We start from the raw sequence: 72,089 nt of genomic DNA, 5'->3' as shown, positions 1-72,089 counted from the left end.
TATATAAACCATGATGATTATGCTGTGTGCATTTCAGGGAATAAATGGACTGTTTATTATGTCGCATTTATATTATATGGATGTGTTGCCATATAGAACCATGTGAGCTGACTAATAAGTTTAGACTCATTTATACCTTATGCATTCGTTGCGATAGACAGATGTGTGGCTGTCGGGGTATGTGGTTTAATATTATTGGCATGTGTTGCCTAATTGACATACTCGGTATATTTATTAATATTATTGGCATGTGTTGCCTAATTGACATACTCGGTATATTTATTAATATTATTGGCATGTGTTGCCTAATTGACATACTCGGTATATTTCTTAATATTGTTGGCATGTGTTGCCTAATTTATATGCTCAGTATATTCATTAGTACTTTGCGAGGTGTTATCACTGTGTAGTTCGTTATAGTCTGTGTTGTCAGTACCGTGCACCATGTATAATAGCTGATTTCCCGGGTAGGGAAAGGCGACACTTAACCACCTAGTGTGAGTCTAAGTGATCACCGTCTATTCTGGTTGAGGTCATGTTATACATCGGATAGTTCCCGTAGGATGTATACAGATATAGTACTCATCCGATTCATAATGATTAATTTATTTGATTCTCTGATTTGGGTCATAGTAGAGAGGACTTGCTCGTGGGGTTGACCCACCATTGTTGTTATTTCAGGATACGGTCAGTATCCGTTTCAAGGCTGAGGTTAGCAGTGTGGGACCATCATCCGAACTCATCTACTCTTACGATCCAGTGCAGGGTAGAAGTTTTATGTAATACTTCAGTTTCAGTTTTTATTTACTTTTGACGTTGAACTCTCAGGGTTATATTTAGGGATCCCTGACGTAGGATTTCCAAGTTGTAATGAAGTACTGTATTAAATAAAGGATGGATGGATGTTGTATTATTTAATGTTTCTTTCCTGTCTAAATTCTTTTATTTCCATCATTTTGTATTCCATGCTTGTATATTGTCAATTGTTTTTGATATCCCTCGTTTTTCGTGTATAAGCCTGATCAACTTATGCGTGGAAAATGTGGGGGTGTTACAAAACTTATACAAAATCAAGTAATGCATAAAAACCTTCTTTCATGCACAAGTAAGGTTGAATCCATACAAATCATGTCCCAGAATTTAAGTCTAAATAGTATATGATATGTCAAGTCCTCAATATGTAATTTATACGCAAACATAAATATTTTACAACAATTGACCAAATTACCATCCTAAGCCACAAGTACTAAATAAATTATAATTTAGTAACTAACTTTCAAGATAATCAATTGTAATATTCTAAACAAGGTGTATACCTACGCAAGATATATTGAAACAAGCTTTGTAAGACAATGATATCATATATCATGCTAAGTCTAATTATCATGATTTAAACATATAAACAACTTCTAAGACATAGTTAAACCCATAGAACAAATAGATAGGATTTAATTAAATAAAATAATTAAATTCTCTATATTTAAAATCGATTCCAAATAACCTCAATTTAATACTCTTCACATATATCACATCAAATATCAATGTAGGTGATTAAAACACTTAAAATAAAATTAACTAAACTAATTAATTAATTTTCTCTAGATTTTTAAACAATTCCAAATGTCCTCAAATTAACATAAGTTAAAGAACATACCAAGGCCTATTTTAATATCACATTACAAGTTGATTTCATGCTAGTTACAACCATGTGAATTAAATTTTCATAAAAGAAAATTATTGAATAAAAGTTGCAATACTTATTTAAATATTCCCAATTTAATATATGTTAATGAATATATCAAGGTCTAATTTAATAGTATGCTACAATTTAATTCCAAACTATATACAACCATGAGAATTAAATCTTATATAAAGAAAATAATTAAATTAAATTCTAGATAAAATGCATAGGCATGCATACAAGTTGTATAAGCTTATAAAACAATCAATACAACATTTATATAAACCTAAGACATCTCGTACCTCACTTTGAGATGAAATCTCAAATCCCACCGAAACGGAACCGCTCTGAATCCTACGATACTTTGGGGTTTTGTCGGGGATAACAAGGTGAACATTAAACCCCAAGGAGGTCACACCAAAATCTAAACTTGGCTTCAAACCTGAACTCAAAAATTAGCCGAAATCGGATTCTAATAAGGGAGAAATGATCGCCTCGCCAAGGCCTACGATAAGTACTAAGGCATTGCGGCATTTTTTAAGAGGGAAGTGGCCGAAAAAGAAGGGAAAAGGGTGGCAGACCCTTGGGCTCCCATGGCTGTTGGCCAAGAGGGGAAAGAGATGAGAAAGTTTGACTTTTCATTTTAGAACCCCCTATTTATAGAAAAATCCTAAAAGTGTCCCAAATGGGTTTCGCCAGGTCTGAAAAAGTGAAATTTGAGTAGATGTGCTCAAACGGTAAAACATCATGAACAAAAAAGAACAAAAATAAGAAAAAATGAATAACAGTAGAAACGACGTTAAAAATTGAGTCCCGAGTAGAGAGATATGCCCCAAACAAGTTCGGTGGCAACCGAGGTCAAAAACCCGAAAGATGGGGAGATCGACCACAAGACAATTCTAAGAGTACATGATCGATGGATCGATTACAATTATAAATCAACCCGTTTTGTAATAGCACAAATCACTGTAAAATAGGGCTATTGGTCGGGTAAGTCGAACCACTAGGACTACTAGTTTATGACAACTTAGGTATCTAGGATCATTTTTAGAGTGATGGAGGGGTAATGAGGATTTGTTGGTTTGTCACTTAAAGCTAGGAATTGAAATGCAGAAAACAATAGGTTGCAAAAAATTGAAAAGATAAAATACAAGTAGAGAGGATTAGGGAAGTGAATCCACCTCCATCCCTATACACATGCTAGATTAGAACTAATTTGGGAGAAAAACAACATAAATGATGGTCATGATACGTAGCAACTCTTGGTTGCTATAATATCCTCAAGAAGTTCATTAAATTAAAAGGTAAGAATAAACCATCAAAGATTCACATGATCAACTACCTAAACTAAAATGTAGTCTAGAACATGCTTACTAAGTCAAGGATTATCAAGCCCTAAATTAAATGATGAAAGCACATAAAGCTAAGAATCAAGTATAGACCATCAAAGGGGAACCCTAAGCAATGGACCATCTAGGTTCTCCAACTCCATGCCATTAAACCATTCCATGATCTAACTTCCATTGTCACTATGAAAGTGCACGCAATATGATTAAGAAAGGTAATCATCTAAGACAAGATGAATAACTCAAAATAATCATTTATAAACATTTAAAATCCATTACAACAAACATGGGGCTCTAGATCATGATAAGACCAAAAATATACATTGATGTCCCCAAAATAGAACCAAGCTAGAACATGCTTACAATGGAGGGCTTCATCACCTCCCTAGAGGAAGAGTTAGTTACCCATGGATGCCTTAGAAGAAGGAAGAAGCTTTTCTCCAACCTCCATTTTCGAGCTTCCTCTTTGTAGCCACAAAACTCTATCTTCTCCCTCTTTTCTCTCTCCACAAATCTTACAAAAATGATATATGATATCTAATCTCTTGGTTCCCCTCTCTTTTTGGTAGACAAAAAGCCTACCAAACCTTCTCCAAACAAGGCTCCATTCCCCTCAAAAGACATCTCAAACCAACTCATAAAAGAGGGAAATCTAAAGTTGAGGGAATCAAGGCACAAGTGGGACTGCATGTTCCTTCGAGTGCTCGAAGAAGAGGTTTTGAGCGCTCGAAGATGCTCAAAATGATTTTGCCCGAATTTTGAGCGCTCGAAGGTCCTTTTTCGAGCGCTCGAAGATGCAACAGATTGCATTCTTTTACTTGTTCTACTCTAAGCTACTTTGGTAAAAAGGCCATAACTTTTTGCTCCAAACTCTAAATGACGAACCGTTTGATGATTTGGAAGGCTAATTCAAAGCTCTAAGTACACCATGTTTTAATGGAAGTCTAATTCTCAAGTTTTTTGGGTAAAAAATGACGAGAAAAGTCGGACTCCACTGCTACTAGGCTGTAAACTTCAGCATCACACACTTTGATATTCAAGAACTCATCAAAACATCATTTTTATTTCTTTTTGGCAAACAAACCTGAAAATAAATAAAACATGCAAATGAAGATAATCTACATAAAATAATCAAATAATGGACTTAACTAATGCAACTAAGGGCGCTTGAATATGCAATATTCGGCACTTATCACACCCCCAAACTTACATTTTGCTAGTCCTTTAGCAAAACCAAAATGAAAAGCTCAATGAAATGACAACTATGGGAATGCTACCACAAAAAATATCAACCATGGTAAAATGAAATATATACATAGTTCAAATACAACTTGAAACAAACAAAGGACTGGAGACGGGGTTATTAAGCAGACTACCATGCATATATGAAGTATTGATACAAAAGTTTGCTAAACTTGTTTCAACATACATGCATCAGCATCCTAGTCTGTATAAATAACTCAATTGTCATCTCTTGAATGGAAATCAACTCTAATTTCAGTGAAAGTGGATTGGATTCTCAACATGCAGCTTTTACTTTCTTTTTCCAAATTCAAGACACAAGTCTTCAAATCATTGAATTCCCCTTTAAATGAAGTCACTAAGGCATGAATTTATTTACAAAACAACTTTTGTTGCTTGCTGACAATTTATTATAACTCAAAAATGATACATAAAATGGTTGTGCAATGCTGAAGTCCTTTAAGCTTTCTAACCAATCCATTTAGCAAGCGTTAGGCCAACAACTCCCAAACTAGATGGCTTTAGGGTGTTGAGTGTAGAGACACTCCTAGGGCTTAATGGCTTGAATTGGCAAGGCTACGAACTCCAACGGACCATGTTTATTTATTTATTTTTTATAGTATTATTTATTTATTTATTTATTTTTTTGAATGATCGTGTAATGCCTAAGTCCCTTAAGCTTTCTAACTAACCCATGTGGCAAGCGTTAGGCCAGCAACTCCCAAACCGGACGGCTTTAAGGTGCTAAGTGTAAAGACACTCTTAGAACTTAATAACTCGAGTCAGCCAGGCTACGAACTTAAGCTAGTCATTATCTTTTTTTTTTTTTTTTTTTTTTAGATTCATGCCAAAGGTATCCATCCATTAGATTCATCAATTCAGATTAACTAGGTCAAAATCAAGGTCAATCAAGTTGCATGCCTCACAGTTAAGTTTTCGGTGTGCATCTGTGCATTATGAAGCATAAAAGAGTATAAAATCCAACGAGAATCTAATTGAAACATTTATACAGATTAAATTGCATCCACATGATCATTTCAAATTTTCTTTATTTTCAAAACTCAACAATTGCTTCTATACACAAGGTATTAAACATGAGCTTCATCTCCGACAAGTTTCAAATTACACTATCATTGCTTTACAAAAATGTACTACCAAAAATGCAATATTGCAACCCCAAACTTGAATAACACATTGTCCTCAATGTGGGACAACAACTAACATCTACTGAAAATTAAAGAGAAAAACAAGAACAAAAATATCAAGAAAAGGAGGACAGTGCATGGCGAGGTGACAAAAAGCTCTTATGGGAAATCCAACAAAAACAGGCCACCAAACTTGAATTGTGCAACCTGCAAGGGAACACTGAGAAAAACATATGGGAATACACAAGACAAAAATAATAATGAAACAGTAAAAGAAAATAATGAATGGACAATAAAAGCAAAAAGGGAATTTTTATTCAAAAGCAGGCGGACATGAGTACAAAAGGAACTGAAAAGCTATCATGTCTAGCCAGATAAACTATCACAAAAACATATTCCCGAGTTCAAAAACTAGAATAGCAACAGAAAATAAAAACATAAACATGGGGACAAAAGGCAGATCACGAACAACGAATAAACTACTGGCCAGGGGGAAAACGGGCAAGGATAGCATTGAGGAGAGAGTTGGTTTCACACCTTTCTTCCTGTGCTATGCGACGGTCCTCAGTTGCAACACGACAGTCTTCCTCTGCACGCAAGTACTCCTCTCGGACTGTCCTAGTGTGGTCCGCCAAGGTATGCTCAAAACGATCCATTCTAGCATGGATACCGGCGATGCCAGCGCGCAGAAAAGCATGGTCCTGTTGAGAGTCAACAGGGGCGCGTCCCAGTCAGCATCATCAGCCATGGGATCATCCTCGGAAAAAAGGAGGAGATGGAGAGCGGGGAGATGGAGGAGCAGCGGGCTGATGGGGCCGAGAATGGCCAAGAATATTGTTCTAATGTCAGATGGTAAAAGTTTGAATCTTTTTGCCCTTTTCTTCATGGGGAGGAACAATGAAGCCTTTGTGCTTCAGAAGCTTGGTGATGAAGAAAGGCAATGGCAAAGCCCAAGCTTGAGCCCGTTGATGCTGGGTGTTAAGGCAATCGTCCCAGTACCGCATAAATTGGCTCCAAATGAGCTCCGGAATAGAGATCCATTGGCCTTGGTCTAGGGTATACAAAACCTGTAACATCAGACCTTGGTGCTCGGTGCTGTGAACCAAAGGGCAGATATTGTGCTTAAGCACGGCGTCAAAGAACCACACGCGCTCAGGGAGGGTGGATTTTAGTGTATAGCTCCGGGGTCGATGAGGATCATCTACGTTGCAAATGGTGGTAACAACCTGCTCCACAGTTAAATTATCAGGCTCCTCATATAAAGGGAGATTCTCACAATTTACAATATCATCAGGGCACTCCAGAGGACAGTCGGAGACCTCCACAATGTCAGCCAAGGTAAAGGAATAAGGGACACCATCAATGGATGTGGTGAGAGAGATGGGCGGCCCTTCAGGACAAGTAAGATTTTGGTAGAAGAGGCGCACCACACGGGGATAGGCAATCTTTGCAACGGGCTTGCAAATGTGTTGAATGCGCCGGTTAGTTAATTCCGTGACAGCCCAAGAAGTGGTGGGAAGAGTGGCAAAGACATCCGTGAGTGGAAAGAGAAGCTCATAGTTGAGCTTTTTCGTGAGCCAAGGTTCTCGGGGTTGCTCACGATTAACAGAAGGGGCATCTGCAGAGGGCCTAGGACAACAAGAAGTTCCGGCATGAGACATTTGGAGAGGCGGACGTGGATGGGGAATTTCAGCGAGCACTTAGAGGGCACCAAGAAAGAGGAAAGGTGAGAGTGAGAGCCATGGATGAGAAAACTCAAAAATTTTTAGACAAACAATGCTCTCTAGCCTAGAGCAACATCAACAATCACACCCAAACCTCCAAAATTTCCATGCCCAAACTCCTCAAGATAATAACAACAATAAAAAAAAAAAAAAAATGAAAGGAAAAGAATGAAGAAACATACCTTAAGAGGATGATGGGGAGAAGGATGGATGGAATGAGGAATGAGGATGGATGTGGTGGGTATTTATAGGAATGTAGTGCATGAATGGGAGGAGAGGGAAAGTTAGGGAAGTTATGGAGGAGAAGTGATGGAGGGAGGTTGTGGGGGTGATGGAGGGAGTGGGTGAGGTAACTGAAACAAATGGGAGAGGGAAAGTCGGATTTTTAAAAGGGGAGGGGGCAGTTCGAGCGCTCGAAGATTGGGCAGTGGGCTTTTGGGCCGTGGGATGCAAACTTCGAGCGCTCGAAGAAGAGGCTTCGAGCGCTCGAAGACGGGGCAGAATGTTGGGGTTGGTTGGTTTCAAGGCTCGAACGCTCAAAGAATGCTTTTTGAGCGCTCGAGTGGCTTTTGGAATGTCGTAGAGCTTGGATGCAACACACGAGCGCTCGAAGATGGGTTTCGAGCGCTCGAAAAATGGACAGTGAGCATTTTGCAACCTTCGAGCTCTCGAAAGAAGGTTTCGAGCGCTCAAAAACCTGGCAGTATGTTTTCTAGTGCTTTAACTGTAGTACAACAATCTTTCTAAGTCCTATGAATGCTTGGATTGGAGTCTTTGCTGCATGACATTGGCTACAAGTTCAAAGAGAGTGCCAATGAAGAGCTTAAATGGTTGGATAGTTTTAAGAAACCTTGAACAACCAATGCATTGAGAATAGGAGTGCATGCATAAGAGTGCCATGTCGAAAATCCGAGAAAATTTCCGGCTAGAGTTGAAAACTTTCGTGAATGAAAACAAGGGTTGCAGAAGGTCGAAGAAAACCCGTCTGAGTTTCTGGAACATAAATTAAGATAGTTCCAGAGAAAGTTAATTTTTTTGCTTTCCTTAGCAATTTCCCAGAAAATTTCAAGGCACGAGCAATTGAACAATAGGGAAGTATGGGAATAGAAAGAATTTCTTCCCTTGAGTGCTAAATTTAATGTCGATAGCTAGACGAACCAGGCATTGCATGGCGCATTAATCTACGTAGATTAGGTCCGTCAATAGGACTTTCTCAACTTTTCGAATAGGGACTATGCCATCTACGTAAGGCTTAAGCCGTTGGCCGTTAACCTTGAAGAGAGATCCATTGGTAGGATCTTGGAGTTCAACTGCACTATGAGGAAAGACAACGGTGATGACATATGGACCATCCCACCGTGAACGGAGTTTACCGGGAAAGAGTTTCAAGTGGGGAATTGAAAAGCCAAACTTTTTGGCCTAGGGCGAAAGACTTGTTGACAATGTGTTTGTCATGAAATGCCTTGGTCTTGGCCTTATAAATTTTTACACTTTCGTATGCATCATTGCAGATTTCCTCAAGTTCATTTAGTTGCAAAGCACGAGTAGAGCCGGCTTGTTTGAGATCAAAGTTGAGCCTTTTATGGCCCAATAAGCGCGGTGCTCTTATTCGACTGGGAGATGACAAGCTTTTCCAAAGACTAGCCGATATGGCGACATGCTAATGGGTGTCTTGTAAGCCGTCCGGTAAGCCCAAAGCGCATCGTTTAGTCTTAATGACCAATCTTTGCGGTCTGGTCGAACTGTTTTTTTCAAGATGTGCTTAATCTCCCCATTAGATACTTCCACTTGACCACTCATTTGAGGATGGTAAGGTGTGGCAACCTTGTGAAGGACGGAGTACTTGGAGAGGACGGATTTAAGGTAACGGTTTCGGAAATGAGATCCACCGTCACTGATGATTGCTCGGGGCGTACCAAAACGACTAAAGATGTTTAATTGAATGAATTGGATCACCACTTTATGATCATCGGTTCTGGTAGCCTCGGCTTCAACCCATTTGGAAACATAATCCACCGCTACAAGGATGTACTCATAGCCATAAGAAGATGGGAATAGTCCCATGAAGTCAATCCCCCACACATAAACAATTTCTATGATTAGGATGGGAGTGAGGGGCATCATGTCTCTTCTAGACATGGATCCGAGCTTTTGGCAACGCTCACAAAATTTGCAGAAGTTGTAAGCATCCCGAAACAAGGATGGCCAATAAAATCCGCTTTGAAGGACTTTGTCGGCTGTCTTTTTGGCACTGAAATGGCCGCCACAAGCAAGAGTATGACAGAAATTTAGAATGCTTGTGGTCTCAGTTTCGGGAATGCATCGCTGGATGATTTGATCCGAGCAATACTTGAATAGTTCCGGATCTTCCCAAAAGAAATGTTTAACTTGGGAGAAGAAACGGTCTCTTTCTTGTTTGGACCAATTGGATGGAATTTTGCCTATCGCTAGATAGTTGACAATATCCGCATACTAAGGGAGATTGGAATGGGAAATTTGAAAAAGTTGCTCATCCGGAAAGGAATCACGGACAACAGCAAATTCAGAAGATTTCTCAATGAGTAAGCGAGAGAGATGGTCTGCGACAACATTGTCGGTCCCTTTTTTGTCCCAGATTTCAATGTCAAACTCTTGAAGTAAGAGTGTCCATCGAATCAGGCGGGGTTTGGTCTCTTTTTTAGCGAGCAAATGCCTAAGAGCGGCATGATCCGAAAAGACTATGACCTTGGAGCCAAGAAGATAGGAACGGAATTTATCCAAGGCATACACCACAGCTGGCAATTCTTTTTCCGTGGTAGTGTAATTTAACTGAGCATCGGAGAGAGTCTTGCTAGCATAATAGATGACGTATGGAAGTCTTTCCACACGTTGGCCCACAACCGCGCCTAATGCATAATCGAATGCATCACACATGATATCAAAAGGAAGAGACCAATTTGGCGGTTTCATGATTGGGGCGGATGAGAGGAGAGTGCGGAGTTTAATGAAAGCTTCCATGCAAGCTTCATCAAAATTGAATAGAACATCCTTGGTAAGAAGATTACACAAGGGCCGAGAGATTTTCCTAAAATCTTTGATGAAGCGACGATAGAATCCAGCATGGTAAGGAAGGAACGGATTTGACGGACGGAATTTGGAGGAGGAAAATTAGAGATTAACTCAACTCTTGCCTTGTCTACCTCAATTCCCCGTTTAGAAATGACATATCCTAGAACAATGCCTTCTTGGACCATGAAGTGGCTTTTCTCCCAACTTAGAATTAGATTTGTCTCCTTACATCTTTGGAGAACAAGAGAAAGATTGTGGAGACATGAATCAAAGGAGGAGCCAAAGACAGAAAAATCGTCCATGAAAACTTCCAAGCACTTTTCAACCATTTCAGAAAATATGGACATCATGCAACTTTGAAACGTAGCTGGAGCATTATATAGCCCAAAAGGCATACGTCGATAAGCAAAAGTTCCAAAGGGACATGTGAAAGTTGTTTTTTCTTTATCTTGGGGGGCGATTGCCACTTGGTTATAGCCAGAATAACCATCGAGAAAACAATAATAGCTCTGACCGGCTAGCTTTTCTAGGATTTGATCAATGAATGGGAGTGCAAAATGATCCTTCCTAGTTGAAGAGTTGAGTTTTCGATAGTCAATGCATATACGCCACCCGGTGGGGGTTCGTTGCGGCATGAGCTCACCCGCTGAATTTTCAACAACGGTGAGGCCGGATTTCTTGGGGACAACTTACGTGGGGCTTACCCACTTGCTATCGGAGATGGGGTAGATGATTCCTGCATCTAGCAATTTGATCACTTCTTTCATGACCACTTCCTTCATATTAGGATTCAACCGGCGCTGAACCTCTCTAGTAGGCTTTGCGTCGTCCTTCATATGAATGCGATGCATACAAATAGAGGGGTCGATTCCTTTCAAATCAGCCACTGCCCAGCCAATAGCTTCTTTATGCTCTTGAAGCACCGCTAAAAGGCTGGTTTCTTGGTCCTTAAGAAGGTTCGATGCAATGATGATTGGAAGAGTTTGATTCACACCAAGAAACACATACTTGAGATGGGCCGGGAGCGGCTTTAGCTCAAGTTGTGGAGGAGACTTCAAGGAAGGGACCGGAGGAGTAGAAGAAAGTTGAGGAAGCGGTTCTTTTGGAATTTTCCAAGGAGGAGTTTCCATGATAGCATTGATATCAAGCAATGAGTTTACTTCTTGGATGGATTGATTTATGTCAAAGCTTAAGAAGTCAAAGTGAGACATGCAAGTTTCAAGAGGATCCTTACTTAGAATAAAGGGAAGAGATTCTTCAACCACTTCATCGATGACATCAACAAGAAAACAATTATCCTCATCAGAAGGATGTTGAGTTGCATGGAAGATATGAAGTTTGACTTGCATGTTTCCAAAAACAATGTCCATCACCCCGGTTCGGCAATTAATGGAAGCGTTAGCCGTGGCTAAGAAGGGCCGACCAAGGATCACGAGAATATACTTTTTTGGATCATGGATCGGTTCCGTGTCAAGAACCACAAAGTCTACCGGGAAGTAGAATTTGTCCACTTTGATAATGACATCCTCAAGAATGCCTTGTGAGTGTTTGACCGATCTATCGGCAAGCTGCAAAACCACAGAAGTTGGCTTTAGGTCTCCCAATTCTAGCTGTAAGTAAACTGAATATGGAATCAAATTTACATTAGCTCCTAACTCAAGGAGGGCCCTTTCTATCTTATTGTCGCCAATGACACACGAAATAGTTGGGGCGCCCGGATCCTTATACTTTGGAGGAGCACTGTGTTAAATAATGACACTCACATTTTCAGTTAACCTTATTTTCTTTGGCAAATGATTCTAGACGTGTGTTTTTGAGTGCACAAATCCTTGAGAAATTTTGTATAGGGAAGGATTTGCTAGATAGCATCCAAGAGAGGCAAGTTGATTTTTACTTACTTGAAAACTTCCCACATGTTTGAATTTTGCAATTCTTGTTCCCAATATGCGTCGACTCTTGGAGTCGTTGAGGAAACGGAGCCTTAGGCTCGTAAGAAGTTTCCACATTTGGGTTGACAAGCTTGGGATTTTCGCGAGTAGGATTTGGATTAAATGAGCTTGCTTTTGGACTTTCGGAGGGAGAATTTTTGTCATCCTTGTCTCCGTCAACATGAAAGTGCAAGCAATATGATTAAGAAAGGTAACCATCTAAGATAAGATGAATAACTCAAAATAATCATTTATAAATATTTAAAATCCATTACAACAAACATGGGGCTCTAGATCATGAAAAGACCAAAAATATACATTGATGTCCCCAAAATAGAACCAAGCTAGAACATGCTTACAAGGGAGGGCTTCATCATCTCCCTAGAGGAAGAGTTAGTTACCCATGGATGCCTTAGAAGAAGGAAGAAGGTTTCCTCCAACCTCCATTTTCGAGCTCCCTCTTTGTAGCCACAAAAACTCTATCTTTTCCCTCATTTCTTTCTCCACAAATCTTGCATAAATGATATATGATATCTAATCTCTTGGTTCCTCTCTCTTTTTGTAGACAAAAAGCCTAGCAAACCTCCTCCAAACAAGGCTCCATTCCCCTCAAAAGACATCTCCAACCAACTCATAAAAGAGGGAAATCTGAAGTTGAGGGAATCAAGGCACAAGTGGGACTGCATGTTCCTTCGAGCGCTCGAAGAAGAGGCTTCGAGCGCTCGAAGATGCTCGAAGTGATTATGCCCGAATTTCGAGCACTCAAAGGTCTTTCTTCGAGCGCTCGAAGATGCAACAGATTGCATTTTTCTACTTTTTCTGCTCTGAGCTACTTTGGTAAAAAGGCCATAACTTTTTGCTCCGAACTCCAAATGACGAACCGTTTGATGATTTGGAAGGCTAATTCAAAGCTCTAAGTACGCCATGTTTTAATGGAAGTCTAGTTCTCAAGTTTGTTGGGTCAAAAATGACGAGCAAAGTTGGACTCCACTGCTGCTAGGCTGTAAACTTCAGCATTGCACACTTTGATATTCAAGAACTCATCAAAACATCATTTTTATTCCTTTTTGGCAAACAAACCTGAAAATAAATAAAACATGTAAATGAAGATAATTTATATAAAATTTTCAAATAATGGACTTAACTAATGCAACTAAGGGCGCTTGAATATGCAATATTCGACGCTTATCAGTACACAACTCAACGAAATGAGAAAACAAATCCCGTACAAGGATTCAAGCTCAAAATGAGGCATTTTGCAATAACTTTCGTTAATTGCACAAAGGTCTCTACATAAAAGGATAACTGCGCAACTGGCCCAGAAAATATATTTTCTTAAAAACCCCTGAAAAGGAAGCAACTGATGAATAATCCTTTCATCTATGCCCCTGCATGAAAAGGAAGCAACTGATGAATTTTTCTTTAAAAGTAAAGTTACGCCTTTCGAGAAAATCAACTGGAATGAAAACTCATGAAGTCAAAACTCAACTCCGAACATGAAAAGTGAGGTTGTGCCAACAAAGTGACAAATGGAGAAAAGGACGAAAAGTGAATAGTGTCGAAAAAACGAAAATGTGGAAATGACTCGGTCATTTAAGGAAGTTGTCAATCCAAAGGAAAGATTCTCGGAAACCATTTCCGAGCACTCGAGACGAGAAACCAAACTAAGAAAGAAAAAGTCAACGAAAAAAATTTATTCGTAAAATTTGATAAAAAGGAAATGAAGGAAAATGACAGGGTCATTACATACACTCTCGTTCATACACTACAATCAACTTTCACATCTCCTCTCCCATCAATTAGGGCCTGCTTGGTTTGTAACTCTAAAAACAGTTCTTAGAAACTCAGAAAATAGAGAACAGTTTTCAGAGAATAATAAAAGACTATTATCTGAAAACAAACCTTTTTATAATTGAGTTTTCAGAAAATAGAGTTTTTTTATACAGTTTACAGTTTTCTGATAACTAGAAAACTATTTCCATAGTTATGAACGAAACATGCCCTTAATCTCTCTCGTCCCCGCTTTCAGATTATAGAATTGTAGATCTACTACTCCCCTATGAACTCTAACCTAAATTGTTTAAATTAACCAAAACCCTCTCCAAGAACTATAGTATTAATACGAAGGTCATTAAACTCAAAATTTTCACTCGAACATTGTTCAGACCAAAACACTAGAGCCTCACTCAAAACCAGAGTCCACAGTGGTGTCAACCCTGAAGCTGGATCAATGTTTTGAAAAATCTAACAAATGCTCCATTTCAGTAACATTTTTTGTATGCAAAGGAAGTTTGGTCCAATAAAATGAGTTGTAAAAATTAAAAAAAGGTAATTCCATCGTCCAAATAGATTAACTATCAAGTGAAAGAGTAATAATATCAATTTACCATGTGTCAGATGTTGCTGGTGATTAGAAAGAGAAGAAGGACAAAAGGGTTCATTCGACTGTCAATAGGGTTCGTAATTAATCATAATTTTAAAAATTCAATGCCCATTTTATTTAAAAAGTAAATTTTCATTTATTTTTCGAAATAACAAATATTGTATTTTAAAAGAAAAATAGAAGAAAAATTCTGATCTAGCCTGCTACATACGAGTATTGCTCAGAGAATCTATCTGTCACATGTTACTTCAGTTTAGAGGGGGGGGGGCTGTGAGTCAGAGGATGGAGGCGGTGTCATTTAGCGGCGCATGCAATCGTGTGGGCTTGGGAGGAGAGAGAAGGGGGGACAGTGCGCCCCACCACCCACGCCCAAACGACCCATTTGTCTGTGGTCAACCAGGCAAGATTGCGGGTACACCCTAAACCTTGGTTCCCCATGCACGTGCTGGGGAAAAATCCATCGCACGTGTCACCCAGCTAAGCAAATTCGTTTGTCCATTGTTTCCCCTCTTTTGACTGGTTGGTACAACAACATGACGGAAACTCCACACCATCCCCTATACGTTATCCACTTCAAACCAAAGTGTGTGTATTACTTATTATTTTTTTTTCCCTAAATAATGTGGGGTTATTATAGTATTATTATTATTATTAATAATAATAAAATGATACTCAATTACTTGAAAATAAAATAGTTTGACTGGTTTATATGGTCCAGAGCAACCAAAAGAAAATTCTTAATTATGATAAGAGAAAATATTATATGGTTCAGTTCAACAAAAAAAATTTCAATTAAAAAAACATAGATTCAAAAATATTTAATAAAATATTCCCAATTAAATTTCGCAACGGTAGAAGGACTCAGATTTAATTGGACCCAAACACCATTCAAGTGGCCATCCCCTTTAAGAGTTCGTTTGCACCTCCAATTGCATTGAGGTGTTAATTCTATTTGTGTGGATTCTTTATTACAATGATTATTACAAATAACAGGGAGTGATATTTAAATACAAGATATGATGGAAGATGAACAATAGCTTTGGCCGAAGAGGGAGAGGTCCTTCCATTTCTTTTTTTTTTTCTTTCCTCTGCATGAAGGCTCCCTTTACAACCCCAGACCTTCCCTTTACTCTTGAGGGCTAGTCTTAACTCTTGGGTCTCTCTTGCTAGGGTAGCCATCATGACCTTATAAGGTCTAATAGGCTCATTTTGGTCCTTTGTCTCGAGGGTGAGTGTTGTTGCATTAAATGCACATTATTCGAAAGTGGTGGTAGCTGAGAACTATTAATGTGATTATCAATGTTACAGTTGAGAAATGTGGATTCATCATACTCTTGACTAAGCCTATGGATTAGGCGAACATAGGTCGCAGGGCCCTCTGGTCGGTCTATGACACTCTTAGGGGCCTCGAGTTCCTTCTTATAAGCTTTGTTTTTGAGACACAGAGTATCCACATGAGTTGGGTTCGACTTGCGTGAGGTACACAATGTGGACATTGGGCTCGAGCCTAGTGGAAAATATGAGGGTCTGCCACGTGGATTTGTGGGTTACATCCCCTACACTATTTTTTTTGGTAGATTAATTATTTTATTGCATAAAAAAAAAAAAAAAAAAATTGTGTATAAAATGGTTTAGTGGAACAACTAATTTTTAACTGGATTGCTTAATGAGACAAGTGACAGTTCATTCTCAAATAGAGAGATCTTGGAGTAGTAGATACCACCTTAGATACCACCTGAAGTGAAAAAAGTTGTTACTATCATTAATTTTCATTCAACTTTTATTTATAAAATGACTCATTACAAGTAACAATCTAGTGTGTCACGTGCGTGCCATGGGAAGAACACTGTTAATCTATTGAGTTGTTCACCGGATTCGAAGCCATGGTTGAATTTTTTTTCCTTATATCCAAAGAAATCCATTCTTTTCAAAATTAATATTGTTTATTCATAGTGGTTTCAGCATATCCTAAATATAGATTCTAATTTTTAATATTTTTGGCCCGTTTGACATGCATTTTGTTTTTGATATTTTTATTTTTAGATTACTATATTATCGATTTTGGCAACAAAAATATATCTAGTACAGTTTTTTTTTTTTTTTTTTTTTTTTTTTTTTAAAAAAAAACACTTCGTCAATAATGACCCAAAACCAAAATACAAAAAAATTATTTTTTCTTATTTTGACAACTGTTCATGACCCAAAACCATAATAGTAGCGTAACATAAGCTCGGCATTTTCAAAGCAAAACATCGTTCCTAAATGTGCTTTCGATTTTTTTCCAAAACACTCTTACAGTAAAAACAGTATTTCTGCTTTATCTAAAAATAAAACGCCTAAAACAAGGCGCAACTGTTAGCTACAACATTAAACTAAGGCTCTGATTGGATAGATGAAAATCAATAATAAAAAATAAAAATAAAAAAGTGAAAAGGTATTATTGTAATTTCGTAAAACTCTCTCAATTTCTTTTACTTTCATCTAAGTCTTTAATTTTTTTTTTTTTATAAAGAAAAAGTTAGTTGATTATGAAAAGTAATTTTTCTTAAAAAAATTCTCTTGGTGCTAACAAAACTTTTAAAGTGTTCGCAAATTTTTTATTTTATTTTATTTTTTAACACGGTGTTGTTACAACGCTGGATGCCACTGCTAAAAGACTTGTTTGGCTAGCCAATTAAAAGAGAAAAGGGTGGTTTGGTTAAAGGATTGTTTGGGGCAAGCTTTTGGAGCCAATAAAGCTAGTTACGGCCTTTTAGGGCAAATTTTTCATTCCTTTGTTGACGTGGAACCCTACATGCCCAGCTGATGTCATGAAAGTAGAATCTTTATGGCTAATCCCACTTTTGTAAATATTTTACACTCTACGTGGTGAATTGACCTAACCAATCTACCTCATTCATTGTGTCCACAAATTTTGTGCTTTAGACAACAGGTTTTGTTAGTGTGTGTGTGTATATCAGAGTATATATATATATATATATATATATATATACATGATATAATTAGGTGGCATCACATCCTTCCCTTTATTCTTGTCCTCCTTATTCGATCATATGGAATAAATTAGGGCATAAATTTTCTCTATTGTTATCTGTTTTGTTTAATTATTGGATGAATAATTTTATATTATAATTGTGAGTATTAAATTGGTGCTTTGAAATTGATATTAAATTTTTTTTTGTTCCAATCTTAAATTAATTTTTTTTACCAAGATTTGTGCACGACTCGACGAATTATTCATCCTAAATTCACAAACTTAAAATTTTGAGTTTGTAAATTCAATTTTTCACTGGCTAATGTTTTTCTTTTTTGTCCAATGTGAGAGAAAAGTGGCAAAATTTATATAATTTGAAAAGTACTTGTAACTATTTGGTCGTGTTTTTTAATAAATGTTAATTAATAACAAAATAAAAGTTGCTACAAATTCTAAAAAAGTTATTCTATTCCAGTTTTAGTCAAATAATATATCACCACTATTAGAGTGTAAAGTAGCCAAACCTAGCTGGACTTGTGATTCGGCCTAGAATACAATCTTGTGGTCCTATAATCAATTAATTGAATCCACTTTACACGTGGGTTGTCCTGATTTGCACCACGTGTGTGCCATAGTCGTGAATCTGATGTGGTTCACATAACTAATGTCCACTTCTCAATTCAAGGATCTCTATTGGGTGATATAGATCTCATGGTGGCTCTCAAAACCTAAAAAACACAATTAAAAGTTTGTGCAGACAATGTCACAATACATTATTGAATTTCAATGGTGGAGAAAAGGTGATTTGATTCTCTGATTGAGGTTGTTTGCCATGGAGATGAAAATCATTATGCTTGATGCACCTTGAGGTAGGATTCTCTGCAATAACATTTAACCGTATTCTAGAGTGTTCGATACTTACACGTGTGTGTGTCACCATACGCGTGTGTGTGATGAGAGGATCATAGACTGTGTACTGCACCTGATTTCAACTCTAAGCATGTATTCCGTGACAAGTTGAGAATTCGAGTCCCAAGAGACAATGTTGTAGTTGTGTTGGCTTAAAATTTCGCAGAAAAAGTGTAATGAGTCATTATTTAATGGTTTGAGACATAATTCGACGTGTCAGCACTCTCGTAATAGACTTGCTCTATTGATTTTATGAGTATATTTACTATTGAGTTTTTCTGCAATACAATTCAACTAAATATGAGAGTGCTCTTTACTTATACGTGAACACAATCATACGTGTGTGATGAGGACCATTGAATGCAGTCCATCACTTATGTTGAATTGCATTTGATTCCAACTATAAACACTTGTCTCGTGACAGGTTGAGAATTTGATCTCCAAGAGACAATGTTGTAGATGTGTTTGCTTAAAATTTCACAAAAAAAGTGTCTATAAGTTAGTATTCAATGGGTCAAAATATAATTTCACGGGTATGCACTCTCGTAATAAATTTTTATGTGGAAATGATTTTTAACGTACCAATTAGCAATAAATTTCTTACTCATGCTCACCGATGACAAAATCATTTACGTAAAACTATGACTGTAAAATATTCATAAAGTGAAAGATAAATCTTACACTTGATAAAAAGAAAACATATTTGGTAATGTATGTCAGTAAGTTACACAAAAGAACACACTTATAGAGACTAGTTTCATGAAACATTAATTGACCAAACTGAGGAAGGTCACTTGTTAGGAAAAGATATCCAATATCAAAAGTATTACCTATATATACACAACTAATGTAACATCATCTTTAACGAAAAAAAAAAAAAAAAAAACTAATGTAACATCACACAGAAAAGTACTTTTTCATGTGGAAGGAGAATCTTTTTGGCAATTGACATTAAGATAAAGAGCCTATCCACGAAAAAGTTTCAACTTTCAACCAATATAATAAACTCCCCATGTTTAGCCATTAGTGTGTGTGTGTATATATATATATATATGTAAGTGTAGATATATGTAATTTATAAAGTATGATTGGAATATACCATCTTTATGTTTTAGTATTTGTTTATGAGTAACAAGAAGACATATGCTTTTGCCGGATTCCACCCCAACCAAACTATAAACTGCAGTATTCCATTTATTGATGAATTTACTCAATTAAGGGGAGCAAATTTGTCTTGATTAGAGTGCTTTAATTACAAATATTTGAATCAACGTCACTCTACTGCAGGTTCATGTATCATTAACCTTGAACCACTAAATTTAATAAAAATTACAGCTTCTTGAGCCGTGCACAGTAATATTATAGATGTATAAATATGCTTGTTTTTAACTTAATTACAGTTAGTTAATCCAAGCTCTTTAAACTCTTCTGATGGTGGTTGATCATAATTAAATTAAGAAAGGCTTACACATGGCCTTGATAGTATAATCTCAATTCAGGCCCATCTAGGAATATATATATATATATATATATCTTATGCCTACACCAAAACTTGAATAATCAACCTCCTCAAATGAAGAGGAGAGCTCATACCATCTCCGTTACTATCCATTGGTAATCTACCTGGGATTGGTAAAATGGATATCAGTATTCAGGACCCATCATCTGAAAATTTGAAAAAGGCCCTAGATTCAGCCAATCAGATCAGTTTTTTTTTTTTTTTTTTAAAAAAAAAAAAAAAAAAAAAACACTAACAAACTATGTACCTTGTCAGCAAACATACACACTCACTTTGCGTATGAAGACTTTAGTTTTTGACCTTTTACCATGTAGGGCGACAAAGTACCTCTAAACTGTAATATTCGGTGTAACATTAAAGTGATACAATAACAAAAATAACAATTAAGTTTTTTCACAATTTATGAGTTCTGCTACATGAATTTTATACTTATATATTATTATATTTAGATCATAACCTTAGTCAATTTACATACTATCATATCTTCCTTCAAGTCCACCCAACGTTAATTTTGACGAAGTTAAATGATGTTCTATTCAATCTAAAATAATTTGGATGTAATAGAATGATAGATAAGAGTTTTAATGCTAAGTAACAAATGTTGGAAGTTGTATGTTGTATTCTTGGTAGTGTGTTTCATGACGTCACCGATGGAGATAGTTAGGATATTCATATTTTTCATGATCTTCTAGATGAGAGGCCCAATCACATGCCAAAAGGTGATTGCATTGCCAAGCAATATATACCGTCTATTGTTTACTCTATCATCCTACTATGAGTTTTTTTTTATATTTCTTGGACCACTTATTGGTGCTATACATAAGTAATACATTGGAGTTTCCAAATAATTGACAATATTTTGACTGTTGAATTAATTTCTGCTACCTGCATACAACTTTGACTTAAAATTATTAATCAATTTGAATTTGATAATTTGAATTTTTTTTTTTTTTTTTCAAGCAATGATACGTCTTTCGAATTGGAAGATGTTGAATAAAAGTAATGTGATATGTGAGCAATGATACATCTTTCCAAAGAAGATGTTGAATGAGAGCAATAATGTGAGAGGAATGTGAGCCCCATTGCATGATATTCCGTATTACTATGATATTAGTGGTGGGACCTATACCCCTGAGGAATTATTACATAATCCGAAGCTATAGGATTCCGACAGATCATGTGCAGTCATATAAGCAAAAACCTACAAAAAAGTAACACAATTGCATACATGGCGGCATCTAATTGGCCGAAACCATATAATCCCAGACTAGAAATTCCCATAATTCCAAGGATGCATCTTTTTCTTTTTGTACAAGTCCATGTACTTGTGCAATGCCTGTTACTGATTTGGGCTGTGAATCTGGCTAGCTTGCCCTATATCTTCCTCTTTGGCCCAAAATTTATGGGCTGAGCTTAATTTGAGAATGGGCTCTGCTGAGTTTAGTTGAGCCAAGGTTTAGGTTGGAGTTTTGAGGTGTCAGACCAAAGCTTAATGAGGCCCAAAACTACAGTAACACTACTACTACTAGGGTGTTAGGTAGTCGGTTTACTGCTACCTCCAAGCATCCGGTCTAGAATTATTTTCTCTATTTTCTTGCCTTCGAAAGTTTAAGGTCGAAAGTCCAAGCCCACATGAGTGAGTTATTTGGTAAGATAAATATTTATTATTGTGATCACATGACATCCATTACAAATAATTCCAAATGGCCTAACTAATAATTTATCAGCTGTCATTTTGTTCTGAGCTTATAGCAAACCAATCAAGGTTGCGAAATCCATAATTACAATGAGGAACTTATGGCAAACAATGCAATCCAGAACAACCAAAGATACTGAATCGGTCTGCCATCCGAATTGGATGAACTGAAGTACTTCCCAGGTCCTGTTGCTGCTCCGGCCGCAGGGGCAACAGCAGCCGCCTCAGGTTTGTCACACTTTCCGTAAGTTGTATTTTCCTGCACATAATAATTAAATCGACAAAGATTAGTTTTCACATTATTCATTGCCTCCAACTATAGTAACCTCCTCTTGATTCTTTTTCAATAATTTTTTTTTTTTACATTTTCAGTGCTCGTCTCATGATTAGGTTTACAAGGCATCTTTTCTAGTTCCCTCTTCAGTTCTTTTGTTGGATTATCATTGTTTAATGTTTAATGCCTCGAATCTAAATTGGAGGGAAAAGGAAAAACATTGAATATGTTGGTGATTATTGCAAACCTTGCAGTAGGCAATGTTGTCGCAACCACAAATTAGATGACCATTTGCCACATCTACAGCTTCAGGAGCTCCACCTCCATCACTTCTCTGCAATTTCATTTGCAAATATAAATCATTTCTACTCAATGTTCAGCACTTCGGAATCTAGAATACTCTAGCTTGTAAATGATGTTTATAAATGGTCGATACCTTGTAAAAATCGACAGTAATGAAGTTAGGCCATCGTTTACCAGCCGCTTGATAACAAGTGTTGAGCATGCTAATTAGTGGAGCTGAATTATACTTGCAAGCTTGGGCTAAATCAGGGTTATCTGGAAAATAGTTCATTAGGATTAGTGATCGTGTTTTCGTGTTCATGGGTGATGATTCTCCACGGCTTGGACATGAACCGGCCACCATCCCTCCATTACCATCTGCAGTTAAGAATCCCCATCAAAATTGGGCAATTTACTTATGATACTTAGTTGACATTCATAAAAAGTATCTAATGAATCATGAGTTCAATACATCATGATATTTCTTGCTAATTATTAGACAATCACTTATTCACAAACCTCGTGTGGGGCTAGTAGTTTTCATTTCCCATCTCATGGAAAACCCTTTTCGCTCTGTTTAGCCTTATCCCCTCTAGGGGTATTTTAGTGATAGGTTCTATAGGAACTGGACGATCCTATTTGGTCAAATCCCTAGCAACAAACTCCTATGTTCCTTTCATTATGGTATTTCTGAACACTTTTTCTCACTATGTTACTCAATTTTAGAAGAAACAAACAGAAAAACTCACATTGGTTTTCTACCAAGTATTTCCACTCATGTGCAATCCCTTCTGCAGCCTCCTTAGAAGATTTTGAAGTGAAAACTACTAAACGCTGATTCTGCCGGACCATATCATCAACTGTTGGCCAATCTTGACCATTGTTTGGCATTCGAGAAACTGGAAACCAGAATTTCCTCAGTCCAGCAGCGTCAAACACTTTTGTTAGGCCCTTTGGAGATGTAACATAGTCTTCAATGAAAATGGTGATGATTTCTGAAGGGTTTGCTTCGAGAAACACTTGAATCTCTTTTAGAACATTAATGGCAGGTTGCTGGTGAATTAGTTATCAGACAGGTCAGTTATTAACAGAATACAAGCAGTGAACTACTAATACAGTTACCGAGAATCTGGGAAACAGAGCATAAGAAGTTCAATTTCAATTTCCAAAACACACTTGTTTCTGTACAATGGACTCAGTATTGGAAGTTTAGTTTGAAACTCAAAAATACAATAAAAAAATATAACAATGATACTGCTGGACTTATCAATAGGATAATTAAAAGAGAGAAATCTAAGTATCTAAAAACGTGAAATGACCTTAATAAACTCACATCTGGTTTAGAACAATGAAACACGAGAAAAGACTATGTAAATTTCACGTGAGTTCTAAAAACTCGTAGCATACTTACAAAAGATGTGTAATTGTAGCAGTTGCCACCAAAGGAGTGACATAACCAGATGTCGTTGTTGAAGTCATACATATCAAGCATCAGCCCTCTAACGCCATTCTGCACCAGAACCATTTCAAATAGATGGTCATTGAAACGTTGCAATCTTAAATTAACGCTTGAGATTAACCAATTTAAAAATGCATTACATAGCAGCCCATCTGTTCAATAGATTAACTGCAAATACAAAACGAGAAAATGGAAAACAGTCAAGCTTGTTCAATATTTTTATATGCTCAAACCAACACTGCAATAGAATGTACATTGTCCCGTAATGTCCATCCACATTAGTTATTAAAAATTCCTAGTCATGTGGTCACTGACATTAGCCACATCCAATATTTATAATAAATTCAAATAAAAAAAGAAAAAGAAAATGAAGATGGAAACTTTGTATAGGATTATAGTATCCCAAGTTAGGTCTTCCCCCACTTACTTTCCTTAGACAGACAAAGTGTATCTTACATTATGAATTAAGCATGTTGGACATACATTAGAAGCCAAGAGAACTTCCCCATAAATTAATAATCACATGTCAACAAAAGAAACGAAACCTAATATTTAAATGTATCATTCCTGAGGCCAAATTCTTCTCTCTCACAAAGGGACGTGAGGTTGATATCAGCATTCCACCACCAATTCAACTGCAATTTGTAGGGACTTCCCATTTTACTATATCAGAAGTTCATTATCCTTGTTTTTCCGATTAGAATTTGAGCTAGAAAGATAATCTAAAGTAGTCAAAAATATTAAAACAAATTTACTGCACTTTGTTCTAAAGAAGAAAATCAGATAATTTCATTCACATTCAGCTAATCATGGAAAAAAATGCTTTTGGGTTCCATCTTCGGGGTATAATTACCAGGGAAAAAGAATGCTTTTAGGTTTTACATTTTTCAATCAAATTTGCCATCTGCCAAGTGGCGTTTCTATTTTTTCCTACCATTAAATTGGTAGCTCTAGTAATTTAGACTAATTTAAGAAAGCAAAGAAGGGAAAAAGAAAATCAATGAGTAGGGCAACATAGTAGATGTCAAATTGATTGTATGAATTCACTCTCATTCAAGTAGCGAAAAAAGATTCAACACCAAAAACGCAGAGAGAATTAATCAAGAAACACTTTGATACCACTTCTTATGGTCATTCCCATTCATCAAATGGCATTTTAGTCTTTTTCGGCATTTTTTCAAAGATAATGTGTTGAAAATAGAATAAAACGCAAAGCGTTAAAAAAATAGATGCAAGTCAAAATCAACATTTAATATAAACAACAAAATGGAGAAAGGGGCAATTATTCCTCATCAATGTGAAAACAAACAATAGGACGAGTGACAAACACTCCTCACTGAACCACCTCGAAACCCTAACTTTGATGAGTAGTGAGACTTACATTGAGCTGATCGGTAACAGAGTCCTGCTGGTTCGACGGAGCTAAAATCACAGAGCCGGTGGCCGATCTATCCCCAAATCGAGCGAACGCATTGTGCGTCGTCAGCCATGAATACCTATTGAAAGGCAGTCCCTTCACCTAATCACACACAATACCAACCAAAATCACACACACACAGAGCAGAGCAAACACTTCCAATGTTCAAAACGGATAAAACAATAGATATAAATACATATGTGTGTGTTTGTGTGTGAAAATTGGGATTAATTTTGGGACCTTTGAAGTTGGAGTGACAGGTTGATTCCGAGTACATCGCGGCCGTACGTTCCCATTTGCGAGGCATGTTTCGCAGTGTAACCCTGTGTTGCAGTTTGCATCTGCGACGCATGTTTGTCCCTCCTGTTACACCACAAATAGGACTAATGTGATATACTGATATGGATCTGAAAACATTTTGATATGTGTATGTATATGTGTGTATATATGTGTGTATGATGAAATATATACCTTGAGAGCTGAAGAGAGACCTAAGAGGAACAGAGTTGCGATAAAGAAGAGGTTCTTCATCAGAGTGATTCCTTGCAAAGTAGAAATAAAATTACATGCAGGAGGAGTTTGATTTCTCTCTCTAGAACGCAATTTGCGAGTTTTTCTTCTCTCTCTAAAACTTATTAATTTGGTGGATCTCTGTCTCCGTCTGTGTTGGATTTGTTACTTGTTAGAGGAGGGAATGGATACGGGAAAGCTAAGGGACTCGGGTCTATATCAATTATGTAGGATTTATAGACATATAGAGAGAGATATAATCAATCATAGATATAGTGTATACGATATACTATATATATAGGATTATATACTACTACTTTTATCCCGCGCTAAACCTGCTTTAATCACTAATCATTTTTGTTTTGAAAAGTAAAGTCAATTTTATCCTTCTAATGCCTAAAATGTACCTCTATCCCAGAGTAGTTACCCCTTTAAAAAATTTTGACTCACAATTTTTGCGAGTCAAAATTACCAAAATAAACATTTAATATGGGATATATGTAGTATATAAATATATAAAAAGAATATGATGTCAAATGACTTAAAAATAAAATGTGACAGTGAATCAAAGTTTTCCAAATGGACAATTAATATGTAACGAATAACCGTTATCAAGTTGAACAACCATCTACAAGAGAGAAAACAACCATCTACAAGAGAGAAAACATAAAGAAACATTTCATGAGCAAAAGGGTAAAACATTTTATGAGCAAAAGGGTAAAACATTTTATGAGCAAAACGATAAAATAACATATTACTGTTATCAAGTTGGACGGTCGTCAGAGGTAAAAGGAATTACGAAACCGAGTTCATATACACACATGCATAGACATAGAGAGCAAAAGAAGTTGAGCAAAGAAAATGAGGGATAATGTGCTCAAGCGCAAGTCCCTAGTGTGCTCGAGTGCAATTCGTAGAGAATGCATCGTTCGGTTTTTTGGCCAATGCACTCGAGCGCATACTAGTATAGTTTGCGAATTGCGCTCGAGCACATGCCTGTAAAGGACTATGTAAGATATTGATAAACTCCATTGAGATAAGTGAAATTTATCTTAAAAAGAATTACACTTGCACGTCTATTTAAAAAGTGTAATTTTTTTTTTTTTTTTTTTTTTTTGGAAGTAAAATAATACATATGTATTTAGAATTATTGTTTAGGTCCAAATTGTCCTCCAATCTATTATTTTAAAATGTCGAATTATTATTCTTAAATCAAATAATTTATCCAGTAAAAAAATTCAGAAAATAATCAAACCAAAACTAATTGCAATTCAGAAGAACAAATGCATCTCCACAAAGAAAATTGGGGTTAAACCAGATGATACAAAGTTTGCTGGGCTACTGACAGCATCACCCACGCAGACCTTGTTGAATTCAGTATGAAGTTACTCAGAAGATACAATTTCACCAAAAGTTTATTATTCTTTTTTTTTTTTTTAAATTTTTTTGTCAACATGAAATAGAAAATTTTAATTAATTATATATATGCGTTTGTATTTGCATATGTAAATATCATTTGTCAGATGCAAAAATATTTAAGAACATTGGTATGTAGTCACTTTGTACTCGAATATAAGAAGTATTAGGACCAAAATATAGGTCCATTTTTATTCTTGTCTAGCATGCCAAATTAATAATATTTTTAGTGAAGGAATTATTTAATTTAAGAATATTATTTCAATATTTTGTACTCCGTAATAAGGATTTGGAAAGTACTAAAATTCAATCAAAGTGAAAAATAATCTTTTAAAACCCAAAACAAACCTCAGACAAAAACTATGGGGTGGGGGTGTTAGTTATTTACAAAGGGTATCATAGTACCCTGAAAAAAACTAGACAAGAAACTACATTTAAGTATATTTTTAATTTCTTTTTAGAACATATTCAAATACGTATATATTTAATTTCTTTCTAAAAAATACTTGGAATAGTTTCATTTGTTTTCCAAAAATGATATCATATGCAACCAGAGGTTTAACAGTTAAACTCGTTTGGATGGAAATTAGTAGTGGAAAGTAATAATAAAAGAAGTGGAGTAAATGAAAAGAAAATAAGATAGTATATTTGATTAGTATGAAGTTATTTCAAGAATATTATGAAGAATTGTCATTTATTTTATTTAAAATTTTTTTTTTTTCCTAATTGGTACTCACACACCTCATCTTAAAAATTATTTGCACACAAAAAATATAATCTTAAATCTGATACTTTATGAGACACCAAGACCAAGTAACTTAAAATTGTCGTAGTATGAATAACATAAACTTATCATAAAAGAAAAGACATTATTGCAAGTTCAAAAAACATTTTCAAGAAATCACAATCTTCTTATGTGTTTTTGTAAAAAAAAGAATCTCAAATTTTTTTCTTGTTGTGCTAATCAAACTTCTACAATGTTGGGAAATTATTTATTTATTTATTCTCAGTTTCTATTTAACAAGGCATAAAGGAAATAATTTGAGTAGATGAGAGAGGAAAAGAGAATAGATACAATGACACCATCTTGAACCCATATTAGTTGGGCTTGTGTAGTCCTCAACCTTATTTGTCAACTTGCTTTTTATAACTCTTCATCTTTTAGGTGACATTTTAATGTAAATGTCCTTTTTACGAAAAAAAGAAAAAAAAGACACCAAAAAATGACCACTCTCATAAAAGTCAACATAACTTTTCTTGAGAAAATTGTTGACATCTTAAATAAGTTATCAGTCTATATTTGTCCCACGCAAAATAAAAGGAAATGCTTGTAGATATATATAAATATTTGACTTTAAAATCACTCAAATTAGATGACATCATTCATACATGTTGCTTAGTTTTCATTTTTATTTTTTTCATGATTAAAATATTAGATTAGAAGTTAGTGGGTGCAAAATCTCAAAATCGAAACAATGAAAAACAATTCAATCGGTGAGTTATAAAGACGTTCGAATTAGTTGAACTTGTTTACTATTTACTATTGCATAAAGAAATGATAAAAATTAATATTAAAAATCTTGAATTTATCACTTGCCAATGAATATGACAACGATTTGAATGATAACATGAACTTAGACAAAGCTGAATGAAAAATTAAAATTTGTATAGTCGTTAGATTGTTGGGAAAAAATAAAAAAAACTTTTTTGAACTTGAGTTGCTAAGAAATATAATAAAATTTTATTTCTTTTGTAGTTATAAAGAAGAGAAATACTTATGTTTATTGTTTTTATAAAAAGATGAATGGTTCAAATTTAATGTATGTGTGTGTATATTATATATATATTTTATTGTATGGTTTACCTATTCTTTATACTATCCAAAAGTAATTTAATGCTTCAAATTTAAGGGATATCCATAGTTTCCTCTTACGACGTTCAATTATAATTTAATTTTCTTCATTTCTAAAATTTATCAAAAATGCCTTTGATCTATATATTATTTTGACTCAAATTGTTCTATAATTCCAATTAAAAAATATTAGAAAATTTGGAACTCCAAACCCCCCAACAAGGTAAACTCAGTTTTTTTTTCTTTCCAATTATATAACTTAATAGTTTAAAATCAGAGAGAGAGATTCTGACTGAAATTCTTTTGAACCCAAGTTCAATTTTATTTATTTATATATATATATTTTTGGAAGAAAAAAAGGTCGCATATATCATCCCAACCTGTTAGAATATCCTAGAGTTATATTTTATAGCATGAGATTCGTGCAATGAAATTGAAACTATCTTCAATTCCAATTTTAAAGTATTGGTCAACGTAAAAATATTTTTGAACTCTAAACTTGAAATATAATATTGTGCATAGTTTTATAGTTCTTCCATCTCTAAATTTCAAGCCACTATACTAATTTTTTATTCCAAAAATTAAAAAATTGAAGGAGATTTAGATTTCCAAGTTTACAATTCATTTAAGAAAAAACTAAAATTTTCACCTATTTAAATTACAAATTTCATTTTTGCATTTTTGTAATTTATCTCAAGATCGGACAGCTCAAGGGATTTACCTTCTGAACTTGCACACCTTTCACCGTTACACTCAGCACTCACCACACTATAATCATTCCTAATTGATTTTCATACTGAATTGTCTAATATAAAGAAAACAAAAATACTATATGCGAAAGAGTAGATCATCATTCAGTTGCCTCTCAATCCATAATTTTTCTCATTTAATAAAAAAATGCTCATTGAAAAACCAAACTCCCAATCATGTCTGTCTTAGAATTTATTGGTAACAAATAACCTCTTCACTTATTTATAGACACCGTGTTTGCCCTTAGAATTTTCTTCGTAAATGTCCTAAATAATTACACCATGCAAAACTCTCTGGTATTTTAAAATCTTCTATTCACTACAATTACTACAAATTCAATCCAATATTTAGAATCATCCATTCTTTTGAAAAGTTATAAAACTCCACTCTTCTCATGTCATATAAACTGTTAGGTTTGTGAGTGTGTAGTTGTGTTGTATTTCTCTTAGCAAGCACCCGATGGAGAGATTTTTTTCCAAATAATTTCTAATAAAAGAAAAGAAACCATTACTGCTATTTTATTCTACTTACAAGTCACAAGCAGTTTAATTCATACTTTTGACACTAACAAATTAGGTACAATTGTACACACACAACATTCTCATGCTTCACCATCAAAGTTTTCGAGTTAATAACATTTCTAACAATTTTTTTTTGAAAAGAATAACATAGCATTTTTAACCTTACTTTTAAAAGTCTCAAATCTCAATTTATATGGCCAAAAAGGATCACTGGGCCATCGAAATTCGTTGGATTTATTAAATTATTTAATCAAACTTCTCAAAATTTACATTTTCAGTCCAAATTTCTCAACAAACTCAATTAAATGTAACAACTGGTCAAAATTACACAAGTTTTACTATTATAATTCAAGTACGGATCACATTTGTCCTCCCAAATTAGGGCATGCACGGCCAACCATTCTTGCAAGTTACATTAACAAAAGCAATGAGATTCGAATCTTAATAGGATTAGGATGTATTCAAATCAGCTGTTATGGACTTTGTGCGTGGAATCAATTTAAGCTTGACTTGAACTGGCAAGATCAAAAACAAAATTCAAGCTTGATTTGAATTGTTCAAGCTGAGTAGGTTGCATGAAACAACTTAATTCATGAGCTCATGTAACATATTCTGACTTTTTATATAAAATTCAATTTCTTTTTTTTTGATGAATATATATATATAATTTCAAAATGAGCCTACATGAACAAATCTACAAGAAAGTAGAATATCCAGGAGTATTTATATATGGTATCAATCATCCAAAATGAGAATTTTTATAACTGTTCATCGGTAAGGGGTACCACGTGTAAGTACCCCCGAGTATTGTATATTTTCTCTAAGTTTACAAGGTTGAGAAAGATTTCCCCTACTCCGGTGATACCATGTCACTGGTATTATCAACCAATTAGTTCTTGTCAAATAAAAAAAAAAAATGCATTTATTTAATGAGCCCTATCCATGTTTGGTACGCATTTTGTTTTTAACTTTTTGGTTTAACTTAAAATAAAACAAGTGTTTTGAATAGTAATCGAAAGCATGTTTGATAACATACATTTGTTGCAAGATTTTTTAGAAGCAAAAATATGAAAAAATGTATGGTATAAAAGTGTTGCAAGTTTGAATAATATAATGATTAGTTTTAAAAAATCTTTGTAAGTCTTTCAAAAAAAAAAATTGGTGTTTCGATTTTTGGCCCTATTCACGGAACGTTTTAACACTGTCTAAAACAAAACAGTTTTTACCAAACGTCTTTTTTTCACTATTCATTGCTACCGAGAAAAACAAAATCATCAAAAATGAAATGCATTCCAAACAGACCCTTAGTGATACCATGTGATCCAAAATAACAAAAGCATTAAAGTATTTCTGGACCATCCTCTTTTTCTTTTTCTTCTTTTTTGACCTAAAGAGGATGGAACTCTGTAGCAAGTGAACACAATAGGTGGGAGGTCCCGCTTACTTATATTTTGCTTTTACATATATAATAAATAAATAAATAAATAAAAAACGTTCTCTTCAATTTTTGGGCTTTAAAAGTATTTTCCATTGGCATATTTCGAATCAGAAAAACTATTTCATTACAGGGACCATCTTATCCTTAAAATGCAATGGCCGTCTTTTAGATTTCAGCTCCAGAAATTCAATCTACTGTTACAAATATGTACTATAAATAATCAGCATTGCTTAGTCCACTGTCACAACAATATAAACTACAGCAGAGTGGGCTTGTGACTAAAAACAAATAACAAAAGTAAGATGTCACCATACCCTATTTTAACCAAGTCTCCACATTTTAATTGACTCTCCCTTTAAGCCGTGGTAGGTGATTATCAGTTGATGTATAAAACTCAAATGGGGTACATGCTTTATGGTCATAAAATTCAGACATAATTGTGATCAATCAATCAGGACTCAGTACCAAATCTATGTGCAGTTTTAGGCACAATAAATTTTTCAACTTCAAAATTTTGTACAAACATTTCACACCATTGAACACTGATATTCAAACAGAGCAATGGTACTGCAATTGGGGAAGTTCCTGATGGCAATAGAGTCATTAACCAACTAAAGAAGGCCTACTCTTTCACCTTAAAACATCATCTTTTATGAATTTACCTAGCATGTGAATCCACAATAGTAATGTAAAACATCAATGACAAGCCTTTGATTATGCAGGTTTTCATAAACATGATTTTAAGCCTAAAATATAACACGATGGTTATGCGTTTGGATGAAAGAAATGTTGCTTTCTTCCTGACATTTTTTGAATTCTTTCTGCTTTGGTTTGGTTAAGACTGTGCAGCGAGAATTATATTTTACGAAACTTCGCTTTATAATCAAATTAATCAGTTTCCAACCCATGGAACTCACATTTCAGATTAAAATCCAATATTCCAAAATCCTTCAGGAGTCAAAGGAGGTGCATACCTATACCGATGCCTTGAAACACCATCATGATGCTCACACCGTGAGTTCTGCTTACTACCATCAGTGTCCTTTCCTCCATCGTTGTGAAGAACAGCATCGTAGAATTTCTTACAGTCCTTGCATTCAATTCCTTTTAAACTTTGCCTTTCAGCTTTCTTTCTTACTGGCTCCACATATTTAAAAGCTCTTGTTCCGGGCTTTGGAACTGGCATTTGCTGCTTTTGTGGACCGGGATCTAAATTTATATACTGTGTTTCATCGTCGGAGCTGTTAGAATGCATGTCATTTGGAACTGGGCCTAGAAGATCATGAGATTCCTCCTTTGCAGCCTTCTTTAAGTTCCCTCTAATGTTCTCTAAGGGAGTATCGAGAAAATCATCATGGGGGTCAGCCCCACCTCGATTCTGGAGAGACCTGGTATCTCTCCAATAAGAAATGGGACGCTTAGAGCCAGCTAAGGGGCCAGATCTTCCATTAGTGGGGCTTAATCTGACTCCTTTGTGATCCTCCATGTCATCTTGGTCAATCTTCTGTTTGGTCATCTCACAAGCAATTATGGAATCATCAAGAATTTTATTCTCAGTATCTATGACAACATAAAAGAAGTTTGGTCAGCATTTAGGATAATTACAACTGTAACAACTATGATGCAGTGAATCTTGGGTGGTCTTGTTTGAGACTGTACACGTGTGCATGTGTAGAAGTATGCCCCGTTTGTATTGGATAAAGGCAAGGATGATTATGATAATGACGACGACGTGCATGTGTAGAAGTATCTGAGTTCAATCCCATCATACATTAAACATTGCATTTAACAAAATGAGGGTATCGCAAAAAGCAGCAAGGCTTACCAGGTGAAGTTAATGGATTCTGATTGTGCCTTGATAAATCACTTTCATCTTCCATTCTGTTTTCTGGGAGCATATTCTCCGTAGTAAGACCAATTTTTTTGCACACAAAGGTGTATTGAGATTTCAGATTTTTATAAGCAGCAATTACATCCCTTTTTTTCTTCTTCTCAGACATCAACTCGGAGTCCTTCATTCCAATCTGTTGGAGTAATTTTCCATGCAATACCATTCCATCAGTTGCCTCACTGCTCCTCTCTCCGAGCTCCACTTGAAGATTATCAATTCTCTCCTCTAAACCTTTTAGTTTGGCCAGAAGTAACATTTTTTCCTTACCAAGCTCTTCCAACTGCTGTCCAGTCCTCAACATTTCTGAAGGATTTAGATCTATCTCTCGGAGTAGCTCTCCTTGCAATTTTCTTCCCTCCTCCACCTCTTCAATTTTCTTCAGGAGTGCATTTTGGAGCCCATCAGTATTCACCGAGCATTCCAGTTTGGGTGTAAGTAGTTTTTTCTTGTTTTCACAATCACTCAAGAGCTGTTCATAATTCACCATCTTTGAGGCTTGTGATTGAATTTTTTTTAGCAATTTATCTTTCAATTTCCTTCCCTCCTCCACCTCGTCAATTTTCTTCAGGAGTGCCCTTTGGAGCCCATCAGTATTCCCCGCGCTTTCCAGTTTGGCTGTAAGTAGTTTTTTCTTGTTTTCACAATCACTCAAAAGCTGTTCATAATTCACCATCTTTGAGGCTTGCAATTCAGTTTTTTTAAGCAAACTATCTTTCAACTCCTTTACCTTGTTTAATTCTTCGGTCTTTTCTCTGAGATCTCCTTGGAACCTATCAATTCTTTCCTCTAGATTACTAAATTTGACAAGAAGCTCAGTTGCCTGTTCCTCATAACGTTTTAATTGTTTTTCTTTATGCACTATCAAAGAGGCCTTTGATTGAACCAACTGGAGTAACTTATTCTGCAATTCCATTCCCCCATCAACTTCCTCAGACTTCTTCATGAGCTCACACCGCAGTTCCTCAGCTTCAAGCTGTAGACTTCTTTCTTTCTTCACAAGCATGTCATATTTCTGTTCAAGCTTTTTCAGCATCTTTTCCTTATCGCATATCACAATGTCTTTTGATCAAGAAGTCTGAGTATACTATGTTGCAATTCCCTTCCCTCACCTACTTCTTTAGTCATCTGTTTTAGCTCCTCTTGGAGTTTATTAACACTATTAGGTGACTGGCCTTCAAAATTCACAAACTTTGCCTTCTCCTCCTTGAGAGACTGATTTTCATCCAGAGCTTGCTGCTTTTCAAGCTGAAGCTTTTCTATTTGGAGTAAGAGTTCTTTTTCCTTCTCTTTCCATACATCTTCTGCAGCTTTCTTGGCCTCGGAGTAAATTTTCTGCAGGCTTCCAGAATTTGATTGGAAGTTCGGGAAAAGTTGGCTGCAGAAAATATATTCTATCTGAGAAATCCTGTCTCTTGCTTCTTGAATTGTGGCAACAAGTATAGTACTAAGCCCAGAGACATACTTCGCATCACCACAGTCAATGGGATCCCCTGGCGGCGGAGACCTCTGCAGATCCCCTTCCATCTCTGGAATTTATTGGAGGACAACAAACATGTGAGAGTTACTAATGCATCATCATAGTCACATCAAACAATCTTCTTCTCTGAATACTGGATAATATTCAACTAAGAAGTCATTACATAACCTTGAAATAAAAACCATTTCCACTATAGAGATAGAAAGAGAAAGGGAGGGGGAAATCAATAGATTTGTGCAGACTATATGTGAAGAAATTATGGGTAAATCTGCCACTTGAAATCATCCGAGTATATTAAGTTTGTATGTACATGTCTTCGCAATTTTGGATAAGAGAATTTTCTTTTTCTCAGAGAATCTTGACAAAGTGACTTTTTACTAACTAAAGTCACTAAATTTCAGTTGGTAAAATTCAACTTAATTCACAGTATGTATTTCAAAATTGAATATAAATTCTGCAAGGAGAATAAAAGTCCTTAACAATCATCCTATTGAATCTTTCCCCTAACTCTATATTTTCAATCTAACCATATTAGGTATTTCGGCATTTGGAAACTCAATCCAATTATTAAAATTAGAAAGATATTTCCAGAACCAGATTTCAGGCCTTCTTCATGGGTTAACCACTACTCGTTGGTGTATCAGCTTTAGATTTAGCTACTTGGGTCATTCTGACAAAAAGTAAATGTTAGCCTCTGTGGTAGATATTGTAGGAAGATTTTATGGTATATATATGTGGGTGTGTGTGTGTGGGAGTAGAAAAGATAAAATACTTTTAAAACATAGAAGCAACATAAACAGAACAATTCGAAATATGTACTGACCATAAGAGTCTGAAGCAACTCTTTTTCTCCAAAGAGAATTAAAAATGCAACCAACGGAGGTTGATGGAACTTTTGAACAATTATAATTGTGTAATCCTTCATCATCCAGGTTAAACCAATGCTGGGATAAATGCCCAAAGTAAAAATTCATACTTGATATTTGGCATATTTGATTATTAAAGGGTTGCAGCTACTAGAAACACCAGGTGAGTGACACTTAGAGATCGGGCACCTGTGTAATGGTCACTAACTTAAAAAGTACAACCAACTCTCATCGAGAATATCAATGAAGCACAATGAAATGACCATCAGTTAGTGACTATAGTGGATAACAAAGCCATGTACTTTGAAAGAACCTTGAAATTCAAGTTGGTGACCATGTATTTTGTGGGTATCTCCTTCTAAAGGAATAACGAGATTTTGGGAAGAAATGTTTAAATCTAGGTTTATTGGGTCTCTTGAGATTTTGGAAAGGATTGGAGAAGTAATGTATACAGCAGCATTGCCTCCTAAGCCAAGCATTCATAAGGAGCAACCTATTGAACTTCTGGATTGAAAGGAGCAAGTCTTACAAACCAGGGTGATATAAATGCTGAAAGTAATATGTTAGTGCCACTCCCTGAAGAAACCACTTGGGCAAGTGATGAAGAAATCAAGGTTAAATATTCACCTCTCTGTAAATTGTGAGGTACATAAATTTAATGACTCTTTTAAAAGGGTTGGAAATGAAGGGGCTTGCCCAAGATTTATTTATTTATTGGTAAGTAAAACCTCTTATATTTAACCACCATTTGAAAAACGCCAAATTTAAGAGTTTCTGCTTAAATTTTGTGTTTTAGTAACCAAAGAAGATAACAATTTTTTTTAGCTCTTAAGATTAAAAAATACTCGTATCATTTAGAAATTGCAACTTTGGCCCAACAGCCTCAACTGCAAAAAACCAGGCTTTTATGCTTCACCTGAGAGTAGAAGTTTTATTCCTTTGGATTGTCATAACATTCCTTTGAAGGGTTTGCTTGGAGAGTGTTCCTTACAAAATAACATTTAGCTTCAATTTTACAATACTTTTTAATGAGTTCAAATGGTAGAACTATTGTATATTTACCTGTAATAGAAGAATTAAAAAGGGAATAAATGAAAATGAAGACAAATGAGGACATTATACATGTAAATAAGTATCATCTCTTGACCAGAGCATAATTACCTTAAATTGTAAACTCTGAGGGTCAAAGTAGCTAGGTTAACTTCCAAGGTTGATTAGGAACCAACTTAGGAGACTACAAATTGGGGGCAAAGCTCACTTGCCTAAGATCTGTAATGTTTCTAATTTTTGCCATTTTCCATTTTTTGGAATTTTCTGATTTTTCGAGGGTATTTTCGTCTTTTCTCGTTTTGCGTGCCGGACACCGTGGGGTGTGCCGGGTGTGTCTGAGAGTTGGTTGGGGCATTCCATTGAGTTCAGAACTTTTGGAAATGCACTGGTTGCCATTCTGACATTTTTCCATTTTTCGGGCAAGATGGTTTTAGGTGGGACCTGCTACCAGAATTGTTGTGTACGGAGGGTTGTGCCTCGGGTCCATTGGATTCATGCATAATTATTTTGTGCATACTTACATTTTGTGACTTAAAAATTTTTGGTTGGAAATTGAATTATATATATTTATATATATATAGAAAAAGGTGAGATATTTTCTCTAGTGGGACCCACCATATCAACCCTCTTAATGGCCTTAAAGCCATTTCAAACTTCCATTCTCTCTCTCTCTCAAGAAATCTCTCTCCCTTAGGACCCTCACTTTTTTTTTTTTTTTTTTTTCACAAATTCAAGGCTTGATCTAGCCTAGCCCTTTGAGAATTTCATAGTGCCACTTAAGGCAAAGTTAGAGAGCTTGTTGAGCACTTCATTTTGATCAGAGCAAATCGCCATTTGGCCAACCTTGGAATTTCGAAAATTAGGGCTTGAATTGGGGCTTTTGCTTCAAAACAAGGTAGAGTTGTCTAACTTGCATAGTCCTTAAATTTTGTTGTTGAATCCATATTTTTCCCCAATTTTTACATGCCAATTTGATGTCAATTTGGTAGTAGCATGCTAGGGTTTTATTAAATTGATGATATATGTCAATTTGTTTGTTGTTATGTGTTAAATGATGATTATGTGATGAGAAATTTCAATTGTTGAATGGACTATGTGGTTAATTGTGAGCAAGCATGCTACTTGATATTAAATTGACATTTTAGTGTTCTTGAAATGCCAAGTATGCCATGTGTTTGTAAAATTGCCAATGTGAATGTTTAATTGTAAAATTCATACTATTGTGGTTTTAGTGATCATATGTTGACTTGTAGAATAATTGTATCATTGTCAAAGCCATGTATGTTCATAATTTGATGATTGTGTAACAATTCATGTGGAGGTAAAATTACTGCTGTAAGTGGGCAATGATGACTATTGAAGTTGTGGATAATTGTGAGCATGGCATTAACATTGTTGCATTGGCATTGAGCATTGGGTGTGTTGTGAAGGAAATTTTGGTGAAGTGAATTGGAAAAAGTTTGAAGAAAGTTTTTGAAGAAAAGTTTTCTAAAACCCGGTTTTAGGGAGGTACCCCCCTATCGGCGGTGCTAGCTAGCAAATAGGGACATGGGAAGTACCCGTGAGTAATTTAGCTACCTCGGGCCCCAAATGGTAGTTGGGAGTCACCCTTTGCCAGGGACGACTAGCAAATTCTCCCTAGGGACGACGGGGGTACCAAAGTCTCGCTAGTTAGTACATTTTCAGTGTGTGGATTGGGTGTGTGAGAGTGTGTGGAATGCATTGCATAGGCCATGTCATGTATTGCATTATTTCAAAAGGTTGTTAGTGGATTGCCTGTAAAGATTTAATGACGTGTGATCCCGGCATGATCCCTACTCTCCTACTCTATTCATTGACGTGTCTAAGCATGCGTTTCGTCTACTTAATTTTAAGAGATGCCCTTTAGGCAATCTCTACTGGGCTTTGTGCTCATTCTTCTACATTTTTTAGGACATGGAAAGGAAGTAGCGGACGACAATCCACCACAAGCTTAGTCGGGATAAAAGGGGCATGGACTTCTTTTGTGCTTGATGTGTATATATATATCACCCTTTTGTTGTAAATTATATTAAGTGGCATTGTGTATCTATTCAATGGGTAGAAATGATTTTGAGACCTCGGCACCATCTTTTGGGGTCTCATTAGGATTTCTATCTTCTTTTGGGTTTATAGCTTTTCAACGATGTAATTTGAAGTCATTTTGTTTATGAACATTGTAATCGGACATGTATGATGAATGTATGATGAAATCAAAGTTTCCAAGCGTCGCCATGTTGTAGAATTCCTTGAATTAGCTTGCTAAATTGTTTATTTTACCATTCATGTATGTTGGGGTTGAGAGGATCAAATGTACAGCTTAGAAATGAATTTGCAGTAGCCAATTTCAGACCTCCCAAGTGGAGAGCCGGCTCTCCCCCTTTGTGAGTCGACTCTTTTTGGTCCAGTAGCCAAATTTCATCAAAAACGTGGAGTGCAGCCTGCTCCTTTGGGAGCATGCTCTTTTGGTGTGAGTGGAGCCTGCTCCTTTTGAGTGGAGCCGGCTCCTTTCGCAGAAAGGAGGCGGCTCCATCAAAATAGGAGCCGGCTCCCTTGCTGCTTGTCTTCTTCTTCTTCCTCTTCCTTTTTTTAGACTTTGGATGGCTATAACTTTCTCGTTTTAAATCCAAATGGGTTCATTCTTGAGTCAAATTTCAAGTATTTTCAGTTAGCTTTCCAATGAAATTAATTTCACTAAAAAAATTCAAATCTTAGAGAGAGTTATGACCTTTTTAGTGTGGACCGCTCTGGAATTCTTTGAAAACAAAAGGGACAATTATGTAAAATGTTCATTCTTATGTCCGGGTCTTTGTGTCATGAGTTCAAATGATCCTTATGACTTATGTCGACCTATTTAGACTCATTTAGAATTATATAATTAATTTACACACCCTAGTTGGTTCAGGTAAGGACCAAATTAGCGATTCGGACCCACAGGTTCGGGTCGTTACAAGATCATTCAGTTTGTTTATCTTTTGAGTTTTGACATGGAGAAGGGGAGAGAGAGAGAGAGAGAGAGGTATGATTATATCATATTAAGGAATTATTAATGAAGGAAGTGCATAAGAATTATCTAAATATTAAGAACCAATATAACTAAGCTCACCATTCTGAGCAAATTGATCAACATTGGGTCTCAGTATAATACTGGCATAAATCCATTTCATCCCATAAAAAGATCAATAAAGCTTTTTGAGGGACTTCCTGAGAGGACAGAAACCAAGTACCTTATTTCATTGATAAAATTTTGGACAGTTCCCTTTTTTCATATTTTTCAAAACAAGAACTACAGCTGTTTGGATACACTCAAATCTTAAAGGTGAACAATTGTCAATGAGGTTCTCTACTTCCCTGTTTGTTGTAAGGTAAAATCATAGGATTTTCCTAGAAAACTATGGAAAGATAATAAAATTGTCCCCCTAAAAAAGCACGTCAGCAGTCTGAATACATGGAGTTGGTGATGAACTTGTATAACCAAATAGGCAAAATAGTTTCGATTAGTTAAACACTCATAAACATTTGAACATTCAAATAACTCGTGTGATCGAACAAGGCAAAATAATTCCGACAATGTTTCGGACTGAGATCTTGCTATACGATTTCGCTATACGATTTCGCTTTATTATTGGCCAGAATTATGTTATTTTCTTTTTAAAGGGAAAAAAAATCTCACAATTTATTTTAATTCTTACACTTTTCCTCCACATGTGCTACTTAGTTGGACATTTTCATTCTTCTCTTTCAAATTTTATAATGGCTTGATTTGATTAGATTAAACCACTTTTACATTTAAAAGACGGTCGACTACATCCTGTATGGAAGAAGGGAGAAAATGGGGGTAGATATAGAAAATAAGAGTTTGCAGAGAGAGAGAAAGGGAAGGAGTTCAAAAACAATGACAGATGAGCATAGGCATGGGTGAAGAAGTAATGAAGGGGCCTTCTCAGTCACTACCATCTTGCAGGGGTGAGAAGCAACCACTTCTTACCCCTGCCAGCCGTCACACTACCACTAGTGTTCACCATTGCACCACCAGTATCATCAAACCCAAACTGCAAATTTGCAATATCTCCAGTCAGCACCACCACTTATCTCAGCAGCTCCAAAGACACAGTCTTTCTCCAGCTCCACCTTTTCCATCTACCATATAAAAAAAACTCCGTCTACATGGTCTCTAAAGCATAGACCACGATCGCCACAAAACAAGTCCATCATCTATCTCAAACAACTTTACACCCAGTCATCACTCCCTCTAAAAAGCTCAGACAACCACCCCATAAAAATCACTGCAACCAATTAAGCATCGGAACTGTTTCACACTCACCTCACTAAATCACAGGGCTATTTAACGAAGAAATTTTAGAAAATCAAAAGCCACAACAGATTAAGGAATACATAGCCACTCACTATTGTTCAGCTCAAGAATCAAAGAATGGAGAAACAGAATCACATGTGATATAAGAGATAAGATAGATGAGAGATTGTAATATTAAAAAGAAAGAAAGAAAAAGTGAAAACAAAGTGTGACAGAGCAGCTTATGCAGCAAAAGAAAAAGTATCAGGTTCAAAATTAATCTTAGGAGGTGCGTTTTAAGCCGATAAAAGGTAAATAAACAAATTGAAGCTGGTGAGAGGAAATCATCAAATTAGAGCATCCAGGTACATGATCTAGAAAGAGAATTTTCAATTTTAAAAGTGACAAGTAGGAGTAATTAGATTTCTGTCCCAAAGTTAATCAAAGACATTTGATAATTTTTCCTAAGCTTCACGATAAAATACACAGTTTCAGCTGATATAAATGGATAGTCGATTTTCCATTTTCCCTCAAAACAAACATTTCCAAGGTAAAAATAAACAATGAACATAGATATTCAAATTCAAAACTCGATATAACAAAAAAAAAAAAAAAAAACACAGAACATCTAACAAACTATATCAGCAACCAAAACATAAAAGCAGAAAATCAATCATAATTTCGTTATCTTTCACCTGAAAAATTGATAGATGAGTAAATACTAACCTCAATCACAAAGATGACGAATGAAGACCTTGACAGGTAATAAAGATCGTGAATTTGATTCTCTGCAAAGTAGCAAATGCATAGTTAGGGTTTAAAGCAGAAGAAGACGAAGAGAGAGAAAATACTCGGCAGAGATATATTGACATGCTTGTTAACCGTTTGATTGTAGAGAGAGAAACTCTCTCGAAAATTTTGCTGGATCTCTGCGTTGAATTTGCTCCGAGGCAAATGAGAGAATGAACTTCTATGTTACACTTGCTTTATCGCGCGCTTTCGGCACCCTTTTTTAGTGATGGTTTTGTTTAAAAACATTTGGCGTCTCTTGGAAGGAAAGACGGGAGAGAAAGGAAAGGAAATGAAAGGAATGAGGACAAAAAAAAAAAAAAAAAAAAAAAAAAGAAAAAAAGAAAAAAGAAGAAGATAAGTACTGGTATTAATAGAATAAAAAAAAGAAAAAAAATCGATTGGAGGATTAGGAAGAAGGAAAATCATTTCTAATGAAATCTTCTATCGTAAAGGAGAAAGCTTTTATTTTATTTTATTTATTAATTTTTTTTAGAATCAAAAGAAATCTTTTATTTCATATAGTAGAAAGATAAAAGGGTAACTAGATAGTAAAACATAAATATTATTAAAACACTATTATACTATTTTAGGTAAAAAAAAACACGCTTTGTACTCTTAATAGTTTTGCTAATGTTAGAATATTCTTTGATTTGACTCCTATTAAATAATATTCAAACAAATTTGTTCATTAATTACTAGAGTAATCTAGCTAATGTAAGAATATTTTACAATTTAACTCGTGTTAAGTATTAATGTTCAGATAAATTTGTTTCCAAATTAATAAAATCAAGACTAATTAACTAATTATCTTTCACTGCCTTAGAGACAATTTTTGATTGCGTTATATATATATATATACACTGTATGTGTGGTAAAAAATAATCTAAAAATCTAATCTTAATATACATGTAATGAGAATCTAAAAATAATCTGACCAACAATGTGGTAATTAGCATTGAAATACTGTTCCCCCATTGTAAATACAATTTTCTTCCACGATTTCTTCATTTACTTTTAACATTGGTAAAATTGCAATAAAACAAAAAAAAAAAAAAAACTGAACTATTTACGAGTTGCAAAATAGCCTTGAACTACAGAAAATAAATGTTATTTGAATTTTTTTTTTTGATAAATTACCTTCATCTTTCTTACCCAAAAAAAAAATAAATAATAGAAGTAAATTACACTGATCTCATTCCTTGAGGCTCGTCACATTACAAGAACAATGGAGCATTGAATCGAGTGTTTTTATGAAATGGGTTTTTGTTAAAAGAGACTCTAACACAGATTCGAATACCTTACCAGCCTTGATTGGAATTGGGTTTGCTTTGCTTGGTGGTTTTTGGTCTCAAAGGTGAGGATTTCAGAATGCCATTTCTGTTGGTGAACTCTCTCTCTCCTGGTGCTTTTATGGTTTTAAAAGGGCATTATTTATTTATTTATTTTTACTCTTTTAATTTGCATTTTTAACAATGAATATTTGCCAGCAATCTACTGAGACTCGATGTTGATCAATTTATGTGGAATTTTGATTCTTAGCTTTTGTGGAGATAAATAATAATTCTTTCATTTGAACTCATTAAAAAAAAATTGTGATTTTTTTTTTTTTTTTTTTAATCCCAAATGACTAATTTACTGATTGAATTTCATATCTGGTTCCGTAAATATCTGTCTAATTTAATTAATTGAATTGAATTTCATTTGCAAATGCCAAAATACCTATTATGGTTAGATTAAAAAAATAGATTTAATCTAAGATAAAGTTGCTGCATTGTGACCTAGTGGTTACGGGTCGAAAATATAGAAATAGCTTCTCTATTAGAAGATAAGGCTGTGTACGAACCCTCCCTAGATCTCGCAATGACGAACCCTCGTGCATTGCATTTTTCCTTATATTCAATAACAAATTTATTCTCCTTGCAGAATTTATAATTCGATTTTGAAGTGTATACTTTGAATTAAGTTGAAAATTACCAACCGAAATTTAATTACTTCGGTTTAGCAAAAAGTCACTTTGTCAAGATTCTGTTAGAAAAGGAAAAAACCTCTGTTCCAAAGTTGCGAAGACATGTACAGACATGCAAACTTAATATACTTGGATGAGTTCAGGAAGCAGATTTACCCATAATTTCTTCACATATAGTTTCCGCAATTCTATTGATTTTGTCCCCCTCTTTTTTGTATCTCTATAGTGGAAAAATGTATTTATTTCAAGGTTATAAACTTATGTATTCTTCGTTGAAAATCATCAAGTATGCTAAGTAGAGGATTGTTTGACGCAACTATGATGATGCATTAGTAACTCTCACATGTTTGATGTCTTCTAATAAATTCCAGAGATGGTGATGCAAAGTATGTTTCTGGGCTTAGTACTATACTCGTTGCCACAATTCAAGAAATCTGGAAGCCTGCAGAAAATTTACTCGGAGGCCAAGAAAACTGCAGAAGGGATGTATGGAAAGAGAAGGAAGAAGAACTCTTACTCCAAATAGGAAAGCTTCAGCTTGAAAAGCAGCAAGCTCTCAAAGAAAATCAGCCTCTCAAGGAGGAGTAGGCGAAGTATTTTGAAGGTCAGCTAATAGTGTTAATAAACTCCAAGAGGAGCTAAAACAGATGACTAAAGAAGTAGATGAGGGAAGGGAATTACAACTTAGTATACTCGGACTTCTTGAATCGAAAGACACAGTGATCTGTGAGAAGGAAAATATGCTGAAAGAGCGTGAACAGAAATATGACATGCTTGTGAAGAAAGAAAGAAGTCTACAGCTTGAAGCTGAGGAACTGCGGTGTGAGCTCATGAAGAAGTCTAAGGAAAGAATTGATGAGCAATACATCAGAAACGGTACAAGAAGCCACTGGATTATCGGACAAGGTGAGAGATGACGTGGTTTTGCAAGAGGAAGTTCCTGGCTGCTGTTGGTGGCTAGAAGAATTGTCCGGCTGCCCTATTTTGAGATTTTTTAAATGTCTTTATCTTAATTAGGATCTTATAGCTGAGGTATGCTTGTCACTGACCTGTCCATTTTATCATTTTCCCCCCAAGTTTTAGAAAGATATAATGGGAAAATGTAGTACATGTATGTTCTTTTGTGTCTGACATAGGTTTGAAGGCCAATCCCAAAAGTTCCATGTAAGACTCATGCATGAGTCACTGTAACTTATCATCTTCAAGACTGAAAATAAAGATCCATATGTAAATTAACTTAATAACTTGTATGTCAACTATATATTTTATTATAAACCAGGCATTTTTCTTGTAATATTCTCCTTTTGACTGATCTGTATTGTAGCATGTTCAATGAAACAGATGATAACTTTGCTTTTACATCCACTTGAATGGAAGCTGAAGAACTCAGTTAGCTTCAGTATCATGAACTAAAGGCTGGTAATTTTACTTTTTTCAGGATTCCAAACCTGAAACCTGGCTGCTCGATCATGGTTGGCCCTGAATTTCCTCAGCTGTTTGGTTATTGTAATTTATCATCACATCATCTCTCCACTTAGTTTTGGTGGTAAGGGCATTCTTCCTTGATCTATGTGATTTTCTTGGTGTGGTTTTTCTTAAATATGATGTTTCTAAGCATTACTGTTAAAAATACATATGGACCATAATGAAATTGCAGAAATCACACCTTATATTATTGCGCTGTAGGAGAACAACTGTGCCCTTCGATGTAAGGAATGATAAGATTGGTTCTTACAGTTTTTTATTTTGGCAATTCAAAATAGATTTGCTCTTACTGTTGACAATGACTTAACTATATTGAACTCTATTCTCTGGCTGCTAAATCATTCTATTCTGGTACAACTCACGCTAGGAGGTATTACAAGAAACTAGCGACCATAACTATGGTATCTCCTGTTGGCCTTCACTACTGCTTCGTTCTGGCTCACTGAGTTGGTTTTATCGACTACAGTTTAGTTTATTCAACTTGGAAAATGTCCCCATGACAATAATTTATTTATTTTATTAATATATATATATTTTTTTAAGGTAGGTGTCCCATTAAAAGCAATTGTCATTGTTATGATATCTTGTGACATGCATACACTCACTCACTGTTGTGGTTTTATGGAGTCTGATTAGGTGGAAGAGTTTTAGGAAGATTTAATTATATGGAAACTTTAAGAGTAATGAATTTTAGGAAAAATTCAGTTTCCTAATCTGATTTGACTTCCTTATTGGTTTAAGGAAAATTCAGTTTCTTGATCTAATTTAATTTCCTTATTGGTTTTGGATTCTACAAAAGACAAGTTCTTGTAAGACAAGTTTGGGACTCTACAAATAGGGGGGTGAAAATTAGAGATAAATTGGTGTCAATACAAGATAGAGCAATTAAGAGAGATTGAGAGAGAATTCTCCTTGTAATTCTTCATCTTTTTCATAGTGATTTTGTTCGGTGTGCTCCATAGACGTAGCCCCAAGATTTGGGTGAACCATGTATATCTTGTGTTCTTGTGTGTGATTTTTTTATTCTTCGTGATTGCTTATTTATTCATTGAACAGTGTTGTTTATTTTGCGTTTCCGCCACAACAACTGGTATCAAATCCGGTTGATTGTGTAGTGCAACTCTAAGAACTGGTATCAGAGTCTTTGGTTGAGAACCTAGGGCACAGAAGGTGTTTGACGAAATTCTGACAGTTTTTCGATCAGATCTGTCCGTTCGAGTGGGAGTAATGGCATTAGAAGATAAGACATCCACATCCATGATCGAGAAGTTCGATGGCACAAACTTCGGTTTCTGGAAGATGCAAATAGAAGACCTCTTGTTTTAGAAAAATCTGTATCAACCTTTGGGAGAGAAGCCAGAGGATACAAAGGATGCAGATTGGGAATTACTTGATAGGAAGGCTCTTGGCATCGTCAGATTGACGTTGTCAAAGTCAGTCGTCTTCAATAAGAACGAGAAGACGACGATGTCTCTTATAGCAGCCCTTTCTAGTATGTATGAACAGCCTTCTACAGCGAACAAGGTGCACTTGATCAAGAAGTTGTTCAACATGAAGATGGTCGGTGGTAAGTTCAACGAACATTTAAATGCGTTCAACGAGATAGTTGGGTAATTAGAGTCTGTTGATATCGACTTCAAAGACGAGGTCTGAGCACTGCTAATTCTAGGGCAGTTACCCGAGAGTTGGAGTGGCATAGTTACAGCGATCAGTAGCTCTGCAGGGAAGACCAAGTTGAAGTTTGATGAAGTTGTGAGCATGATTTTGACTGAAGAAATCAGAAGGCAAACAGCAGGGGTTTCCACCAGTGGTTCGGCGTTGAATGTTGAAAGCAGAGGCGAGGGTTCAAACAAGAAGAAGGGCAACAATAATAAAAATAGAGGCAGATCCAAGTCAAGGAATGGAAGGACACAGTCTCAAAATTTCAGGAATTCCACAGATCTCAATGACGTTGAGTGTTGGAATTGTGGAAAGAAGGGACATTACCGTGTTGATTGTAGACTTCCAAAGAAGGGAATCGAAAGAAAAACTGAAGCAAACTTTGTCTTAGAAGAATCAGATGATGCATTGATATTCTCTTTGGAGAGCAAGGCGGAGTTATGGGTTTTAGATTCTGGCGCATCGTTTCATAGCACCTCAAACAAAGAGCTATTTAATAGCTATGAACCGAGTAACCTTGGTAAAGTGTATCTTGGTGATGATCAGCCTTGTAACGTTGTTGGCAAAGGTGAAGTGCAAATCAAGTTGAATGGGTTAGCTTGGAAGTTGAAGGATGTGAGACACATCCCTAACTTGAGGAATAATCTGATTTCGGTGGGACTGTCAGATGAAGGTTTTGTTACAACCTTCAATGGAAACTCGTGGAAAGTTTCTAGAGGCGCTATAACCATTGCACGTGGTAAGAAATTTGGCACTCTTTACACAACTACCAGTGCTTGTGAGTCTATAGCAATTGCAGAAAATAGAGAAGATCACAACCTTTGGCACCAGAGACTAGGTCACATGAGTGAAAGGGGGCTCAAGATTATGCACTCAAAGGGGAAACTATCAGGCATACGGGCAATTGATATTGACTTCTGTAAGAGTTGCGTGATAGGCAAGCAGAAGAGGTTCAGTTTCAAGAAGAGTGGCAGAGATCTCAGAAAGGAGAAACTTGAGTTAGTTCACACAGATGTTTGGGGGCCAACCATTGTTTCATCCATTGGGGAAAAATCCTACTTCGTGACTTTCATTGATGATCACACGAGGAAGGTATGGGTTTATTTTTTGAAGCACAAATCTGAGGTATTTGATGTGTTCAAGAAGTGGAAGGCCATGGTGGAGAATGAGACAGGTTTGAAGATCAAGAGGTTGAGATCAGACAATGGTGGTGAGTATGAAGACTCTGGGTTCAAGAAGTTCTGTTTTGATAATGGGATCAGATTAGAGAGGACTGTGCAAGGAACCCCACAGCAGAATAGGGTGGCAGAAAGGATGAACCGAACATTGATAGAAAGAGCCAGAAGCATGCATATACATTCGGGTCTACCCAAACAGATTTGGGCAGAAGCGGTCAATACACCATCCTACCTAATAAATCGTGGACTATCGGTGCCTTTGGAGCATCGAATACCAGAAGAGGTATGGAGTGGCAAAGAGGTAAATCTTTCATGGTTGAAAGTTTTTAGTTGTATTGCATATGCGCATATTAGTGACCATGCTAGGGGAAAGCTCGACCCCAAGTCACTAAAATGCATCTTCGTTGGGTATGGTGGAGATGAGTTTGGTTATCGACTTTGGGATAATCAGAACAAGAAAATCATCAGAAGTAGAGATGTGATTTTCAACGAGAAGGTAACGTACAAGGATAGAGATGCAGCACAGTTATCTAGTCCTGTACAGAGTAAGCCTGAGTTTATTGAGTTGGATGATGATCTAGAGAGCATTGATGCGGAGCAGACAGATAAGGGTTCATGGCCAGAACTCACAGAGCATAGTTCACCGCAAATTCCAACTCCTATGCCTACACCCAAAAGGTCTACGCGACCTCATGTACCAAATAAGAAATATTTGATTATATGTTGCTCACAGATGATGGTGAGCCTGAATGCTATGATGAAGCATGTCAAGTTGAAGATGCTAGCAAGTGGGAGCTTGCAATGGAAGATGAGATGAAGTCCCTTATCTCTAACAAAACATGGGAACTATCCAAGTTGCCCATGGGGAAGAAAGCTCTTCATAACAAATGGGTGTATAGGGTGAAAGAGGAACATGATGGTTCCAAGAGATACAAGGTGAGAATGGTGGTCAAAAGCTTTCAGCAAAAGCAAGGCATTGACTACACAGATATTTTTTCCTCAGTTGTGAAACTGAGTACCATTCGCTCAGTTCTTAGCATTGTTGCAGTAGAGGGGTTGCACCTTGAGCAGTTAGATGTTAAAACTGCTTTCCTCCATGGTGACCTTGAGGAGGAGATTTACATGCAACAACCGGAGGGTTTCTCAGTCAAAGGGAAAGAGAAACTAGTGTGCAAGTTGAAGAAAAACTTATATGGTTTGAAGCAAGCCCCGAGGCAGTGGTATAAGAAGTTTGATGGTTTTATGAAGCGATATGGCTACAACAAGTGCAATGCTGACCATTGCTGCTACTTCAAGAGGTTCAAGTCAAGTTTCATTATCCTTCTACTTTATGTTGATGACATGTTAGTGGCAGGTTCTGATTTTGAAGAAATTAGCAAATTGAAGAAGCAGTTGTCTAGTGAATTCGAGATGAAGGATCTTAGTGCAGCGAAATAGATTTTTGGGATGAGGATTAGCAGAGACAAACATAAAGGTATTTTGCAGTTGTCTCAGGCTGAGTACGTTGAAAGGGTTCTGAAGAGGTTCAACATGAATAATGCTAAGGCGGTGAGTACTCCCTTAGCTAATCACTTTCTTTTATCTCAAGATCAGTGTCCGAAGACAGAAGATGAGAAAAACTTCATGTCTAAAATTCCATATGCCTCAGCCATTGGAAGTTTGATGTATGCCATGGTATGCACAAGACCAGACATTGCATATGCAGTAGGAGTAGTAAGCAGGTTCATAAAGGATTTGGGTAAGCTACACTAGGAAGCAGTAAAGTGGATATTGAGATATCTACGGGGTATCACAGACAGATGTTTATGTTTTAGAAGGGGTGAAGTGAAGCTACATGGTTATGTAGATTCAAACTTTGCTGGTGAGGTGGACCACAGAAGAAGTACTATCGGGTATGTGTTCATGGTGGGTACAACTGCAGTTAGTTGGGTTTCGCAAATACAGAGGATTGTAGCGTTATCTACTACAGAGGCAGAGTATGTGGCGATGACAGAGGCTAGCAAAGAGATAATTTGGTTACAAGGTTTGTTAATAGAGTTGGGATTCGAATAGGTGAAGAATGTTTTGCACAGTGATAGTCAGAGTACGATACATCTGGCTGGCAAAGAATTCAGTATTTCATTCAAGGACCAAACATATAAGACTTCGGTATCACTTTATCAAATCTTTGTTAGAAGATGGGGTGTTGACATTTGAGAAAATACTTGGCACCAAGAATCCGGTTGATATGTTAACCAAGACAGTGACCATGGAGAAACTGAAGTTTTGCACAACTTCAGTTGGTCTTCTAGCTTGAAGACAGAAAGAAGCGCACCGACATGTATAGGACATGCATGAGAAGAAGATGGAATGGGTTCACAAGTGCTCCAGACTCCAAGTGGGAGATTGTTGTGGTTTTGTGGAGTCTGATTAGGTGGAAGATTTTTAGGAAGATTTAATTATATGGAAACTTCAAGAGTATTGAATTTTAGGGAAAATTCAGTTTCCTAATTTGTTAGGGAAAATTCAGTTTCCTAATCTGATTTGACTTCCTTATTGGTTTAAGGAAAATTCAATTTCCTAATTTGATTTAATTTTCTTATTGGTTTTGGATTCTATAAAAGGCAAGTTCTTGTAGGACAAGTTTGGGACTCTATAAATAGGGGTAAAAATTAGAGATAAATTGGTGTCAATACAAGATAGAGCAATTGAGAGAGATTGAGAGAGAATTCTCCTTGTAATTCTTCATCTTTTTTATAGTGATTTTGTTCGATGTGCTCCATGGACGTAGCCCTAAGATTTGGGTGAACCATATATATCTTGTGTTCTTGTGTATGATTTTTTTATTCTTCGTGATTGCTTGTTTATTCCTTGAACAGTGTTGTTTATTTTGCGTTTCCGCCACAACAACTGGTATCAAATCCGGTTGATTGTGTAGTACAACTCTAACACTCACTTTACTACAATGATGGAATGCTACCTTCCTTTGAAGTTCCTCTCTCTTTTCCTTCTTTTTTCATCTGCTTTGTCAGCTTTAACAGTGGATGATCGTGCAACCTATATCATCCACATGGACAAATCAGCCATGCCCACTTCCTTCTCAGATCATGATAATTGCTACACGTTGATGCTTTCATCCCTGTTATCGTCTGATCATGGCATTTTCCCAACCCATCTCTACACCTACAACCGTGTGTTGGATGGCTTTAGCGTAGTGCTATCTCTGCCTCATCTGGATCAGCTAGAGAAGATGCCTGGCCATATTGCCACATATCCTGAAACCCTTGGAAAGCTTCACACCACACATTCTCCAGAGTTTCTTGGCCTGAAAAAGAATGTTGGCTTGCGGCCTTGAGCCAATTTTGGTGATGACATGATTATTGGTGTACTTGACACTGGGATTTGGCCAGAAAGTAAGAGTTGGGTACTAGGGTTATGCCATCATCTCAGCATCAAGTTCCAGATAACAGTGTTGGGTACTAAACCTGCCCCTACAGTGGCATGGTTCTTGTCACGAGGACCGACTATAAGTCTCCATGGATATTAAAGCCTGATATTTTGGCTCTTGGGTTGACATTTTAGCTGCATGGGCACCCAACAGAGGAATTGCACGTATAGGAGATGACTATTTACTTAGTGATTTTGTACTCCTCTCTGGCACTTCCATGGCTTCTCCCCATGCAATTAGCGTAGCAGCACTGCTAAAAACAGCCCATAAGGATTGGAGCCTAGATGCTATCCGATCAGCCATGATGACCACTACTTATGTGATTGATAATGCCAATGGCCCCATCATTGACATGAACACTGAATTTGCTAGGACTCCTCTTGATTTTGGGGCAAGACATATAAACCCCAAAAAGGCCATGGACCCTGGTCTTGTTTATGACACAGAGGTGCAGGACTATATCAACTACTTGTGTGGAATGAAGTACACAAACAAAAAGATTAAGATCACCACTAGGTGGTCGAATTTCAGCTGTGATCAAGCCAGTCTTGGCCTCAATTATCCATCTTTTATTGTTCTCCTTAGCACCACTAACACTATGACTTACACCTTTAACAGGGTGTTAACAATTGTAGTAGATAGTTCCTCTGTTTATCATGCTGTGGTAAAGGCTCCATTAGGGATGAAAGTTGTTGTGCAGCCCCTGGTGGTGTCCTTCGCTGGAAAGTACAACAAAGTCGAGTTCAAAATAACGGTAGAGATAACTATTGGAGATTCTAGTACACAGAGCGATTCCATAGTAAATTATGGGTGTTTAAGCTGGATTGATGTTGGTGAGACTCAGAAGTCCTATTGTTGCTGCCTATGGACCTTATGTAAGAGGTACATAAAAATTTATTCTTTAAGACTTATTAGCCATATGCCATTATTTGTGGGTATTTAATTTGGAATGATGTTAAGGGCACTCTTGTGGTGTGATAAATTTTTTACTCACCGGTATGCAAGAGATCATTTCCGTGTATGTATACATATATGTATGTACGTATGAGTTTGGAAATGCTTGTGGTTATGGAGAAGCATATATATATATATATATATATATATATATATTTCTTAGTTGGTATTCACACACACATGCATCCAATGAGACTTAACCCCTAACCTTCATTTGGGAAGTAAGGGCTTGATACCGCTAGGTCACTAGCCCATTGGTGTTATGGAAAAACATAATTCAAATAAGATTTTGTTTTCTCTACTGCTATTTGTAGATGTGTTTACTGGATGACTCGTTGTTCTTTTAGTATTTTGCTTTGCATCAACAAAACAAAACGTTAAGATTCTAGCTAAAAGAGAGCTTGTGCTGTTGATTAAGGCATCCGTCATGGATTGGAAGAATTATTCATTATAATCAATCACATACCACGTCAAACCAATCTGAAATTTGGGTTACAACATTGTTTAGAGCTAAGGTCTAATTTGTCTTGTATGTTAAACCATCTAGATATATCATATTTTTAATTTTAAGCAATCAGTAACTCGGAGCAGTCACTTAATGAAATATCAACTGTTAGGTTTGTCTCAAGTCCTCCATTCTTAGGTATATCTTTTTTAGAGTAGAGCAATTTTTTTTATTAGCCGCAATTGTCTTTAAATTGTTAAGGTTATTGATCATAAACTTTTCTTAACATGACAGTAAGACACAAATAGTTTATTTCCTATAAAGTGAAACAACTCCTCAAAATGCTGGGAATGACTAACAGGTCATGCTTGTGTACCTCTTACATATTGCATAAGGTGCATAGGAAGCAATAATAGGACTTCCAAGTGCATGAGTGCCCACTCTGGCATATGACTACCAGGTCTTGAAGGATGAATGGTTATACACCTTTTACATAAGGTGCATGGGCAACAACAATAGGACTTCTCACTATATGAGTGCCATTTACATCATTCCAGCTTAAATACCCATAATTTACTATGGAATCACTTTGGATACTAGTATTTCTAACAGTGACCTCTACCGTTATTTTGAACTCGGCTTTGCTGTACTTTTTAATGAAGGACACCTCTAGAGGATGCACAATTGCTTTCATCCCTGATGGAGCCTTCACCACTTCACAATAAACAGATGGACTATCTACTACATTTGTTAACACTCTATTAAAGGTGTAACTTGTAGTGTTAGTCTTGTTGAGGAGAACAATAAAAGATGGGTAATTAAGGTTAAGACTAGCCTGGTCGTAGCTAAATTTTGACCTCCTGGTGATGACCTTAATCTGTTTGTTTATGTAGTTCATTCCACACAAGTAGTTGATATAGTCCTGCACCTCTATGTCATAAATAAGACCAGGATCCATGGCCTTTTTAGGGTTGATATGTCCTGCCCCATAATCAAGAGGAGTCTTAGCAACTTTAGTGGTTGTGTCAATGATGGGGCCATTGGCGTTATCAATCACATAAGTAATAGTCATCATGGCTGATCGAATGGCAGCTAGGCTCCAATCCTTGTGGACCACCTTTAAAAGCGCTGCTACACCAACTACATGGGGAGAAGCCATGGAAGTGCCAGAGAGGAGTGTAAAATCAGTAAACAAATAGTCATCTCCTATGGGTCCAATTCCTCTATTGGGTGCCCATGCAGCTAAAATATTAACCCCGGGAGCCAAAATGTCAGGCTTTTGTAATATTTGTGATTTTTATATATATATATGTATGTGTGGTGGTGAGTGAATTAAATTTTTTTTATTTTAAAAGACATGGGACCCACCACTAATTTTCAAAAGTCATGTGACCATAGGGTCATCAGATTACCATTTTTCTCTCTTCTCTCTTCGTAGCTCTCTCTCCCTCTTTTGTTCTTCATTTTTCTTTCTTTTGTATCAAAAACTAAAGTTTCAATTAATCTCTCATTTCTTAGAGTTTTTGGGACCCGTTTGCGGCAAAACAGAGAGCACGGCGAGATCTACGTGTGAGTACAAGAAATTTTAGTTTCGGCCTTCCCTATGATTTCGAGTTTTGAGACCCATTTTGAGGGTTTTTCTACAATTTGAGGTAGGGGTGTTCTGACCCACAAATTCTTTGATTTTAGTGAGTTATCTCCTTAAATTTGGCCCAAGCATGATTTTATTGTATTAATCTTGTTATAATCATGAGATGATTTATGTGTTGTATGTGCTTTATGTATTAAGTGGCATGCTAAGATGAGTTATTATGAAAATGTGAGCTTGATTATTTAAGTTAATTGCTACACTTGTTATGATGACATGATTGTTAAATTGAGAAATTGATGTGGAGTATTAAATTATTTTTGAAAGCATGCAAGCATGATGTATATGAAATGGATTTACACTTTGTATGCTTGGTATGCCAAAAAAAAAAAAAAAATAATAATAAAAAAAAAAATGTTAAAGGGAAGCATGAATTACCTATTTTAGAGATTTAATTTGCAAAGCATGTGTGAAATTCTATGGTTGAATTCATGATTAGGAGCATGAAGCATTCATGCATCCATTGGGAAAGGAAAAATGGAAAAATTGTTTTGAAAGCAAATAAAATGATTTTGGGAAAATGTTTTTAAAAAGTGTTGCGAAAACCCGGACGCCCAGGAGGCGCCTAGTGGTCTATGGTGTTAGTGTAATCTAGAGGGGATTAGAGAGAGACTCTAGTGTGGTTGAGCTACCCAGACAATGCCATGGAGGTGCCATGTGATCGGGGAAGACTAGCCTCCCTTGTGACACCTTGGAGGTGCCTTGGGTCAGATTACACTAACGGTTTGGAAGTTGAAACAGAAATGTTTTGGAAATGGGGAGCGACATCAGTATAGCATTGCACTTTATTGGCATACATGGTGTATTTGTTACTTGGATGACATTTGTGTTTATATTGGATGTTGTGGTTATGGTTTACATCCCCGGTATAGTATGATCCCGTTCTCTTATTTTATATTCTATACGTGGATTCACGGGGTCATAAGAGGTGTGTCTTAGACACTTCCTACTGAGCTTATGCTCACCCCTTTATTATTAACATTTTTCAGGACACGGAAGGGAAGTGGTGGACGACGTTCCTCCACAAGGTTCGATGGGTTAGTAGATCGTTTTGACATACTTTGCTGCTATGATATCATTTTATTACTATTATTCATTTATTTATTTATTTATTTATTATTATTATTATTATTATTATCTTATAAACCCTGGGATGACACGTATATTATGTATTGACATAGGAAAGGACGATAGTGCTCTTAGTTGACCTCGGGTTTGGGTAAGGACTTGGTTAGCGATTCGGACCCTTGGGTTCGGGTCGTTACAAATTTGGTATCAGAACGATGGTTCGAAAACCATTAGGATGATGGGTAGAGGCCTACCTAAGGTTAAGTGGAAGGTGGATTGAATTATTTATGTGCTTATATGTTAAAGTGTTTGTTATTTGAGAAGCCTGCTTATTTGATTAAGTGCTTATGTGTTTACGGTTTTAAAAAGGCATGCTTATTTGCTAAGTGTTCACATGCTTATGTGTTTAATTGCTAAAATGTACGTGTGTTATATGACCATGACGATGAAATGTATAAATAGTTGAAAATATATTAATTATGATATGATGATAAGTGTGATTTAGGTGGTAACGGCAAGTAATAGGCACAATGTGTGCAGTTTTATTTTAAATGATAATGTGGCAAGTAGTGAGCACGGTAGGTGCAAGCATGTCTTGTATGGTATTGTGACGATTATTAGGCATGGTTATGCATGTGTTTTTTTTTATAAATGAAAGACAGGGTGTTTTAAGGAAAAAAAAAATAAAAAAAATAAAAATTAAATGATAGGACACGATTGTATCATGATATGAGTTACGGTTATTTTATATATATATATATATATATATATATATATATATATATATATATGCATACATGTATAGGAGTATGCGGTCGAGCATGGGATGGTTGTGTGAGTTTTGACCTGGGTAGACGAGGAGCTCGGTTGGTCTAGAATTGTTGGGTGCCAGTTTTTATCGAACGAATTGCTTGGTCTTTCAGCTCATGGATTGAGCTATCCAGAGTGGGGTCCTCCTGATTTTCTTGTTGCGTTTATGCGGTGCTTAGAGCACGACTTTAGAACGGGTTCATATTTCATGGTATGCTGTCTTTGTTGTGTGTGAGTTTCATGCATTGGTGGATGGGTTCCTGTGACTATGGAGATCAAGTGTATGAGTGAGGGTTTTGAGGGAGAAAGGTATGACCTTAGGAGGCTAGTGTTTGTGACTTGGGTCATGGTTTGGTGCAGAGGTTCTTTTTGAACCAGTTTGTGGTGGGTGTGACAGGGGGCTGCTTGAGTCACGAGTGTAGTCTATGGTTTGTAGACGTGTATTTTGGATATTCTGGTATGATCTAAGGAAGCATGTTGGTTTTGATTGTTAAGGGGACTTGTACTCTGTAGGTCTAGGGTGACATAGGACCGGTTGCGGGATGTGGATCATTTCGCGGTCATGTAAGAATATGTCTTAGAGACTTGTTAGTCGAGAGTGATTCCCATTTTGGGAAGTTACATGAGCGTGTTACGGGTAATTAATTCTCGGTGACTTGATTGCATGCTTGGTGGATGAGCAAGATTATAGGTTGTCATAGTTGTCGAGAGATTCAGGAGGTGAGGTATAGTGGTCAGTTTTAGCTGTGTAATGTAGGATTGCACGATAAGGCGGGTAATATGGGATCATTGGTATATTTGGTTGTTGTAGGTGAAGTGATAGATGGTAGGTACTGTGTTACCAAATGAACTGTGTTTTTGAAATTGAAAGCTATGGACTGGATTTGAATTTTATGTTGCGTATGGGGTATGAGGAGGTAGTGCTTGTTGTTTAAGGATTCAAAGAGATAGACTGATGATTGGAATGATTGGGACGAGGGTGATCCTGTAGGTCTAGTTAGTAGCTCTATTTGATTTTTGTCAGGATCAAGAGTGGTTTGAGGAATGGTGAAGAGAAGAGGTAATGATGTTGAACCAATGGTGTGAAGTTATCTTACTTAGGTACGTAGATTATCTTGAGAAGAATGGTCGGAGTAGTTGATTAAGTGTTAATGAGTGATTGTGCTGTAGATGGTTTGAGGAGACATTTGGATGTTGAACATTCTAGTTTTTGAGCCTTGGGATTTGTCGGAATGGTATTGCCGTATAGAGATTCTTTTCTAGTGGCAAGTAGTGGCTGTTGTGGAAGATATCGAGAGTAATGTTTATTCTTTTGTTATGATGGTGTCATAAGAAGAATTGCTTGGTAGTGACATGGTGATCTGGTAAGATGAGAGGTTTGAGTTGTCATTCGAGGATGATGGTAGTAGAGGCGTTATAGCGTGATGTTTAGTATTGATGAGCAGAATGGTTTGGGGTATGATCAGAGGGTGGATTAGAGAGTACGGGTTGTTGTTGTATGCTATCAGGTAGGTGATGGGGGTTGTGCATCAGTCAAGGTGATAGTGAACAGCTTAGTCTTTATAGCCAGTGAGGACGATGTTGCCAGATAGGCACCTTTTTCTTTTGACGAGTCAGTGGGTTGTTGTGACTGAGGTCACGAGTTGGGTGTGCATGGTGATCGAGGCAGTATCGTTTGGGAAGGTAGTGATGGAACGGGTGGTAAAATGTCATTTTATGGCATATGGGTTGTCATTTGGGAGTGATGGGTTCTTGGTGGAATAGGATGTGGTGTCCAACATAAAGTGATTGTTCCTAGTGTTAGTATGTTGTGGGCATTGGTGCTCTTATCTGGTTGGTTTTGGTTAGCATGGGTGTTGCGGGGTATCATATGCGAGGTTTTTGTGTTGATAGTGTATGACAGTCCGTTAGTGGTGAGGTCGCCTAGAATTGAGTTCATAGTTTTGTACGGGTATCTATTTGGTTCTTCTCTTTGTATGTAAGAAGTTTAGTTTATCTCAAGTGAGATTGGGTGTCCATGGTTGGACAGTTGGTATGTAGCATGTGACAAGGTGTTGGGTGCATTCAGGTGCGAGTTGTCAGTCTCTTGTGAGAGCGGAGTTTGTTACTCTTTCCATTTGTTCTAGTCCTGGCAAGAACATCGTTTGTCATGAGTCTTGTTTTCCATTTAGGAGTTGTGCGCGTCCGTGGGTGGACGGACCTGTATGTGATTTGTTATGTTGTTGAGTTCATCAATAAAGGTTTGGTTGACTTGGTCGACTCACTTCCATGGAGGGAGATAAAGTCATCGGTTTTTAGTAGTGTTTGTTTTGAGAGTGATTTTGACGGCTCGAGTTGCCGAATAGGGATTGTGTTTTCGGTGTTTGGTACTTTCGGTGATGGCTAGGGGTGTGTCGTGAATTATAAGCTTAAGGATGGTTAGGTGATGTGATGTGAGTCATGTACTCGAACGTTTTTATAGGCGTTTGATTCGAGCAGTGTCTTGAGGACAAGTGTTGGTATTGTTTGAGTGTTAAGCAGCTAGAGAGTGATTATGGGATTCTGTTAAAGAATAATAGGAATGATTGATTTTGGTTTTGAGGTTTCAGGCTTGAGACGGTCGTATTGTGTGTTTTGAAGAAGTAAGAATTGAACCGAATGATGTTATGGAGTTGTCTACCTGGTATGGGTGCTATGAGATCATTAGAAAGTTTTTCATTGGTTGATGATTGTGAAGTTTGGTGCTGTGATATTTCTAGCTTGTTAAGGGTTGTGTGATTAAAGCATGATTGAGATTTTTAGAGTAAGTATGTGACTATTTAGCCGTTGTGGTTACGTAGAACAATGGATTGGTAGCGAGTGAATCTCATGGTTGTCTTGTGGACTGTGTAGAGTGTGTTTGAGGTTTAGACCTGAGGACAGGAATGACATCTGTGTTGAGATCGGATAGATGGTGAGAATGGCATGGCCAACCATTTCTCCTGAATCAGTCCCTCTTAGCATGATGTAGGGTTAAAGGTCAATGATTGTTTCAATTTGTCAGGGATAGTGGGAGCACGATATTGCGCATTCCGTCGGTGTGACAGTGGATTCGAATGATTTGTTTTGGGTGACGAAGCGTGTTAGGTAGTATAAAGTGTCTGGTATAGGGTTTGCGGTTCGATCATTAATTATTGAAGATTTTGTTTTGAGGATTTGTGACCTGGGTACAGGATAATTTGTCTTATTGCTCTGGTAATTCATGATTATGTAGTCATTGGGAGATTCATTATTTAGTCATCTTGAGGATGATAAACTTAGTGATTGCCACTTAGTGTGGTTGGTGGTCGTTATATGGGTATGTAATGGTGTAGTTAAATGTTGGGTAGTAAGTGTTCGGTCTGATAGAGATATGTAGATTAGAGTTGAGCTTGATTGTGAGATAGATGAGGTTCTTTGTTTGGAGTTTTGTGTGTCCTTTTAGGGAGGAGTTGAGATTGGATATTGTCATGTTCGGTGGTCTAGAGACCATTTTTCTTTCGGACTTCGGAGTCTTGCGTAGCAGTGTAATGTGGACTGATGTCTGTTGAGAATCAGATGTAGGGCCTAGCTGGTCTTGTGTTTTGAGGTTGTGAGTAGTAAGTACCCTCATAGGGTGGTGAGCATTGTGTTTTTGTGGTAGTGGTGTGTGATTGCCTGGTGACATCCGGTGTCAAAGGCAATAATATTGGTAAGTTCATGGTTTTGGGGTTTTGTGAGGTGTTCTCTGGAAGGTGTGTGGTTGTGGGCCTCCTTCTTTAAGGAGGGTAGATTTCAGGGACGAAATCTTTTAAGGAGGGTAGATTGTAATATTTGTGATATATATATACATATATATATATGTATGTGTGGTGGTGAGTGAATTAAAAGACATGGGACCCATCACTAATTTTCAAAAGTCATGTGACCATGGGGTCATCAGATTACCATTTTTCTCTCTTCTCTGTTTGTAGCTCTCTCTCTCTTTTGTTCTTCATTTTTCATTTCTTTTGTATCAAAAACTAAAGTTTCAATTAATCTCTCATTTCTTGGAGTTTTTGGGAGCCGTTTGCGGCAAAACGGAGAGCACGGTGAGATCTATGTGTGAGTACAAGCAATTTCAGTTTTGGCCTCCCCTAGGATTTCCAGTTTTGAGACCCATTTTGAGGGTTTTTCTACAATTTGAGGCAGGGGTGCTCTAACCCACAAATTCTTTTATTTCAGTGAGTTATCTCATTAAATTTGGCCCAAGCATGATTTTATTGTATTAATCTTGTTATAATCATGAGATAATTTATGTGTTGTATGTGTTTTATGTGTTAAGTGGCATGCTAAGATGAGTTGTTATGAAAATGTGAGCTTGATTATTTAAGTTAATTGCTACATTTGCTATGATGACATGATTATTAAATTGAGAAATTGATGTAGAGTATTAAATTATTTTTGAAAGCATGCAAGCATGATGTATATGAAATGGATTTACGCTTTGTATGCTTGGTATGCAAAAAAAAAATAAAAATAATAATAATAATAAAAAAAAAATGTTGAAGGGAAGCATGAATTACCTATTTTAGAGATTTAATTTGCAAAGCATGTGTGAAATTCTATGGTTGAATTCATGATTGGGAGCATGAAGCATTCATGCATCCATTGGGCAAAGGAAAAATGGGAAAAATGTTTTGAAAGCAAATAAAATGATTTTGGCAAAATGTTTTTGAAAAGTGTTGCGAAAACTCGGACGCCTAGGAGGTGCCTAGTGGTACGTGGTGTTAGTGTGATCTAAAGGGGGTTAGAGAGAGACTCTAGTGTGGTTGAGCTACCCAGACGACGCTATGGAGGTGCTATGTGGTCGGGGAAGTCTAGCCAACCCGTCCCTCGTGACGCCTTGGAGGTGCCGTGGGTCGGATTACACTAACGGTTTGGAAGTTGAAACGGAAATTTTTCTGAAACGGGGAGTGACATGAGCATGGCATTGCACTTCATTGGCATACATGGTGTATTTGTGACTTGGATGACATTTGTGTTTATATTGGATGTTATGGTTATGGTTTACATCCCCGGTATAATATAATCCCGTTCTTTTGTTTTCTATTTTATATGTAGATTCGAGGTCATAAGAGGTGTGTCTTAGACACTTCCTACTGAGCTTATGCTCACCCCTTTATTATTAACATTTTTCAGGACACGGAAGGGAAGTGGTGGACAACGCTCCTCCATAAGGTTCGATGAGTTAGTAGATCGTTTTGACATACTTTGTAACTATGATCTCATTTTATTACTATTATTTATTTATTTATTTATTATTGTTATTATCTTATAATCCCTGGGATGACACGTATATTATGTATTGACATAGGAAAGGACGGTAGTATCCTTAGTTGACCTTGGGTTCGGGTAAGGACTCGGTTAGCAATTCGAACCCTCGGGTTTGGGTCGTTATAGCTTTAGTATCCATGGAGACCGAATATCTGGCCCTCGTGATGAGAACCATTGCACCATGGGGACAGGTTTAGTACCCAACACCGTTATCTGGAACTTGATACTGAAAGTTGCATTCTCTGTTTTGATTAGGTAGTCTTTGATCAAATCTCCGTGTTTTGGGGTTACTGCCACATATGGCAAATTGAAATCGCGTGGCCGAAGAAAATTTTGGAAGGCAGTACTAAAGATTGCAGCAGCAGCTCCTCACCTTTCTATTTCTAACATATTGACTCCTGCATCTTCATTTATGAAGTCATAAAATACAAACTTCGCTGCAACATCTTTTGGGTCAAGAGCATAGTCTTCGCAGAGTTATTTGCTTCTATTCCCTTCGCCAAAGTATATTGGATCGCGAGACACAAACAAGTCTAATGGGTAGACAGATTTTCCTCTAACAGTGAGGACCTCATCTCCAAGCATCACATCAGTTGCATAATCGCGATCGATTGTCCTGGCGTTGTGATCCATGGAGCTCCATTGAACATAGTGAAACCATGAGGACCACTATTGCCAGCTGAACAAGACACAAAAATCCCTTTCTCCATGGATGCAAAAGCTCCCACTGGAATAGAATTTTCATTACAAGGTGTGTCGTCAAATCCCAATGACAATGACATAAGATCTAGTGATGTTTTCGTTGTTAATTTGTCCAATTGATGATAATTACCCTAGAATGATTTTGTTGTAATGTGTAAAGTTTATGATTTTTTTTATTTTTTTTTATTTTTATTTTTTATTATTATTATTTTTTTTACGTGTTGATTTGTATGAAAAGCATGGTTAAATGTTGTTTTCCTATGTCTATTAAGTTGTAAATTATACTAGAAATGATGTATGAATCCTTGTATGATTTTCTTTGAAATTTTAGCAAAGAATGATTAACTGTGTTATATGAAAATTTCTTATTACCATAGTAATGAAGGCATGAGATATACATGCATGTCATTGGGCATAATAAAGGGTAAAGTGATTTGAAGTGGATAAAAATGGATTTTTGGGAAAAATATTTGAGAAACGGATTTTGTGAAAAACCCGGATGCCAGGGGGTTACTGAGGGTTTGTGACGTTAGTATAGCCTAGAGGGAACTAGGGAGATCGCCCTAGCGTGGTTGAGCTATCTGGGCCCCAAATGACGCCACGGGGTTACCAAGGGTCAGGGACAGTAGCCAACCCTTCTCTGGTGTCACCAAGGGGGTATCGAGGGATGGGCTACATTAATGGTTTGAAAAGTGACGAATGGAAGTGATTTTAAGCATGGGGAGCGACATACATGGCAATATACTTCATGGCACTGCATTGTTTATTTTTGAGATGGGATTATATGTTGTATTCTATCTCGGTTAAGCATGACCCCTAATTCTTTATCCCTATTCATTATTTGGATTCACGAGGCTACAAGAGGTGCGTTTTAGGCACTCCTACTAGCTTTATGCTCACCCCATCATTTAACATTTTTTAGGGCTCGGAAAAGAAGTAGTGGATGCCGACCTTCCATAAGCATGACGAAGTCTAGGAGTTTATTTTGTCACCTTTTGTATTTATCCCATTCTTTTGTAGAGTCTCAAAACTATAGTGATGCATATTTATTTTTGCAAACCATGGCCATGTAAAGCAAACTAATACTTATGTTGGTAATTTGAAGGAAATTGTGGCTATGTAAATACTTAATGATGAATGGGAAATGAAGTTATCTTTTGAGCCATTATTGGTGCCATCTGATTGTAGAAGATCATGCGTGATGCCGTGAATTCGAAAATAGGGTGTGAAACAGGTCTGGGTGAGTCTTGCATGAAGTGAGCACAGCCTGAATGCCATTCCAGTCAGCAACAGGGTTCAAAGGCCATGTTCCAGCCGGCTGATCCTCACCATCAGCTGACCGAAACCCCATGTTCGGCCTACCGAACCCTCTCTTTCAGCCGATCAACGTAGGCTACAGTGAAAGTCCTGAGAGCCATCATTTCACCCCATCGTTTCAGCCGACCGACCCTGTAAGTCAGCCGGTGGATCTTGCTTTGTCAGCTTGCCGATAAAGGCCTGTCAGCCGGCTGCTCATCCTCATCTGGCCTGTGTTGATTGACCGTCATTGTGGGACTGTGATTTATGTTGTTTTGAACCCCAGAGTAAGCTTTAAGATAGTTTTTGGACGTAGGAGGTGGCGAGTATGACCTAGTGGACCTCGAGTTCTGTTAAGGACTCGGGTAACGGTCCGAATCCATGGGTTTAGGTCTTTACAAAGTTGGTATCAGAGCTATGGTTCGAAAACCATTAGGACGACGGGTAGAGTCCTATATAGGATTGCATGGGAAGTTATTTACATGGATTATGTGATTATTTGCTATGTGTATTATTACTTAAAGAATCATGCTTAACTGTTTAATCGCTTAAATGCTTACGTGTTTCTGTTAAAGTATTCATTGAATAGTTTTGCATGCTAGGTGTTGGGATGGTATCATTTTGTGTTGAGTTGTCCACGGTGGACCATAGTGTCATGTCATTGACCCTTTTTTTTTTTCTCATTTTTAGCACGATGTCACGGTTTGAGGAACCAAGGGAAGTTGGCCTTAGGCTAACAAGGGGTGACGTTGGCGAGAGTTCCAGCTCCAATCCGGTGGAGCAGTTTGATGAGGACACACTTCTTAGGGATTTGATTGCCCCAAGAGGTGTTCCCACCAGAAGGGATAATGTTGAAGCACCAGTCAAAGAGGGTGAAGGTCCGGCGGCACTTGCATTAAACCGCTTGTTGCATAGTGCCTTGAAAGCAACAATGGCTACTTTACCACAACCGGTACCACAATCGGTAGTTCAAATTAAGGAGATGCCAGCCTAGAAGTGTCTTAAATTGATTTTGGGGCTTTCTAAGTTGATGCCAGTGATGTTCGAAGGTGGTGCAGATCCCATGGTAGCGGATGACTATATGAATCAAGTTGAAACTCAATTGACTTCTATGGATGTGACAGATGATTTTGTGAAAATCATTCTAGCTACTTACAAGTTTACTAAGGATACTAAGCTTTGGTGGAAGTCAGTCACCAATTGGCATATGGTGGAAGATTTGAGTTAGGAGAAGTTCAAAGAACTGTTCTATGAGAAGTATTTTCCAGTTACCAAGAGATGGGAATTAAATGATCAGTTTATTGGCTTTATCCCAGGTAACATGTCGGTGACAGAGTATGAAAACAAGTTCACCTCACTCTCTCGCTTTGCCCCAGATATGGTGAGTAATGAAGTTGACAAAGTTCGTAAGTTTGTTTATGGGCTTGATTATAAGATGAGGCCATTTATGACGGCACAGTATGTCAAAGTTTATTCGGAAGCAGTGGAAAGAGCCTTGATGCTAGAGGCGGAGGCCAAAGATAAAGATGCAAGAAGGGAACAATGGAAGCAAAAGAGGAATATGGGACCATCTTCAGAGGGACCTTCATGGAAGAGGAACAGGGGTGGTTCGTCTCAGTTTCAGGGGCAGCAGTTTGTATGATCCGCTCATACTACTCCTTTGCCAGTTAGGTCTGATAAGGGTGGAGTTATTTATTATCAGTGTCAGCAGCTTGGACATTACAAGTCCAGATGTCCTATAAACTTAACCACAGTTTCAGCACCATCGAGAGCTTATTATGGATGCGGCCAGCAGGGTCATTTGATTTGAGATTGTCTGAGTTAGGGAGCAGGCACAAGTAGTGACAGAGGGTTACGATAGAGGCCGTCTCAGTTGGCTACAATTTAATCAGGTTTTAGATTACCGCCGCCGCCATAGCTTGCCATGTCTTCTCAGGGTTCATAACCAGCTAGAGGGATACTTTTACTGTGTCAGTGCAACAGTCTAGCGTACAGATTGGTAGTTCTCAGGCATAGGCAAAGAGGTGTCTTTACACTTGTACAAACTGATGCATCTTCTGGACCATTAGTTCTCTGAGGTATCTTTCCAGTGTTTGGTTCTTGGGCCCGTGTTTTGTTTGACTCTGGTGCATCTCATTCCTTCATTTCATCATCATTCGCACTTGCATCAGGGTTAGAGGTCAGTTTCATGGATCAGGCATTATGTGTTGATACGCCAGTTAGGGTTTCAGTGTCGTTGAGTAGAGTTGTACGAGATTATTCTATCGTGATAGCCGGGTGGACTTTTGTGTTTGACCTTATCCTCTTAGAGATGACTAGTTTTGATGTCATTTTTGGGATGGATTGGTTAGCTTCATTTCGTGCCACGATTGATTATTTCAGAGGTAGAGTCACAGTTTGCACCCTAGAGGGAGACTGTTTCTTTTTCATGGGAGATCGAAGTGATTCCCAACCTTCATCATTGTATGGAATTCATGGAAGAGGTCGTAGTGATTACTTCGTGGCTAGTCTTTTAGCCTAAGAAGATAGTGTTGTGGAAGAGGATTATACTATTGTTGTTTGTGATTTCTTGGATGTGTTTCCGGATGATTTAACAGAGTTGCCTCCACACCGGGAAGTGGAGTTTACTATTGATTTAATGCCTGGTACTGCGTTAATTTTTATAGCACCGTATCGTATGGCACCAGTTGAATTGGAAGAATTAAAGAAGCAGCTTGATGATTTGAGGATAAAAGGTTTCATCCAATTGAGCGTGTCACCGTGGGTCACACTGGTCTTGTTTGCTAAGAAGAAAGATGGCTCTTTGAGGTTGTGCATTGATTACCGGAAGTTGAATCATGCCACCATCAAGAACAAGTATCCTTTACCAAGAATAGATGATTTATTTGATCAGTTAAGGGGAGCCAGTTGTTTCTCGAAGATTGACTTGAGATCTGGCTACTATCAGTTGTGGGTTAGGGATGAGGATATTCCAAAGACAGCATTTCGTACATTGTATGGACACTACGAGTTCCTTGTTATGCCTTTTAGCTTGACTAATACGCCAGCGGCATTTATGGACTTGATGAACCGTGTCTTTCACGATTACTTGGACCAGTTTATGTTAGTTTTCGTGGATGACATTCTTGTGTACTCACGGACTCGGGAGGAGCACGAGGTCTATTTGAGTATTGTGTTGTAGATTTTGCAGGAACACCGATTGTATGCCAACTATGAGAAGTGTGAGTTTTGGCTACAGGAGCTGAAGTTTTTAGGATATTTTATTTCGGAAGGTGGAGTGTCAGTTGATCCCTTAAAGATGGAAGTAGTTTTGACTTGGGAGTAACCCAAGAATATTTTTGAGATCCGGAGTTTTCTTGGCCTAGCGGGTTACTATTGGAGATTTGTGAAAGATTTCTCCCGTTTGGCAGGGCCTATGACCCGTTTGATCCGAAAAGGGATCAAGTTTGTGTAGAATGAAGCCTGTGAGTGGATTCTTCCATTGCCCCCAACAAATATTGATGAAGCATCTTTACGAGACCGCTTATATGAACCCTTGATCCTGAGCTGATCTCGGTCCTCTGCCTCAACCAACATATCTTTCTGCACTACCTCTCCGTAGGTCTTCAAATCCAACACTGAAATCCGTGGCCTAATATCAAGATGCAACCTATCCTAAAACTTTTTTGCCCTGAGGTCATCGGTAGCCACCATCTCCGGTGCATAGCGGGAAAGAGAAGTGAAGCGTGTCTCATACTCAATGACACTCATCATGCCCTGATAGAGACCTATGAACTGCACTCTCATATCCTGCCTCATAGCCCTCGGAAAGAAGCGGTCGAAGAACAATGTCCTGAACTCCTCCCAAGTCATCATTTCTATATTGTGGATATTGGTCATGGACCTCCACTAGATATCGGCATCTCCCATGAACATAGAGGCAGTCAAGGAGATCCTCAATTGGTCTATAGATACTGCCATGCTATTGAGCTTGCGTACCATGAGATCAGGTAATGCCTCTGAAGCAAACGGATCCATACTCCCCGTGAATTGGTTGATCTTAACCTGCTGTAACTTTATGAAATAATCCAATGCCTCATTAGCAACTAGTGTCGGTGCTGGTGCCGGTACCAGAATCTGCATCCCTGCAATATGCTGATAGAACATCTGCTGAATGGACTCTGACATACCCAGAGCCACTCCCTGTGCAATTTGCTCCTCATAAGTCGGCGCTCGTGGTGGATTAGGATCCATGCCATGAGGTCGAGCCCTGGGCCTCCTTAGACCCTATGCGATCCTGGTGTCTTTAACCTGCTCCTCAACCTGCTCATCCACTCTGACGTGATGAAAAGACTCTCCACGAGTCAAAACCATGGCGCTACACACATAAAGGACAAGGTCAATAACAACGAAAGTCATTAAGACCTAATGCGACTCATGCCATGATTGCACGAAACAAGTATCACATAATAGAAGCAAGAACTGTATGCAACATACAATTATGCTAAAATATACAAGCATATATAAAGTGCTAACGCTAGACAAGCATATACACATGTTAAGGCCTACAAGCATATACAGCATGCTGAAACAGTTAAGGTAGATTCCTAAGCATACTGCTACATAAGCACATAAACATGTTATTAAATCAAAATATGTTATCAAGGAACACGTAAATATATCAAAGCAAGTCAACAAAATCATAATATGCACCTAAAACCCATCGTTCTAAGGTTTTCAAACCTAGGAGCTCTGATACCACCTGTGACGGCCCTGGTTTTTAGGCTAGTGCGTCCTATAATAGACTGAGCGTAGATCCAATAATGAATCCAGAATGTGGAAGCAAAAGGTAAAACAATGGTCTCTAGAGATACAACACATCTATTAGACACCAATGTGACCCTCAATGAAGTCACAAAACCCAAAGAAAACAAATGCGGAAATGACATCTTAAAGACGAAAAAGAATGAACCTAGGGACAAAATGGTCTTTTAAGACTGAAATTGGTGCCACTGTGTACACCATTGCAAAGACAATGAAAAGTTAACATAGATGGACTCAAGAATCACTTGATTCAGAGTCTGGACGAAGAAGATATCAAGTTTTGAAGTCAAGGGAAGAAAAACCCCCGTTCAACCAAATCCTGACACTACCTCACTAAAACTTGAATATCTTGAGCTAAAAATGGAATCTTGATAAGCGCCGAATATTGCATATTCAAGCGCCCTTAATTGCATTATTTAAGTCCATTGTTTGTTTAATTATGTAGATTACCTTCATATGCACGTTTTTGCATATTTTCAGGTTCATTGGCCAAAAAGAAGCAAGAAGGATGCTTTGTGGAGTTTTGAACATCAAAGGTCACAATGCTGAATTTCTGGCAGCAGTGAAGCCCGAACTTTGTTCGCCATTTTGACCTACCAAACTCAAGAACTGGACTTTTATCATAACATGAAAGATTTAGAGCTCTGAATTAGCTTTCTAAATCTTCAAATGGTTTGTCATTTGGAGCTCGGACCAGAGAGTTATGGCCTTGTTACCAGAGGTGCGCAGAACTGCCTGGCAGCAATGAAATTCTGCCTTGATCTTCAATTTCGACCAACCAGACTTGAGAATTGGATCACCACCAAAACATGAAGTTTTTAAATCTCTGAATTATATTTCTAAATCTTCAAACGGTTCATCATTCGGAGTTCGGAGCGCAAAGTTATGGCCATTTTACCAAAGTAGGTCCGGGCGGAGCAAACCAAGCATAGGGCATTCTGCCCAATTTTTGAGTGCTCGAGGCCCTATTTCGAGCACTCGAAATTAGGGCAGAATTCTACATGACTCAGCCCACTTGTGCTCAGATTTTACCTACTTTGGAAGCTCTCCTTTATGAGTTGGTTGGGGATGTTTCTTGGAGGAGAGAGAGGGCTTTTTGGGTGGATTTCTTATCTAGATAAAGGGGGGAGAGCCACACAATATGGGAAATCCTACATTTCTACAAGATTAGAGGAGAGAGAAGAGAGCAAGAAAGGTGTTCTTGAAGCTCCAAGGAGGTTGCACGAAAATGGCCATGAAGATGGAGCTTCTTCCTTCTTCTAGCTTGGCAATGGGTAACTAAACCTCCTCTAGGGAGGTGATGAAGCTCCATTTTGTAAGCTTTGCTTTGTTTTGATTTATATTTGGGGGTTAATATATGTATGTAATCCTTCCATGAACTAGAGCTCTTCATTTGATGTAATGAATTTCAATACCTATACATAATCATCTTGAGTTAAATATCTTGTCTTAGATGGTTTTTCTCCTATGATTATATTGCTACATTTTCATGGTGACAATGGAATGGAGTTTATGGAAGTGTTGTTAATGGCATGATATTTAGGAGATTTGATAATCTATTGCTTAGGATCTTCCTTTGATGGATTATTCTTGGATTCTATGTCATGTGCTTCTACTATGTGATTAAGGGCTTGATAACTCTATGCTTAGTGAGTATGTCTAAGGTTACAACGTAGTTTAGGTAACCAAAACATGCAATACTTTGATAAGCTATTCTTGCCTATTGATTTCATAAAAATTCTTGAAGGTAATGTAGCAATTTTATGTTGTTGCATTTCATGGTTATGTGTATATATTATTCCCCAAGTAAATCATGTATTAACATGCTTATGGATAGGTAGTGGATTCACTTCCCTAGCCCTCTCTACCTAGATCTCCTTCCTTTACATTTACTAGCATTCTTGCTTTATGCATACTTCAATTACTAGCTTAGTGACAAACCAATCAACAACTCCTTATTACACCTTATCATTCTTAAATAACTCTAGATACTTAGTTTGCCTTAAGACTAGCGCAGTCCCAGTGGTTCGACTTACCCGACCAATAGCCCTATTTTACAATGATTCGTACTATTGCGAAGGTTGATGTATAGTTGATCAACCGATCAATTTTTGGCGTCGTTGCCGGGGACTGCAAACGGTTTAGCGACCAAGGTTCTAGGGTTAATTTTAGTTTGATTGTGAATACTGTGTTTTGTGAATATTTTTTGTGTGGTTTAACCATTTTTGTGTTGTAAGTGAGATTCTAGGAACTCGAAGCTCGCCGGGGGGAATGCTAGCAAATTGTAAGTCATGAGGACCCCGGGTAAGTCTCTTGACCTTCTAGTTTCGAATTGTGAATATCGTGCATGTGTTAAGCTTAGAAGTAGATAAATTGTAAGCCCTTGTCGAGGCTATTTCAATTGTGTATTTTCAATTCCAAGCATCGGTCCTTGTCGTGGCCATTTTAATTTTTGTCTTGATAATTGAGGAGAAAGGGAATATCATTGTATGTGGAGTTGATGATAAAGAATTGTTGTGTTGATTATGTTGTGTGTTGTTGATGTTTAACTCCTAGATGGAGAATAATTATCTCCCAACTCAATTCTACACACCACATGCATTTTGTGCTTTTTGCTCTAGCAATTCACATAATACAAGAGATTATCTTCCAACGAGACAATTCTCGGATTTTTATCTAGAGCAACCAAATGAAAATTTCTTTGAACCGGGTAGTGATCCATACTTCAATGGTTTCAACTCGGGTTGGGGAGACCAACAAAACTTCTTGTGGCATGACATAGGAAATTCAACCCCACAATCTCATATGCAACCTTTTCAACCCAATAATCATTCTTTCCCGCCCTCTTCTCCTTTTCCACCGTCTCCATTGGATGAGCTAATTGTTGCTAACAAACAAATGATGGAGTCTATGCACACGCAAATGATGGACTCCAACAATCAACTATTGGCTTCCCTTGCTAGCATGCAATCCACAGTAGAGTTTATCAATCAAGTGGTACCATATCATCAGTCCCAAGTTAGTGCAATGATAGATGACCAAATATCTCAAATTCAACAAAGGATTAATGCTAAAAATCATGAAGAGGAGGAAACATTTTCATTTGAATTTATGGCCAATCCAAAAGAAAATTCTATGAATGATGAGATTACTCCTAGTAACTTTCATCATGAGAATGATCAAGTGGTTATTACATGTGAAAATGATGAAATGGTGGTTGAAGATCAAATTGTTGCCACTCATAAAATGGAAGAATTTGTGGTTAAAAATGAGGAAAAAGATGATGAGATTGCATCCTTTAAAACTCCAGAACAACCTCTAAATAATCCTTTGCTTGATGCACCTCCTTCAATGGAGGATCCTCTAAAAGCTTGTTTGGCTCATTTCAATTGTGAGGATTTTAATGTTGACAATTCCATTTCAGAGGTGAATTCTTTGCTTAATATTCATCCAC

General features: G+C 37.0%; 3 protein-coding genes and 2 pseudogenes across 3 annotated transcripts; 1 reads left to right on the top strand and 4 right to left on the bottom strand.

Annotated features, from left to right (window-relative positions):
* Positions 1-21,540: 21,540 nt before the first annotated feature.
* On the bottom strand, positions 21,541-25,794 carry LOC132299993 (PI-PLC X domain-containing protein At5g67130-like). Its single transcript, XM_059796915.1, has 8 exons — positions 25,499-25,794; positions 25,268-25,390; positions 24,992-25,129; positions 23,563-23,661; positions 22,901-23,204; positions 22,306-22,529; positions 22,117-22,203; positions 21,541-21,854 (listed from the first exon to the last, which is right to left on the bottom strand). The coding sequence occupies exons 1-8, from the start codon at positions 25,556-25,558 to the stop codon at positions 21,681-21,683; spliced, it is 1,209 nt and encodes a 402-aa protein (XP_059652898.1). The 5' UTR covers positions 25,559-25,794; the 3' UTR covers positions 21,541-21,680.
* A 5,709-nt stretch (positions 25,795-31,503) lies between these two features.
* On the bottom strand, positions 31,504-34,438 carry LOC132299991 (protein gamma response 1-like). Its single transcript, XM_059796913.1, has 2 exons — positions 33,340-34,438; positions 31,504-33,074 (listed from the first exon to the last, which is right to left on the bottom strand). Exons 1-2 carry the CDS (start codon positions 34,436-34,438, stop codon positions 32,440-32,442), a joined length of 1,734 nt encoding a protein of 577 aa, XP_059652896.1. The 3' UTR covers positions 31,504-32,439.
* A 17-nt stretch (positions 34,439-34,455) lies between these two features.
* Positions 34,456-42,290, bottom strand: LOC132299992 (protein gamma response 1-like). Its single transcript, XM_059796914.1, has 2 exons — positions 41,837-42,290; positions 34,456-34,931 (listed from the first exon to the last, which is right to left on the bottom strand). The coding sequence occupies exon 2, from the start codon at positions 34,927-34,929 to the stop codon at positions 34,456-34,458; it is 474 nt and encodes a 157-aa protein (XP_059652897.1). The 5' UTR covers positions 34,930-34,931; positions 41,837-42,290.
* A 9,252-nt stretch (positions 42,291-51,542) lies between these two features.
* On the top strand, positions 51,543-52,902 carry LOC132301309 (subtilisin-like protease SBT3; annotated as a pseudogene).
* A 592-nt stretch (positions 52,903-53,494) lies between these two features.
* LOC132301308 (subtilisin-like protease SBT1.6) lies at positions 53,495-63,887 on the bottom strand (annotated as a pseudogene).
* Positions 63,888-72,089: the final 8,202 nt, after the last annotated feature.

This window comes from Cornus florida, unplaced genomic scaffold, assembly GCF_030987335.1.
Source record: "Cornus florida cultivar Cherokee Brave unplaced genomic scaffold, ASM3098733v1 CherokeeBrave_3.0.0_Hap2_Chr03, whole genome shotgun sequence".
Taxonomy (NCBI): Eukaryota; Viridiplantae; Streptophyta; class Magnoliopsida; order Cornales; family Cornaceae; genus Cornus; species Cornus florida.
Note: the sequence above shows the minus strand (reverse complement) of the source record. Positions and strands in the feature narration are given on the sequence as shown.

Excerpts from the sequence above, each read along its gene's own strand:
- LOC132299993 (XM_059796915.1), bottom strand. The coding sequence starts at position 25,558 with ATGAAGAACCTCTTCTTTATCGCAACTCTGTTCCTCTTAGGTCTCTCT. Across the intron at positions 23,662-24,991 it reads CTGTTACCGATCAGCTCAAT|AATGGCGTTAGAGGGCTGAT; the intron begins GTAAGTCTCACT and ends GTTCTGGTGCAG. Across the intron at positions 23,205-23,562 it reads GCTACAATTACACATCTTTT|CAACCTGCCATTAATGTTCT; the intron begins GTAAGTATGCTA and ends CTAATTCACCAG.
- LOC132299991 (XM_059796913.1), bottom strand. The coding sequence starts at position 34,438 with ATGCTGAAAAAGCTTGAACAGAAATATGACATGCTTGTGAAGAAAGAA. Across the intron at positions 33,075-33,339 it reads GAATCCATTAACTTCACCTG|ATACTGAGAATAAAATTCTT; the intron begins GTAAGCCTTGCT and ends ATGTTGTCATAG.
- LOC132299992 (XM_059796914.1), bottom strand. The coding sequence starts at position 34,929 with ATGGAAGGGGATCTGCAGAGGTCTCCGCCGCCAGGGGATCCCATTGAC.